General features: G+C 37.7%; 3 protein-coding genes across 6 annotated transcripts; 2 read left to right on the forward strand and 1 right to left on the reverse strand.

The window, feature by feature from the left end:
• Positions 1 to 7,744: 7,744 nt before the first annotated feature.
• Positions 7,745 to 22,347, reverse strand: slc25a47a (solute carrier family 25 member 47a). 3 transcript variants are annotated; one of them, XM_020933731.2, is made up of 7 exons: positions 22,233 to 22,344; positions 20,118 to 20,202; positions 19,983 to 20,026; positions 18,868 to 18,939; positions 16,718 to 16,891; positions 15,138 to 15,396; positions 7,745 to 12,484 (listed from the first exon to the last, which is right to left on the reverse strand). In XM_020933731.2, exons 3-7 carry the CDS (start codon positions 20,013 to 20,015, stop codon positions 12,171 to 12,173), a joined length of 852 nt encoding a protein of 283 aa, XP_020789390.1. In that variant the 5' UTR covers positions 20,016 to 20,026; positions 20,118 to 20,202; positions 22,233 to 22,344; the 3' UTR covers positions 7,745 to 12,170. The 3 variants fall into 3 exon arrangements, with proteins under 3 accessions (XP_020789390.1, XP_020789389.1, XP_055005210.1); XM_020933730.2 differs by lacking the exon at positions 20,118 to 20,202 and having other exon boundaries at positions 22,233 to 22,347; XM_055149235.1 differs by lacking the exon at positions 22,233 to 22,344 and having other exon boundaries at positions 20,118 to 22,226.
• Positions 22,348 to 25,252: 2,905 nt separating this feature from the next.
• LOC110168264 (mitochondrial basic amino acids transporter-like) lies at positions 25,253 to 38,540 on the forward strand. The gene is made up of 4 exons (XM_020933692.2): positions 25,253 to 25,663; positions 30,796 to 30,839; positions 32,543 to 32,626; positions 34,104 to 38,540. The coding sequence occupies exons 1-4, from the start codon at positions 25,636 to 25,638 to the stop codon at positions 34,884 to 34,886; spliced, it is 939 nt and encodes a 312-aa protein (XP_020789351.1). The 5' UTR covers positions 25,253 to 25,635; the 3' UTR covers positions 34,887 to 38,540.
• Positions 38,541 to 53,066: 14,526 nt separating this feature from the next.
• Positions 53,067 to 60,489, forward strand: vrtn (vertebrae development associated). Of its 2 annotated transcripts, none has more exons than XM_020933680.2 (3): positions 53,067 to 54,338; positions 55,951 to 56,280; positions 57,765 to 60,489. In XM_020933680.2, the coding sequence occupies exons 2-3, from the start codon at positions 55,969 to 55,971 to the stop codon at positions 59,523 to 59,525; spliced, it is 2,073 nt and encodes a 690-aa protein (XP_020789339.2). In that variant the 5' UTR covers positions 53,067 to 54,338; positions 55,951 to 55,968; the 3' UTR covers positions 59,526 to 60,489. The 2 variants fall into 2 exon arrangements, with proteins under 2 accessions (XP_020789339.2, XP_055005095.1); XM_055149120.1 differs by lacking the exon at positions 53,067 to 54,338 and adding an exon at positions 55,075 to 55,390.
• Positions 60,490 to 72,089: the final 11,600 nt, after the last annotated feature.

Here is a 72,089-nt window from a genome sequence, read left to right on the forward strand (position 1 = left end):
ACTCCTCTTATTCCTCTCCTCTCTTATTTACTTGAAACATCTGTCCTTTCCTCTCTCTCCTCTTCTCCTCTCCTTCTACTGTTCTTCTCCTCTCTCTTTCTGTTTCCTCCTCCCTAAAGACATTTGTCCTCTTCTTCCTCCTCCTCTTTCTCCTCTCCTCTCCTCCTCTCGTGTTTACTGGAAACATCTGTCCTTTCCTCTCCTCTCTCCTGTTTCCTCCTCCCTAAAGACATTTGTCCTCTTCTTCCTCCTCCTCTTTCTCCTCTCCTCTCCTCCTCTCGTGTTTACTGGAAACATCTGTCCTTTCCTTTCTCTCCTTTCCTCCTCTTCTCTTCTCCTCCTCACCTCTTTCTCCTCTCCTCCTGTCTCCTCCTGTCTTCTTCTTCTTCTCCTCCTGTGTGTGTTTGCTGGAGGCATGTGAGGTTGCGGGCCTGTGTGAGTTTCAGATTTACCCAGCAGCAGACGTCACAGACAGGGGAGCAACTGGAGCCCAAAATAGCCCCAACACCAACAGCCTCCGACGCACCACAAAACGACACTTTTCACAAACTCTCCCAGCACACGTCCAAACACAAGCTTTTCACCGCATATGCTCCCGTTCCCTCGTTCCACTGCTTCAGAACGACGGAAACTCTCCGCTCTGTTGCCATAGCGATTAACGACTTAAAAACTAAATATCGTCGCTTTTGAATGCTGAAAAGTCCTCGATCATGGGTTTTAGAGTTTTGTTTATGGGGAACATTTTGAGGACTTTTTCCCATTCACAAGATTTAGTTTTAAAATATGAAAAATTTGCTCTGTTGCCATAGTGATTAGCAATTTAAAAATGAAATATCACAGCTTTTAAATGCCAAAAAGTCCTCGATCATGGGCTTTAAAGTTGTGTTTATGAGCAGCAGTTTGAGCACTTTTTCCCATTCACAAGATTTTGTTTTAAAATGTGAAAAATTTGCTCTGTTGCCATAGTGATTAGCAATTTAAAAATGTAATATCACAGCTTTTAAAGGCTGAAAAGTCCTCGGTCATGGGTTTCAGAGTTTTGTTTATGGGGAACATTTTGAGGACTTTTTCCCATTCAAAAGTTTTTGTTTTAAAGTGTGAAGAATGAGCTCTGTTGTTATAGGGATTAACAACTTAAAAATGAAATATCACAACTTTTAAATGGTGAAAAGTCCTCGGTCATGGGCTTTAAAGTTTTGTTTATGAGGAGCAGTTTGAGGACTTTTTTCCATTGAAAAGATTTAGTTTTAAAATGTGAAATATTTGCTCTGTTGTCATAGTGATTAGCCACTTAAAAACTAAATATCATAGCTTTTAAATGGTGAAAAGTCCTTGGTCATGGGTTTCGCAGTTTTGTTTATGAGGAATATTTTGAGGACTTTTTCCCATTCAAAAGATTTTGTTTTAAAAGGTTGAAAATGAGTTCAGTTGCCATAGTGATTAAAAATTTTTATGGCTTTTGAATGTTGAAAAGTCCTCAAATTGTCGCCTAACCATGGGTCTCCACATCTTGTTTATATCCTATTCATAAGAGTTTGTTTTAAAATGTGAAAAAAAAAAAAAAAAAAAAAAAAAAAACAAGCTCAGTTGCTTAATAATGAAACCAGAATATGAATGGTGAGTTGATGAAAAGTCCTCACATGGTCGTCCAGGTCATGTCATGGGTCTCAGCTTCTTGTTTATGGGCGACATTTTGAGAACTTTTTTTTTTTGTTTGTGTGAAAACTTTGCTCCGTTGCCAGAGTGATTAACATATAAAAAACAAAAGATCATAGCTTTTGAAGGATGGAAATTTTGAGAACTTGTGAAAAATGAGCCCCGTTACCATTGCGATAAAAGTTTTGTTTGAAATCGTTCATTGCTTTGTTCTGAAATCTTATCAGACACAAACATGATGACTGTATGCATTTTAATGTCACTGAACTACTTTCATAACTCAGATTTGATTAGAAAAGTCATGTGACTTCGCTCAATCTGCTGTCGAGGCTTCTGATTGGTCGGCAGGGTCCAGAAAAGAGGACGCTGTGGTTTGTAGCGGAGGAGCAGTGTGCAGTCAGAGCTCATATCTGTTTTCTGTACAGATTAGATAAGAGGACCTATATTTGTCCCACAATGGGGAAATTCCAGTGTTTCAGCAAAAAAATACAAATATACACTCAAAAGTCAAGAACATTTTGAATATAAAATGTATTTTCACACAACAATGTTCAAGTGTAATTAAATCAAATAAAGGGCTACAGAGTTATTCTGTACCATGAGTGGCTCTGACTGTGGTTATGTTCGGTAGCACGTGACATTTCTTCTGTAAAATCACTTCTAGGGTCAGACACTGCAAATTAGCCTTGACTAGTGGCCACACCAGTCACACCTGGGCCTGGCTAGTACTTGGATGGGAGACCACTGGGAAAATCAAGTGCCACAGTGGGGTTGTTGTGTCCTTAGGCAAGACACTTCACCCACATTGCCTAGTGGGATGATGGTGGTCAGAGGGGCTGATAGCCCTGATTGGCAGCCTCGCTTCTGTCAATCTGCCCCAGGGCAGCTGTGGCTACAATAGTAGCTTACCACCACAGAGGGTGGAGTGAATGAATAATGCTCTGTAAAGCTTCTTTTAGTGTCCAAAAAAGCACTATATAAAACTGATGCATTATTATTATTATTATTATTATTATTATATTACTGTAAATGTTGCAGTATGTTACAGGTCTAATGTACATACTTGTCCCTGTCAAAAAAAAATAAAAATAAAATCAGGATAAAAAGAAGGTAAAGTGACTTGAGTGTATTAAACTAGACTAGATGACTCACATTCTGTTACAGTACTGAGTACTACAGGTACTACATGTACAGGGCAGTGTTTATTGTACAGTGTGACAGCAGCAGCAGGAAAGACCTGTGGAAGGAAAGACCTCACTGAAGCTGCTCCAGAGCACAGGGCGTCCTGCAGGAGGCAACACACATGCTGCAGCACAGATGTGAGTTTAACCAGGACCCTCCTGTCCCATGTGAACAGACAGGCAATCATATGCAGCCCTATTGTCTATTCATTTCACCTTGAATTAGAACAGCTCAGGCTCTTATTATGTTTGTTCTTTATTTTGCTTTTGCATAGGATACCTGCTGCTTATTGCTGTGTGCAGCTGTCCAAGATTATATATATATGATTTATCCCAAAATTTTCCATAGTTTTCCTTATAATTTGACAATTTAGGGTTACATATTTAGTTTATAATTGTACTTCCTGGTTGGACAAAAGCAGTAGATGAGACATACATAGAGACATGCGAGGGCCTCCATGTGTCTGAGGATGTTTACTGCAGAACTATTCCCCAAAATGGACTTTTCAGAGCTTTTAACCATGTAATATTTGTTTCTCTTCTTTCCCCAATTGTAGATTATAACTGTACAACAGACATAATCACAATATGTGTTCATTAAATTGTCAGAAAAAAAGCATCCCTTCATTTGAGACATAATTTTGTGTATTGATGACATAGGGATTCCATTTTAAAACTCAGAGCTCCTTCCAGCATTCCTTCACAAACTAACTATCACTTGACTGGAGTTTTTAACTATGACATTTTTCCCACCAAAGAATCTATAAATAAACATCACATGCACTTAAACCCAGCGAACAGAAACTCAGCAATTCTTAGAAACCATTGTCCCTTTTGGATTTTCTTGGTACAAATGTGTTATTTCAGCACTCCATCCTGGCACATTCCGACCCACTACCACGAAACCCCTGCTTCCAACTTCTCTGAACCGCACCGGGGAAACCATAACTGCCTTTAAATTATGTATGCACGCAGATCACTTTTACTCTGCATGACGGCACACAGTGATGCCAGCTATGCCTCTCATCCAGCCCGAACGTGCTTGCATAATTGTACGCCGTAGTTGCATAAGATGGAGATCAGGGATGGGGGTGGGGGAAGCAAGCAAGGACTTAATTAAAATCAACTAACAATAGGGGGTTTGTAACAGATTCCTAGAACTCATTGTAAAAGGTTATTAAGTACTAGAGGTACAGACAGATTCCCTGTAGATCAAAAGCTATTGTGTAGTAATTAACGATGTAATAGTATCAAAGCGTGAGTGCACTGACATTGTGGACTGAGTTAGCGGTGAAGCTGTAATGATTTTTATTTTTATTTTTTTTCTTTGTTTCTTTTCCGAGGGGGATGTTTGTTCTCTTTTTTATCATAAGACCAGAAACGTACCCGATGACCTCTCCTCCTTCTCCATAAAGTCTTGAGTTTAATGTTGTTTCTTCATCACAAACACACCTGGAGTTGTGTTGTGGTTGTTTTTTCAAACACATTTAACACACAAATCCAACAGATTTAGGCAACTCCAAAGCCCCCAAAATGACAAAGTGTTGTAAGTGTTTTGCCCAAGGACACAATGGCACAGTGTACCGGTCAGAACTGGGATTCAACCATCAATCACTGCCCCTGAATATTCTAACAGTAGAACAATGTTACTATTTCTACTGCTAAAACGACATTTCTACTACCACCACTACTACTACTATGATTGTTCCTGCTACTACTACTACTACTAATACTATCATCACTACTACTACTGTAATTGCTACTACTAATACTACTACTACTATTACTACTACTACTACTACTATGATGGTTACTGTTTCTACTACTACTACTGCTAACATCACTACTACTACTACAATTGTTATTGCTACTACTACTACTACTACTACTACTACTACTACTACATCACTACTACTACTGTAATTGCTACTACTGATACTACAACTACTATTACTACTACTACTACTATGATTGTTACTGTTTCTACTACTACTACTGCTACCATCACTACTACTACTATGATTGTTGCTACCATCACTACTACTACTATGATTGTTACTGCTACTACTACTACTACTACTACTATTACTACTATCATCACTACTACTACTGTAATTGCTACTACTAATACTACTACTATGATTGTTACTGTTTCTACTACTACTACTACTGCTAACATCACTACTACTACTATGATTGTTACTGCTACTACTACTACTACTACTACTACTACTACTACTACTATCATCACTACTACTACTGTAATTGCTACTACTAATACTACTATTACTACTACTACTACTACTATGATTGTTACTGTTTCTACTACTACTACTGCTAACATCACTACTACTACTACAGTTGTTATTGCTACTACTACTACTACTACTACTACTACTACTACTACTACTACTACTACTATTACTACTATCATCACTACTACTACTGTAATTGCTACTACTAATACTACAACTACTTATTACTACTACTACTACTACTACTACTATGATTGTTACTGTTTCTACTACTACTACTACTGCTACCATCACTACTACTACTATGATTGTTACTGCTACTACTACTACTACTACTACTACTACTACTACTACTATCTATCTCTATACTACTACTACTACTATGATTGTTACTGTTTCTACTACTGCTACTGCTACCATCACTACTACTACTACAATTGTTATTGCTACTACTACTACTACTACTACTACTACTACTACTACTACTACTACTACTACTACTACTACTACTACTATCATCACTACTACTACTGTAATTGTTACTGCTATTGCTACTACTACTACTACTACTACATCACTACTACTACTACTATGATTTTTACTGATACTACTACTACTACTGCTACCATCATTACTACTACTATGATTGTTACTGCTACTACTACTACTACTACTACTGCTACTACTACTACTACTACTACTACTACTACTGCTACCATCACGACTACTACTATGATTGTTACTGCTACTACTACTACTACTACTACTACTACTACTACTACTACTACTACTACTACTACTACTACTACTACTACTACTACTACTACTACTGCTACTCACTACTACTAGACTACTACTATGATTGTTACTGCTACTACTACTACTACTACTACTACTACTACTACTGCTACCATCACCACCATTACTACTACTACTACTACTACTACTACTACTTTGACTGTTACTAACTACTGCTGCTACTACTACAACTACTACAACAACTACTACTACTACTATTGCTGCTGCTACCACCAATAATACTACTACTACAACTTCCACTACTACTACTGCTGTATATAATCTGTATATCCCTGTGGGACCCGTGCTCCGTGGTCTGGGAAAGCCGTCATTCCAAAAGCATTTAAAGCTTTCCACTGGAACATTTGTACTGTTGTTTTTATGACTCTTGTGAATGTGGGAGAAGCATGAGTCAGTTCCACATTATACAGAGTGTAAATTGTCTTCACACGTTTTTAATGTGAAGGGAGTTTACCCTCACTTCAAAAACACGCTCACGGCCAGAGGGTTAACGGTTTGATTCCACCATGATCTGTGTTACACTGAGAAAAGACTAGGTTGTATTTCTTGGAACTCTTTTATAAAATTGTAGTTCTGAGTAGTTTTTAGACACCATATTTTTACTCATATACTTCAGTAATATATTGTACAGTGTGACGTGAGTAAAAGTTGTGGTCTACAGGCAACAAAGGCTTTATGTTGATAATATGAAATGATTTGAACATCTGAGTTTCTGGCTGTGATCATTGAGATGACTTGTGTCCTATCCTTTGATTTTGTACATTATTTTATGTTTAATCCTTCAAATTACCATCCATCCATTTTCTTCTGCTTATCTGGGGCCGGGTCATGGGGGCAGCAGTCTCAGCAGGGACTCCCAGACTTCCACACCCCAGACACTTCCTCCAGCTCCAGGGGGACCATTCCCAGGCAAGCCAAGAGACATAATCCCTCCAGCGCATCCTGGGTCTTCCCCGAGGCCTCCTCCAGGTGGGACACGCCCAGAACACCTCCCTAGGGAGGCGCCCAGGAGGCATCCAGATCAGATGCCCAAGCCACCTCAGCTGGCTCCTCTCAATGTGGAGGAGCAGCGGCTCTACTCCGAGCTCCTCCCATGTGACCAAGCTCACCACCTTCACATTATATTAACTTCAAATTATAAATCAAATGTTACGCCCTGACAGTTTTTAGTCTTACTTGATTTAGGGTGACCAGGCATCCTATTTACCTGGGACAGTCCCAGTTTTGAGCACTGTGTTCCAAGAGATTTTTCCAAAACCATTGATTTGTCCCAGTTTTATGCAAGAAATGTTTCAGGTGTCCCTATTTTTGACCAATTTGACACCTGCCAACAATAAAGGGAGGCATAAATTGTCATTTGTTTAGGTACACTACACACAAAATCATACTGATTCATGTTATTCATGAATAAGTCATGAATGGGCTGAGTGCAGAACAATTCTCCTTAATTACACACTTGTTTCACAATTTTATCATTACCTACCACCACAAACCAGGGGTGTCTCAGTTTTTCATTTAGCAAATCTGGTCACTCTAACTTGAGTATAATTTTTGTCAGCTCTATCCGCCTCAGCAGATATGTCCAGACAGTTACACCGATTTGACTAGTAGTAACCTCAAATCATTTTTACTCATACTCCAGTAAATTCTTGAACCACTACTTTGTACTTTGTATTATTATTTTGAAGTAACAGTGCTATTACTTTAGGTTACTCCACCACTATTTGTAAGCTATACTGTTATAACATAGAAAGTTCCAAAAAGTCAATTTTGCATAATACCCACTCTTAAATTGAAAGGCCAACAATGCAAGAACACAGTAAACAGAAACAATCAATATTAAAATATTTATTGCCTGTACATGTTATTCCACATCACTGTACAGATAATCAGATAAATAGATTAATAGATAATTTCCAAACATATACAGATATATTATTTTAACCAAACCAACTGTGGACTTAAAGAGTTTAAGGCAGGATTTCACATTAATAAGGTTAGTATGTGCAAGTAAACTGGACCGTTAGCCCAATGTGTCAGTGAACAGAGAGCATTGTGTGAATCTGTAAACACATGTGCGTAAGAGACACACAAAAAAAAAAAAAACACATAAAAATATATTAACTTCACAACAAAATGGAAGGAAGGCATGTTATTTCAGAGATTTGGACATTTGACCTTGACATGTAAAAGTCACCATGAAGACAGCAGATAACATTTCAAATAATAATTTATCATCAAAAAGATCAAATAAATACAATTACATGTAAAAAAACAAAACAAAAAACATGAAAAACTGAAAATTAATTTAAAACAGAAATTTTAAAAACTCAGAATAACTATAGAATTATGCATTGAAACTTGTATGAAAATATGTGAATTAAAGTAACCGTTTCAGTTTTGTTTGTTTACAGTGACAATAAAAAATTTAATAAAAAAAAAAAAGTTTTGTAATTTTTGTAATTTTTTATAATTTTTCCCCAGTGCAATAATTCTTATAATTTACCCAGTGACAAATTTAAGCTTACATTTTCAAAGCAACAGTTCTGCTGTCTAGAGGGCGTACTACACTTTACATACAGTATATCTGAGGAAAATACAGTGTTCAACAACCTTTTAAAGTGACCGTACAGACAAAATGATATATAATTTAACTCTAATAAACATGAATAAATCTGTTCAATCTACAAAATAAATAGATCTATGTTTATTACACTAAAATCCAGTACCAGCTCTTATTAGTTCAGATATAAATATACATATTTTATACGTCTTACCACAAATAACTGTACACGCAGCAGTAATCACAAGGCAAGAGTGTGCAGAGAAACCATAGTGATATTAAAGATGCACTGTGTAACTTTTCTATCTCCATGGATACAAACAAGTCACAGTTTGTCAAGAAACGGGTCAGATCTGTAGAGAGGCGAGCCTGCTTACAGTAAGAATTCATGATTTTGAAGTTGTTTTTGAGCTTGTACTGAAATAAATGCAAGTAAAATGCGTGTAATGCCATACTGTGGAACATTCCAGGGCAAAGTAATAATATCTTAATGGAGACAAGCAGAAAAGTTACGCAGTGCACTTTTAGGAAAGCAACGATACACTTTCAAACATATACATTTGGAGTAGTTTTGCGCATAAAGGCAAATATTATCTGACTTTACCAGTATATTTAAAAATTATGTGTAAAGCAATTCCATATTTATTAGGGTAAGAAAATTGCACTTTTAAATGTAAGTTTTTGAAATTAAATTTGCGAAACAAAAAGTCAAATCAGTTCAAACTATAATATTTTTCTGGAGTAATAGTCTGTTTTAGCACAGTACCATACAGTTTAATTATGTAAGAGGAAGGTTTTCTATTTAATATAAATAGTCCTGGTTATATTACTATGTGCCATTTTAGAACACAGAGTAACATTCATTTGCATCAACACAAGTTAATATGACTTGTACCTACCCAACCTCACAGTCTTTCTGTTAAACTGCCCCTCGAGAATAAAGGAACCGTGTAAGATTTAGATTTGAAATTTCATAAACATGACCTAACTGTGATACTGATAACGACTGTAATGCTGATTTATTCTTAATTATGGTACACAAATATTGGAAGGTCAATTTGTGTGATTGTAATACAGTTTTTAAAGTGTAAGAGCGAAGGCATATTGATTTCTTGGAACATTAGTATTCATCTGAGCAGTATAGACTTATTAAATTGCTGGACTTTTTCTCATAAATGTATCTGCCAGCGTAATAGAAAATGTATATGAAAGAACAGATATAATGCTTTTTCTGGTACACTATTTGGCAATAAACCATCACATACGGAGCTCATTATGCTACATTCTGTTAATTGAACTGCAATGTTGACCCTTAATGAAGTATAGGTAACAGAAACAGATTTGTTGAGTTCTTATTCAAAATTACAGAACTGAACCTGCCTTTTTAAAGTGGAATTTCACTGTAGCAACCAGCAGATTCTCAATGACATGTTTTAAATGTATTTTTTGTGTCACTGTTTTGGACATTTGTGTATGCATCTAGAATTGTGGGGATAGGGGGTAGGTGAAAACTGCAATTTTCTGAGTTCTTATGCCTCAAATGCAGGACAATACAGGATTACTCAAACATGCATGATATTAATTGAAATACAACTATGAGTCAAGTACTGATGAGCGAAATAGCTTTTGAAATAAACTTCTGTTGATATCTAAATTAGACCTATCCTAAATTATAAAGGTGCACTGTGTAACTTTTTGGTTGGGCGTCCATCAACAGTATAACGTTTAACAGCTCTGCCTCATGTTTATTTAACTACAGGTGGTTTTACTGCTCAAAAATACCTAGAAAAACAGATTCTGACTTTGAACAGTGCTGCCTGTCCATAGATCTGACCTGTAACTTGGTTTGGTTTGATCTCCATGAAGATTGAAAAGTTTAATGCCATACTGTCTCTCCATCTCCATGAAGAAAACACATCTGACGGACCCTCCACCAGAAAAGTTACACAATGCACCTTTAACTACACCTACCGGTATCTTTACAAAACTGTAACAGTCCTACAAAAATATGAATTCAAGTCATTTTTGCAGAGAATGATCTACAGCAGCACATTTGAACAGTTTTGGTGCATATTAATAAAGGCCTGTAGAAAATGTCAACACTATGAACAGTCCGCTGAGGCCCTCTTGTGGTAAAAGGAAGACATTGCGCTAACTGCAGGATTATTCTCGAATACAAACGAGAACAATATCTTTACTGTTCCATTTCAACCAGCACCTTTTAAACAATGTAACATGATATGGTAACTGAGATAGTTCAAGAAACCATTTCACTCTTTTTTCAGCAAAATGGTAGTTAATTAAAAGCATGTCTGGTCTATTAACAGTACTGATATGGAAAGCAAATTCATACAGCATTAAAATCAATATTTGGATGATAACATGAGAAGGCATTTTTTTCTAATAATTCCCAGCCATTATTTTATCAAAAGTACAGTTTGATATTTTAGTGAGATTATGAGTATTTTTGGTTTTAGGGTTATTTTTGAATTAATAAAAAAACTGACATTATTTTACTGAAATATTAATGACATTTTGTATTTTAACTAACATAAAAATGATATGTTGGTGATATGGTGATAGGCACCATTTTGAGTACTTTTCACCATTCATGAGGGAAGATCTCGTGTCACAAAATCTCGTGAGAATTTGCCCTCATGTATTTTAAATTTAAATTGAGTAAAAAGGAGCCACGCATCGGTGAATTACATCTTAGATTATAGTTCCAAACAGTAGTGCTATTATGGCAACAAAAATATTAAATTAAATGAATCCAAAATTGTAAGTTCAATTTGGAAACATTATTGCACACTTTATATATTAGGAATTATGTTCAAATCTCGTCTTGTTTCATCTTGTGGAAATTGTATCTCATCCCATCTCTACCATTCACTATAAAATATTTTTGTTTTGTTAATTGCCCTGTCAACAATGCTGAATTTGTATCACAACCACGGATAAATAATACAAACTTTAGCCCTATTTGCACGAGATACCTTGGGACATCTGGTAATTTGCAAATTACTGCCCCACCTCTGTGTTACTTGCAGAGAATTGGCACGGGATAAGCCAAGTCCATAAATTACTCTATTTTACTGACACTGATTGAGATTGAAAGAGAAAAGATCGCAGGAAGAAAAGAATGAGATAGAAAAGGCACGCAATTACAACAACAAACACTAAGATCCAGATTCTCACAGGACTAGTGTTATCACCGAATGTGTGCGCTTGGCGAAATATAGTAGGTAATTTGCGATGGAATTTTTACTTTAAAAATTACAAACATGGCTCATTTGCACGAGATTAAGATCTCAGGCATCCTCCACATTATTACAAATCACCAAAGGTCCACAGGTAATACTAATCCCGTGTGTATAGGGCTATAAATGTAAAGTTACAGTTTCAGTAGTTAGAGATGTGGCCATTGTTTCAACTTCTGAGTATTTTTCACCATTAATAAAACTGAATATTTTGTTTTGTTTTACTCTTGCAACTTTTCTTTTCACAGTTATGGATGAATAAATAAGAAAAAATTGATGTAAATATAATTAAGTTAGTGACCATTCAACTTCCTGTTTATAGCCGCTATTTTGAGTACTTATCACCAGTCCTAAGATAGAATATTTTGTTTCGTATTGTTCCTGCAACATTTCTTTTCACATGAATGAATAAGAAAAACTATATGTGCGTGTATTTTTAGTCCATTACCACGTAGGGCATGTCATCCGATTGCGTCCTCACTCGCAGGAAGTCGGTTAAGAGTTCATAGGTCATGAACACCACCATGTTGGAGGGGAAGGCGCGCAGGCAGTTGATCCATAGACTGCGATAGAAGACCCTGGCCCCCTCTGTGCGGACGGTCTCTCTGATGCAGTGGAGCAGACCCCGGTACTGTTTCACGTCTCGAGCTCCGTCCATCTGGATTCGAGCTTTGATCACGTCCATGGGGGTACCAACAGCCCAGGCGGAGGCACCGGCTACTCCCCCAGCGAGCATCACCACACCCCAGTCTGAAATAACAAAGAAATAAGGAGAAATATTAAATGTCCTACATTATGCAAAATTGACTCTTGTGAGCTTTAAGCCTTTTAGTCATGTTAGAATGTTTTACCTCATCAAAAACAAACCTGAAGTTGTGTTTCATTTACGCATGCTTTTCCTTTATTTTTATTGTTTTCCTTGATTTTCCTTTATTTCCATGCTAATCCTTTATTATTCATCCGTCTACATCTCCAAAGCTCAAAATGCTCTGTTCCACCTTGTGATGTCATGAAGCAGTAATTTTTATGTAAGCAGCTACCTTTAAATTTACATTCAGTAGAGGCTGAAATTCCTTAAATAATTCCAATGAAGGTGTGTTTAGCACTTCTAGTTTTACCATATGACATTTGTGAGAAGAACTCAGCCTAAATATTCAGAGTTTGTGTGTTAACCATGTGTGAATGAAACAAAGCATACATTTTGGATGAGGAAACAACATTATAACATAGATCAGAAAATAGAGTAATATGAGTGCTTTAAAGCATTGTTTCCCTCAAGTGGGTCGCAAGAGATTTTTTTGGGGGTTGCCTTGTCACGATCTGCATGTAAGTCTGCAATATACACTTCTGACACGAGACTTTCTGTGCTTACTGATATGGGACGCTGCGCTCCTGCACCCTGGACTGGAACGTGCTACAAAAAAACGCATTAGAAATGTTGAAATGTTATGTACATGTTTTGTATAATTTCTAATCTTGCTGTAATTATTTTATTGACTATTTTGTTCCAGTATTGCTGGTTCAACTGAATTCTGAAAGAAAAAAGAAATGGGCTACATTTAATGTCCAAAATAGGTGACCTACGGATCATTTTATTACTGGTATTACTGTTTTTCATTGTTTAAAGCTTAAAGAATAATACTAATTGTTCAGAGAGACACGATCACTCAGTCAACAATGTTCAATAATGGTCAAATCCACCTTTATTTTGTGATTTACAAATAATTATTGACTTGGGTCGCAAAGGTTTGTGACTTTTAAAATATGGGTTCCCAGAAAAAAGTTTGGGAAACACTGCTTTAATGAACACATCCACTTTACAAATATCGACTAAATGCAATATTCATATAAAACAACTTATTAAAAAAACAAATCCACTGACTTCCACGTTAGAAAACTGCGGTGTCCACTGGGAGCTAACGTGGTTTCAGTGCATGGTAATACATTTGTGAGTGTGACAGTGGGAATGCCAGAGGACCACATACTTAAACATGTGGTGAAGTTCAAGCTGCTCTGAAAACATTCTTTAGTCAGAGAGCAGTAGTATAAGTACACTGCCCCAGGCCCTGGTCAAGTAACAGCCAATACTTCAAGTCTCCACAGGTTAAAAAAATCACTAGCTCACTATGAACAGGAACATTGCAGTGACATCACGCAGGGGGTGCACTGCATGCATGTTCAGCAGTTGCCATGGTGAAATAATGCACACATTAGCAAACACTGCCAACAAGATTTTCTGATTGTTTAAAAACTCAAGAAAAAAAACAAAATGGATTTAAACAAAACATTTGTGCTTGATTTTCAACAAAAATGTGAAAGACTGACTGAAAAAGTGTTGGCTAAATCTAGGTAACTTGTGAGTGTAATGTTATTTGAGAGGGGCTTGTTTAACAGCACTCCAGAAATCCTCACTATGTAAATTGAGATATCTATATAAGAGAAAATGATTTAAATTGACAATGTAAATTATAATTAGGCTAGTTTTGTTTGGCTTCTTCATTTTACTAGCTTCATTTACAACCTTTTTTCAAGGTTGATTTATCTCCCTACTTCACAGGAAGATAATATTACCTTAGAGGTAAGAGCTGTGATGAGTGAATCTGGCATTAAATCAAAACTACCTGGATGCCATTAGCTGTCATATGAGGATACATCATGTCCTAGAGCTATTTTGGGTTCATTCCAATCTGGCAACCCAAAGTGAATTGCTCATACTGCTTTCACAATGAATAACTGTCATAAAAACTAAAGCACAAAATGCATATGTAAACTACTTTTACATATGTAATAAATTACGCTGTGCTCTTTTTCTTTTAATTACAAAAACACTGGACACAATGACCAAGCTGTTTACATTATAATTTAGTGTTTTGATCAAATTAGAAAAGAGAATGAGCCCCTCTTTTTTTTGTGTTGTCAGTTCCAAGGCTGAAATCCAGTTGATTAAACCTAAAATGCCTCTGTGTGATCTGAATGGTCACTACCTAAATCCCAGCATTAATCAGTGATTAATCAGATTAATCATCCATCTCTGTGGAAACAAGTGGGTGGTGCTACTAGGCCATGTTACTGTCAGATCTGTGGAGACGCGATCCCACTCACAGCAACAATACATAATTTTTAATGTATTATTGAGTACTAAAACCTAAATATATCAGTTTAATCCTTTACTGAGGAACATCCCAGGCAAGGAAATAGCATCTCTATGGATACAAGCAGATGGCGTACCCTTCATCAAAAAAGTAACTTAGTGCACCTTTGAGAACAAATGTTGATGAGATATTTAGGAACAATTTCAACATCTGTAGTACCCAATTGAAGGATTACCACAGAGGGAACACCAACGTGACCGCACATGCCTGAAACAAGTTTACAGAACATACCAGAGGAGTTTCAGTCATACCTGGTCTGGCCTTGTCTTTGTCGGCGAGCGCGTCACAGATGGAGGCGTACACAGTGAAGTACGTGGCATAAGAGGGTCCGTCCCGTAGCATTAAGGGCAGTGCTCCTCTGTACAGGCCCCTGACCCCCTCCTCCTTCATGATGCTGAGGAGACAGTGGATGGGACCCCTGTATTTGGGTTTAACCGGACCCCCGCGTTTGCACTCTGTTTGACACTGGAGACGGACCTTCACCAAATCACCCGGAGACATAACTGAAGTCTGTGGGAAAGAAAGAGCTGTTAGTCATTACTGTCACTTAGCACTGTTAACAGTTAATCCCAAAAAAAATAAAAAATTAAAGTAATAATTGACTAATTTTTAAAATGTTAATGGTCATCTGGGCTATAAAAATTCTAAACACATGCCAATAAATGATACAAAATGCCAACAAAACCATTTGCTTGTTGTTTATTTGTATTTTTATTAAACCAACCATTTGTTTTAACATTATACAAACAGGAACATAAAATAAATGCAAAGTGCTACTTGGTAATACTAATAAGTAAAACAAATATATACTCAAATAAGCAACAAATGTATGAAATACTATAAAAAATAAATTTATTTTAAACAGTAAACAAACTTTTCAAAAAGTAAAGCACAGCACTAACAGTTCCAGGATGAACTTTTACTCAATCTTCATATTTTTGGCCCGAAAAAACAACTTGCCCACACTGTCTGCAGTAAGAGCAGATCTGCTGGCAGGGGAGGGGGTGGGGGTGGAGATTCCTTGCTGGCAAAAGGAGAAAGTGAGTGAGGACCGTGGCGGGATGACAGCAGTTTTTCAAGGATTCATGTGATTCGGATGTAGTCAAAGCGAGGGGGCAATTGTTGTCATGGTGGCCACCCTAACTATAAAGCACTGTGGAAAACACTGCCACCCTAATCACGGACGAGTTCTCTTGTGAATATTAAAGGGCCGAGTCATCCGTGTAGCCGCACATGTAGTGGCAGAATGTAAACACCCACAAATTGCGCAAATTCACTTGTGCACAGCCCTGCACCAAACGGAACATCCTGTACTGAAACGGTTTGGCACAAATACATGTACCATTACACCTCTAGTAGCCGGAGATATAAAGCTGCACTGTGGAACTTTGCAAAACTCTGCAAAGGTCTCTGAGAGCTATGAAAAGCACTTATAAATTCATCACAGTTAATAATTATGATAATCTGAATTTATAAAGATAAATGAGGAAAAACTTTGAACCACTACAAACTGTTTAAAATCAACTTGTTCTGTTTTTCATGTTTTTAAGTCAGCAAAAATCAGATAAAGCATCTTTACAGGTATTTTATGTAATTCCAAATACATGACATGTTCAAATCAAATATAGGTTTTAACAATATTAGTTTGCCCTCATCAGTATTAAATGTTATTAGCCTATAGAATGTTGTGATGTCAGCTAAAACCAAACAATATCAAAGATTCTTTCAAAATGTAAAAAGAAAAAAAACATATAACAGCTACGCCTATCATGATACCATAACACAAATGTTCCTATTTCCTTCAGCACTGCACCAGTTTGAGTTTGGTTACCTGGGCGATGCCTCCAGCCATGCCAGCCAGTGCCACGTCCAGTCTGGTGTTAGCTCCTCCCCCTCTCAGTTGGCTCAGGCAGTGGAGGAAGTTCCTGTACACCCCAAATGTTACGGAGGAGGTCATAGCAATGGTGGTCACAGGCAGAGCCATGCCTTTAAAGAACCCGGACACCTGCAACAAGGAACACAAATGAGCACATCTGATTTGTATGCATGGGTTTCAAAGTGATGATAAATTAGGATCATTTTCACTGCAATAAATAAATAAAAATATTGTATCTTTTGAACAGTCAGTAAGAAAATATTACTCAAGGTGCATTCACAATGGCACATTCACCACATCAACACTGGGAGTAAACTTGGAATAAACCAGGACAAAACCAGAACTGGAATGGAACCAAACCAAATCTACACATGGACTCAAACTGGGCCAAACCCAGGACACATTTATTTATCTATTAGAACAGACATGTCAAACTCAGGCCCGGGGGCCAAATTTGACCTGCAGTATAATTATATTTGGCCCGAGATCATATCAAATATGGATTAGAGCTGCCCGCCAGCTACAGATAGACTATAGAGACATTATTAATTTAAAATGTTATTATTTTATATTATGCATGTTCTGGATTCAGTGTTTAAGCAAAACTATTACTAAACATTTCTTTTAATAAGAAAAGGTTTAATATTACATATCTTGAAAAAAGAGAAAACATGCAGATGTTGTTGAAATTTTTCAGTAAATATTTAGTTAGGCCCACAACTTAGTCCCAGTTTTTAATTTTGGCCTCTGTGAATGTGAGATTGACACCCCTGTATTAGAAGATGTATTATGTAACTTTCCGGTGGAGGGTCTGCCTGACAACTGCTTGGAAATGTTACTGACTTACCATGGATGGCCCACAATGAGATATTATGTTATCTTATCTAATATCTCTATAGTGACACTGCTGTCATGCCACCAGAGCAGATCTGTGGAGTGGCGACCTGTTGACAGTATAATGCTCTAAGGTTTTTTTAAGATTGCCATAGTGATAACATCTCCATAGTGATAAGATGGTGATGAATACCCTACAAACAATATAGCAGCAGTAGTACAGTGCTTCATGTAATCATGTGCCGAAACAGGACTAGGTAATGTAACAGAAAGGTACACTATGTTAGCAGCTTTACCCATTGCAAAGAATGCTTGTGAAAGTCTTCAGGTGTGTGTACACTGTTGACATCCAGCACTTATATATACTAACAGACAGAATTCAAGATTTAATTATCATTGTCATAGAAAAACAATTAAATTATGTTTAGAGCATCAAACACATCTTTGCTTTGATTTACTTAAAGAGAGGATATTTGACTTCTGTAGGCTATTAACTGCCAACACATAACATATTTATACACCATGTTTCCTTTTATTGTTTTGAAAATACTATAGTCAGAGAAAATAATATATTAACAAAGTTTTGGTTTTGACGGTCCCTTTGCTCTCCACATTAAGCCACTCCCCCTTCAGAGCACTATCACAACACAACCAGCATGTATCGCACTAATGAAACTACTACACATCAGACTTACTTTGTGAGGTGATGTATTGTATCATGTTTTTGTATATTTATGGAGACTTGTCGTGTGAGAGCCTGGGTGACGTAGGCTTGTGGAAGGAGCATTGTACAGAATCTTACTGCTAACTGTAAGGAGGTTCGGGTAAAGCCTGGGAGAAAATGCTAAAATACTGGAACATGCATCGATGATATCTAAAACCTCTTCAGGCAGGTTTTTGATTACGACATGGTTGAAAGCTAAAAATCGATTTTGCATAATAGCCTCTCTTTAAATGTTTCATTGTGCTATTTTGTGATTGCAACTTATGATTTGTTTACAATGTTTCTAATTGAAAAAAAAAAGGTTTAATGGAACTACTCTGCTTTAAAGTTATTGTGTCAGGGGCATAAAGTAGTATAATTTGTTGTCATATTTTCATATGTATATCATTAATTACACATCAATATTTGTTAGAATGACAGGCCTTAAAACCATAATTTTGGATCTTTCTTTTTCATAATGGGACTAGTGTTGTCTGGTGTATTCTCACCACCAAGACTGTTAACAGGTCTGACAAGTCGAACCACTTTGACCCCTCCTCTGACTCACCCCTTCCTTTGAAAATGTGGTAGTAGCACATTGCCATATCCCGGTGAACTGTTTCTGAGTTTGAAGACGCACCTATGAAATATGAACAAATATTATAACAAGAAAAAGCTTAAAAATAAGATGAAAAATATACTATGTAACTTTTCAGTTGGAGGCCTGTCACCTGCTTGCTTCTATGGAGATGTCATTGCTCTGCATGGAATGTTCCACAGTATGACATTAAACGGCTCTACTTTACATTTATTAAATTACAGCTGGTTTTATAGCTCAAAAATGCCAAGAAAAACAGGCATTCTGACTGTGAGCAGGGTCGCCTCTCCACGGATCTGACCTGTAACTTGGTCTGGTTTGATCTCCATGAAAATAGAAAGGTTCAATGCCATAATGAGAAACATTCCAGACAAAGCAATGAAATCTCCATGGAGAAAAGCATTTGACGGACCCCACACTAGAAAAGTTACACAATGCTCCGTAAAGAGCAAAGTTTAGTGGCCAGTTTCAATCTGGGCTGGTAATACATTCACTTAATTGCCAACTTGGATTTGTACATTCTGTGACTTAAACATTCCTCCATAGACATAGACGCAGTATCCACCCAGCATGATGTCACTGTAAAGTATCAACAAGCCTAAACACCCCGACTTAATTCTCAATGTTTCTTTTTAACAATGAGATTAGTATTGTCCATCATGTAGACAGCAGTTTACTTGACTACTTTCCTTTGTCAATATATTATAAATTGAACAATAGACAATAAAGGCAGTTACAGTGTTGCAATACAAAGTTCAAGAGGAGAATAAGAACATGAAATCTATGGTTTCAAAATCAGGTGTCATAGCTTTAACACCTATATGTTATTATTTTATTTTAGTTTTAACTTTATAAAGATAAGTGTTTGTTTTTCTGGCTGGCACTACATATCTCTAACAAAAATAAGTTCCCCTTGGGGTAAAAAAAAACCAAAAAAACAATGCTCAACAATTTTGGAAAAACATTGCGATAGCGATTTTGCGATTATTGTCATTTTTTTCCTGTATGTGTAGAAAATTGAGCAGCTCTAAAATGCAAAATAGCTGATTTGTTTGTTAACAATTGTTTGCCATTCAAATAGATACCTTAACCGTGTCAAGAGGATATCCAACTGCCATTCCACAAGCTCCTGAGAAGAGAAAAACAGGATGTCAACTCACGCAAGGACCATTTCTGTGTTTTGGTTACATGTTCAGCTATAAAACTATACACCCACTTACCACTTTGTTAAGCGCGGAGAGTGGACAAATTTAGGGTAACCTTTTTTGTCCACCTCCATGCAGCTTGGCATGGATTCTGGGAACTCTGGGGATAAATCACCATTATTCCAGAATATATTGCCTCATTCCCACTAAAACTGCCTGCAACTCCTCCCACTAGGGCTGTACAATACAGAACATGCATGCACTGGTTTGATTTGATGAATGTACAGTGAAGAATATGTCTGCAATATGTGATGTTTCAAATATAATGTAATAAGAAGCAGTGTTGTCATAATGTCAAAAAAAAAAAAGATTTAATAGAAAAGGACTCTGATTATTATTTTCACCATTAAATCGTGTACTTTCTTTTATATTACTATTTGACCTTATATCTGTGTTGTCCAGGTAGGTTCCATCATTTGTGGGAGATTCCTATAGATGTGCTCTTATACTTCTGATACAGCTCCAGATCATTCTAAAGTATTCACTAAAGGCTAACTTCTGTCCTGTGAATGGGACTTTTTTATTTGATCATGTGATCTTGAGTATGTAGTTTCAATACTGGTTTTACTATCAACTAGTATCTGATTTTTGATACTTTTGACAACTTTAGAGCAAATTAGAAATGTATTTGGCATGAAACAGTGTTGTTATGATATATAAAAATTAAATTGTCCAAAATTTGTATTTTCAAACCAAAACTATTTAAGCGTAGTTCAATTTTGCCCTAAGTATACATATATATTTTCAGTTTTGTTACCTCAGATTATGATAGCAGGCTAACTAGTTTCAATAGTTTTAGTATTAGTGTCTCAGTATAAATTATTGACACAAATACAAAACCTGCTAACCCTGCAATTTAACACGCTCATATGACACTATTTTCTGATCTATGTTCTAATGTTGTTTCCGCATCACAAACAGACCTGGAGTTGTGTGTTGTTTCATTCACACGTTAAACACTAAAACACTGCATATTTAAAATCAATTCTTCTGTCAAGCAGAAAACACTTAGGTTCACCTTGCGATGTCATGTAGTAACACAGGAAGTGCTCCACTGTGTTTTTAAACTCCATACACCGTCACTCGAGGCATTTGGATAATTTCAGACTTGGAATTGCCAATCTCTACTGAACGAAAGATAACAAGTAGCTGTTAACTTGAAAACCACCTTTTCATGACATTACAAGGTGGAACAGAGCATACTGAGCTCTGGAGCTGTAAACATGCTAATATTAAATGGTTATTCAAACATTAATGAATGAAACAAAACATAACTCCAGGTATGTTTCTGAGGAGTAACAGTATTCTAACATAGATCAAGAGTCATTTATTGCGTAATATGGACATTTTAATCATGTGATGAACAAAAACATAGGGAAATGCATGTGACTTTTGTAGTTTTAGTTTCAAATTGAATATTTCAGTCAGAATTTGCCCATCTGACTTTCTTAATAGTTTTCAACTACATTACAGTGGCTCACACCCCTTAATTTACAAGTTAAATAGTGCCTTTTTTAACGATTTCAAATCACAATTTCATGATATTCTGTATAAGAAATTTCTGTAACATCAGTTATTATAAGGTTATTATAAGGTTATCATATATTTAGCGTTTATATGTGATTTTTTAATTAATTTATTTTTTATTTTTTTATTGTGCAGCCCTGGTCTACCTCCCATCAAACTATCTTACTGTCGTTTACTACACACGGGGTCATAGTCTTTGCCCTTTCAGGCAGCTACAAAACTGTCACCTCCACTGACTAAAATATATTTTCCAGCTGTTTTGTTTAGCTCAGTTCTTTGCTAATCTTATTCAAGGACGTGTCTTTACAGTACAGTACAATACACACACTCTGCTCGTTTATGTGTCTCCATTGACAATCACGAAAGCGAAACAGAACCAAACACAATACGATGTTTGTTAATGTTAAAACAGTAAATGTAAGCGTTATTAAGATGGTGTTAGTGCTAAAATGCATCTATGCGCTATTATTGCACAACCTCCCGCTTCTGTGCCATTGTAACTGGAGTGTTACAGCGAGCTAGTGTACGCATGGTTCGCGCTCAACCTGACTCTAAACGCTGCTATTACGAGAAAACACGGTTCATTATGAGATATACAATTACCTGCGAAAGAGCCGGACACAAAGTCGACCAGATGCATGTTGTTTTAAGCAGGTCTGTCAGCCTGGACGGTCGGAAAGGGAGTGATCAGTCCATCCTCCCGCAGAGAGGAGCTGAGCCTGCAGGCGTGCGTAAAGGAGGAGGAGGAGGAGGGCGTGTGCGTAACCGGAGACGGTGACGTGCGCCTGTGCCATGTGATCTCTAAGCTTTGAATAAAAATAAAAATAAAAATAAAAATAAAAATAAAAATAAAAATAAAAATAAAATAAAAAATAAAAAAAATAAATAAAAATAAATAAATTTAAATATGTTATTGTTGTTTTAGAAATATGTTCACACGTAAAACATGAGAAATTTAAGATCCATATTGATAATACTTTAATTTACATGCGTCTTTTGTCAAACAGACATATTCCTAGTATAGCCATTTTGTAATAACAAGAGAGAAAATAACAAAGAAGTTCCCTTGTGGATCAATAAAGTTTGTATAAGTCAAAATCTAATATAATAGGCCTTCTGCTTAGTGTTTGGACATAACATATGGCTTATTTTTATTTATGTATTTATTTATTTATTTTTCCATCCTGTTAACCTGGTGATTTTTTATATGTAGGCATATTCATAATTTTGTAGCCTATACTTTTACCCTTAATTTAAATTTTTAACACTTAATACTGTATTATCCCTGTCTTGATTTCAATTGCATGCACACATTTTCTCCCTACCTGCATTTGTATATAGTCTAAATGCATAAGATCCATATAAACATTCCACAGTTTCGCAATCAGCTTATCGACTTTACATTAATTTAACTGCAACAGTGTTTTTATTGCTCTAAAATACTTGGTTGCCTCAGTTTCCACCCATCTGGCCTGTAACTGGGCCTGGTAGTGTCATCTGCCTTTCTTTGTGGAAATGCCCATACAGTGGAACATTCTAGGTAAAGTAATAACCTCTTTGTGGTGACAAATAGGTGGCAAACCACATCCACTCCACAGCAAAGTTATAGTAGCACCATGATGTTACAGCTACTTTTGGTACCATAAAGGTTCTATTCAAGGTCCCGTAGTTTTCATGTTACAGCTTTTACCTTTAGTTCAGTATAGGTCAGTTTAGTTATTATACATTCCAGGTCTGAATTATGCAAATGATTCTTGTGAAGGTATATGGAGTTTAAAAATACAGTGGAGCACTTCCTGTATTACCTCATGTTTTCTGTTTGAGAGAAGAACTCAGCCTAAATATACAGGGTCTGTGTCTTAAATATGTGTGAATGAAACAAAACACAACTTTGGGTAATTTTTGATGAAGAAACATAGATAGAACATAATACAGACCTTTTAACATTCAGTTTATTCAGTAGTAGTCTGGTCTATATACTACAACTCTCGGCATTTACCCATTGAGTGTGACTGATATTTGATCTGTATTATTTAACCTCAGTGACAGGAGCACAAAGCAAAACATCACGAGGCCGGGTGACGCACTGTGCCGTGGGGAGCCCGTTCTTCTGCAGCCAATCACGGGCAGCGCTGGGGTGCGTGCGGGGTGTCGGCGTGGATCCTGGGTGCGGATTGGTCTAGAAATCCTCCCTCTACGCCGGTAAGTCCTGGGACCGGGTCGTTAACACACTAGAGGGCACATGTCCCAGGGCCATATTTTGACTGTACGGTCTGTTCATATTAATGTAGACTGTAAAATGTTTCTTTTTTTAGTTGTTTTTGTTTTTTTTAGGTTGAGTTTTTGTATTGTTTAATTGATGATTATAAACAGAACTGAGATATCAGCATTTTATTTTTTCACCATATTCAGAAGTTGAATAATGAAAAACAGTGGATGGTAGAACCATGTGCGCCATCACTAAGAGATACTGCAGGTCTGTTGAAGATGGGGGAAACCTCAAAGAATTCTCTTCAGGCATGGAGAGAATATGCAAGACACCACAAAGACTTCATCTGATCAAGTAATCAAACCCAGAACCTCCTCTCTGAGAGTTAAGAGTACTAACCAGTGTCCTGAACACCAAGTGAAGTGGATGTCAAAGTACAGCAAGGGGGCGTGGGGAACTAGTGTTTGTTGTGAAAGAAGGGACTTATGTCGACCTATGAACTGGGCCTCTTCAGTGTCACGCTTTGGTTAAGTCTTGCATCAATGCAGATAAACTGTTATGATTGGTCAAAACAAAACAACTGAACAAGAAACCACTGTATTTGCTGTGCCTTCTCAGATCAGATCATAAAAATACTGTAAGCTAAACATGAGTTTGTCCAACAATGGGGAAATTACAGTGTACAATGTATGCAAACCATATGTGGCAGCAAATGTGGCAGAAGATCTTCCAGAGGAAACACGTTGAGGGAATAAACCATTTCGTCATCAACTGAAACACCAGAGTGGAGTAAGACTGAGGCCTTTGTGTTGTGTTCACCTGGTTCACCCTGGAGGCTGCTGCGATGCTGCAGGACACAGAGGAGGGACACTTTTCCTCTTCCACTTCTGACCCTAACTGACCTGTCCAATTAAACTGCACTGAGACCATTGACTTAGACATAAAGGCCACTGACATGTGCAGCAAAACCTAAATTTCCCTTGGCATCAATCAAGTATCTCTCTTTAAAGTTCAAGGACAGCAGAAGAGTAGGAACCTGCAATCAAGATAAATAATAACACATTTAACAACAGACAAAATGTATCACAACACTGTGCCTGCAGAGTAAAGCTATGAGGCTGCAAAATTAGCACTAAGCCTCTGTGACTTATAAATAATATGAAATGAATGAAAATTATAAAACTGAGATCACTGCAGCATTATGGTATTGTCAATTGGTACATTTGAGCATACAATTTTCGCATTTCAAAACAAAACTTTCACTATATTACAATTTCTATCTTAATTTCTGCCAATCCTTTGACGAAAATATAAGAAAGAGTCGTTTTTAACAGTCACAAGATGGCGACCGCTGTCCCCTCGTCGGTGTGTCAGGTGCCCCTCTAGAGTCATATGTGTGTGTCCTGCGCGCACGCTAGCTTGTCTGCTACAGAAATAAACCTCCTTGGCACAGACAGAGGGAAGGGGATCGACAATCACCAGACAGCGGGCTTCTCCAGGCGTGTGGACCTTCTATCATATTTGATCATTTTAACTTTTGCAGCACAACATTAAAAAACAACGAGAGGACAGTTTTGATTGAGTTTTTACGCGTTTCTCTCATAGCTTTTAGCAGGTGCTAGCGCAGTAGTGTAATAGTCGCTAGGTTACAGTGTCATTAAGTTCACGAGATTATTAAACAGACAGCTTTCGAGACGTGTCCGCTTTTTCTCGGCTCTTATCAATCATTTTATAAGGTTTATAGCGACAGTGTACCTTTTAGTTATCTATTGAAACAGCGCTGCCGAGAAGAGGAGGATGGATTTTCTGGCTGGTTGCATTGGAGGTGAGTTTGATGAATTAAATAAGCCAAATTGAAATGACATAAAGTGAAATAAGCATGCTACATATTTGTTATATTTATTGTGTCATAGAGATGTGTACTGATTCGAGTGATTTGACGTATTTGATCGCGTAAATCTGAAACCTAAACACTCCAGAATTGCTCATTAAAAAGTGATGCAATTCTAGCACATGATTACTGCGTCCCTGCTTTGTTTAATTCCCCACCACGCGGCACAGCCAAACCAAATAAGTAAACATAAGAAACCAATTTACTGTAGGGTGACCAGATTTTCAACATTCTAAACTGGGACACACCTGGGTTGGTATAGTTGATATAGATAAAATGATGAAAAGACCGTTTAACATTGTTCGTCATGATCTGAGGGACTTCTGTTTGCTTCATGGTCATTTGCAAACACGAATTTCTGTATTTTGACAAAACAAATGACAATTTATGCTCGTTTTTACTGTTGGCAGGGATCAGATTAGTCAAAAATTGTGATAGTCCTGTTTTAGAGTTGATGTAGTCCTGGTTTAATCTTACTTTAGTCCTGGTTTAGATCAACTTGATCAAAAATAGGGACACTTGGGACTTTTCTTGTATAAAACTGGGACAAATCACTGGTTTTGGATAAATCTGCTGGGACAGAGGATACAAGGCTCAAAACTGGGACTGTCCCGGTTAAATAGGGACATCTGGTCACCCTGATTTATTGACTATTATGCAAAAAGATGGAATTATTCTATTTTTGTATTATTATTTATGGATTATTCAGTCATTGGGATGAGGTGCATTTTCTGGGTGGCTGCTTTGGGGTGATTTTGACAATGTAATAAAACAGCATTAGTAGTTTTATAGTAAACATTTTGATCAGCCCAGGACCGGGATTAAAGCGTATTGTTTTTGAGTTGTAAACCAGTCATGGATCCATAATATAAACATATTAATTTAAGATTTTATTATAGTTCTATGAAACCAGGACCAAGCCATGACCTGAAAAATGCATTGCAAACAAGTGTCAAGAAAAGTGGACTCAACTTGGACTGACCCATTAATTAAATTGAATGAATTTCTGATGTAATGGGGATAAACAATAGCTTACAGTTTTCCAGCTTGTTAGTTTGTCTGTGGCAAAATCAAAACACCCAGGATTGCCAAATCAAAGTGATGCAATCGTTTCTGGTATGAGATGAACAAATCACTGTCCTTGTCATGTCCTTATTCCGTCATAGAGTCACACAGTCACACAGTCACTCACTCTAAATGAGTGTTGCCATGATGCTAAAATTTCAATACTAAGAAACAGACTTGATACTCCTTACAGATTCTGATACCACGATGAAAAAAACAAAACAGAAAACACTCCATTTAGAACTGACAACACAACTGAATGTGATTTTCAACATTAAATGGTAGTACTTCCATGTGGTCTTATATCTGTGTAGTCCCTCAGTTCAATAATGGTCCATGGGTTGTATATACTAATCTATGTGTTCTTATATTTGTTCTGAGCTCAAGATCATTCTAAAGCTTTTCAGGAAAGGTTCATTTCTGTCCTGTGAGTGTGACTTTTTTTAGTTCTGATATCTTCTAAAATGAGTCTCGAGTTTCGATACTAGTTTTAGTGTTATATCCGTTGTAAATACCAAAAAACAAAATTGAGGTTAAAGGTGCGCAATGTAACTTTTTCTGGTAGAGGGGCCCCTGCCTGCTTGTCTCCAATGTTTTACTGTACGGCATTAAACATCTCTGTCTCCGTGACGACAACCAGGTGACGAAATCAGAAAATGCTACAAGTCAGAGATGAGACAAGTAAGGCTCTGCAGAGTTTTTCCAATGTATATTTGAGCAATAAAAACACCAAAAATGTAATAAATGTAACACCACAGTGCAGTATTTCAGGCAAAGCAATAACATCGCCATGGAGAAAAGCAGATAGCAAAACCTCCTCCAGAAAAGTTACATAGTAGTCCTTCACGTTATTGTCTACACACACAAGAAAAAAAAGTGATACAGTTTTTTGAAATATCCTTCAGCCATAGTATTTTTCAACGATTAAAAACACAATTAATAGCATCATTAAAGGTGCATTATGTAAATTTTCTGGTGCTGTTCTCCGTGGAGATGTTATTGCTTTGTGTGAAATGTTTCACACTATGGCATTAAACCTTTCTATCTTCATGGAGACCAAACCAGACTAATTTACAGGTCAGATCTATGGAGAGGCAGCCCCGCTCTCAGTCAAAATATCTGTTTTTCTAGGTATTTTTGAGCTACAAAACTACCTGTAATTGAATAAATGTAAAGTAGAGCTGTTTAATGCCATACTGTGGAACATTCCAGGCAGAGCAATATACTCCATATCCATAGAAACAAGCAGGTGATGGACCCCCCACCAGAAAAGTGACTCAGTGCACGTGTAATACTTATATAAACAGTGCTGCTAATGAGTGTGCCCGACCTTTATAAACACGGTGAAACCAGAGATGTGATGTTTCCATTCTGGACATGTTGTGTAGCTTTAGCATTAGCGCATGATTCGTACACACCCCTCGCTCCACCAATCCCAGGCCTCCCGCAGTCTTGACAGCAGAGATGAGCCTTCAAATTTATGAGCCGAGAAAGGACATACGCAAAAACACTAACAAGAGAACAGTAAGAACAGTGACAGAAAACTGAAATGAACTGTCAAAACCAACCAGGAAGACACTGTCAAAACTAAACTAAGATGAGTTTATTTTAAAAAAATGTGTCTGTGATGTTGCTGTGTAGTTTAAAGGTGCATTATGCAACTTTTCTGTCACCTGTTTCTCTTCATGGGGATGTTATTGCTTTGACTGGAATGTTCCACTCTATGGCATGCAGGAAATCTACCAGTATGTCTTCATGGTGACGAGCAGGTTATGCCACACAGAAACCGGAAGATGATTTGTCTGGGTTTATAATGGAAATCTGAGTGTGATTTTGTGGCTTGTTTTAAATCTTTATGTAAGTTTATGTAATTTTTTTGGTGGAGGCGCTGTCACCTGCTCGTCTATGTTGTTGCTTTACCTAGAATGTTCATTGTATGGCATTAAACATGTCTATGTCTATATACGAGCAGCTATAGCGAGGTAAACCTACACCTACTCATAGTAAGAATGCATGTTTTTCAAGGTATTTTATTATGGTCTGTATTTTGTAGAGATGGAGAATCGTGCTTTACTTTTTCTGCGCTGTTTTTTTTTTTACCTTGTTAGTGACTAGCCAGGCTGGCGCCACCTAGTGCCTTCGCTCAATTTCATTTCTCTCCAGTGACTAGGTCAGAAATCAAAATTCAATAAACGGTTTGCAAAAATCCTGGAAGTGCAAGTCCGGGCACCAGCCAATCAGTGAAGAGCCATATATTCAGTGTTGGCAACGATTCCCGAGATCGAAGAATTAAAACCAGAACAAAGAGAATGTTGGGTGAATTTCATCAAGGGGAAAGACGTTATTGCCCTTCTTCCTACGGGATTTGGGAATATCTTAATATACTAGTTAGTCCTGTTAGCGGCGCATTACATACATCATGACCAAATAGCAGCAATTGGTTAAGTAAAAAAAGTACCCGCCTACCGTCTAATGAACGAAATCTAAGGCTGCGAGGTCAGACAGTTTGTACGAAGTGAAATGAAGTAAAACCGGCTGATGAATCAGTCTAGTTATTGATGGGAGTTTTAAAACTTTCTTACTTTTACAGATAACCATGTAAAAGTAAAATAAACTGCATTTTCATTTAAAATGTTTGTATTTGTTAGGGGGGGATATCATCACGGTATGAACCTCACAGATGATATTTATTGTGATATCGTGGGAAAGCTCAGGACATGGTGGAGAGGCTCACAATTAGGGATGTAACAATATTCAAATCTCTCGCTTTTCACAATATACATCTCACGGTACGATAGTTATTGCGATATCTGGTGGAGCCTAACAAAACTGTTAATATGCTACTTTTTTCTTTTAAAATGCCTTGATAAGACTTAATCTTGAAAAAGAACTAAGACTTAAAAGTGCTTAGAACTGTTATTTCTTCTTGTAGTCTGCACTGAAATGGAGCAAAGGATCATGGTCTATGTAGTTCCCTCTGTCTTTTTTGAGGTATTGCTGCACCATAGCTCTTAATTTAAGCAAAGAGACTTGTAATTCGATATATTATGATGGTCCACAATATTATTGGGAGAACTTTGATGATATGATATCACAATATTTTGGTTAATTGTTACCCCTAGTATTTATTGTAGGGCTGTGATTTCATTTTTACTGTGTTCAATTCCAGTTTTTCTAATCTGCACTGGGTTAAAAACAGGTAGTGTCTCAAAACATTTATGATAAAATATACTGATACTTTTTCTCCACAGGTTAATGTCCACATCATATAGAAGCCAAATATGATTCTTATTTTTACATATTGAGCAGCCGTTATTTTTTTTGTACATAAACCTCTTATTTACAATTTTACACAGTATGGTTTAACTAAACATTGATTGTATTAAACAGATGTCCAGACTGTTACTATGTACTTTATCTAGGGTAGTATTTATTACATCATGCATTTCTCACTTTAGTTCATTATTTAAATACACATTTGACTTCTACATTTAGGTCACAGTTTCTTTACTTTAGTCTCATTTTTGGCTCTGTCCATTGCTCTTAGGTAATGTGAGTTCAGTGAGGTCAGTGAACACTTGTGTCCGTTCGCTTCCTAGTTTACAGCCCGAGCCATGTCCTGATTGGATCGTCTCTTACAAACTGGTCATGTGACAGATTGTAGAGGGATTAGCGGCTTGTTTACCCTCCCCCCACCCCTCAGCGGTTTTAATATCTTATAAAAATGTGTTATCTAAGCACATTTTTGAATGCGTTTGCTGTTTATGTTTATTGTATCTGCACGTTCTTTCATAATTAAGGATGAGGCGAGATAAGAGAATATAAGATAAGATAAGCTTTATTTGAACCACAATGGGGAAATACAAACATCCTGATTACAAAATGTTTGATTGGTTATGAATTGTATTGTTTTGTTGTGTTACATAAAATAACAAATAACTTTGGACTGAATATTATTTATTTCTAAATATTATTTCTAAAAGCACATTTTCTCTTTTCAGGCGCTGCTGGAGTCCTGGTTGGGCATCCTTTCGACACAGTGAAGGTAAAAACTTTTTAAAATCATGTAATTATAAATAAGATAAATTATAAATTATAAATCAAGTTTATAATGTTCAATTTAGGAGCTAATAATAATTATTAATAATATTATTAATTATAATAATTATTATTATATTAGTTAGTATGATTATAAATGAAAAACAAAAAATCCTTACATTCTTCCATTTTCACTGTGGTTTATTTTGCACGATCATAAACGATACATTTTTGTGCCTTTGTTAACATTATTAGTTTGTATGACCATGAACGAAAACATTTTTTTTTAAATGAAGATACTAGGAAGGAACTAGGAAGAAAGTGCTTGTGTTCCTGGTAGAGGGGTTAGTTTGTGGAACAAACGGAGTTATGACTTTAAACAGTCCAACACTATAGAAGCCTTTTAAAAATAGTATAAAGTGTTAGGTTTTGAAAGATATCCAGCTCTGGCGTTAATGAAGTAAGCATTGAATTTAGTTTGTTTTAATTTATATTTTGTCTCTTATATGTACAGTGAGTGAAGCTGTAAATGCAAACTTGTTGTTCATGCGTCGGTACCTTTGCTTCGGCTTGAACCCTTCCTGTCATGTTGTGGTTTTGTTTTGTAATGCTGCAAAGAATCCAAAATAAAAAAATAAAAAAATTAAATGTATAGGAGCATTGCAGTTAACACAACACTGGACAATGAGCTATTAAACTAAAAGAGCATCATCCCGTCCATTTCAGAACATGCTGGATGTTAGATGTGTGAAAGCTTCATTGATACTTTGCAATGACATCATGCTGGGTGTGTTCTACATGTAGGTGTATGGTGGAATGTTTAGGAGTTACCATGGTGACATACTTAAAAACATTAGCTGACATTGCCTAAAAAGTTTTAAGATAATCTGAAAATTTAAGATGTGTAAAATGGATTTAAATAACACATTTTCTGTTGGCCTATGCAAGCTGGCGTGTGGCTGTAATGTTAATTTAGAGTGACTTGGAGAGTGACAGCACAAATGAGCTCACCTCTTGTCATTACAGCTAAATCAGTTCTTCATAGTCAGATTGGGTCAAATTAAAGATCAGATTAAAGTAAAAATTTTGAGTAACAGAGCTTCAGACAAAGCAGTGCCTTCAGTTAGCATCACAAGGTTGACTGTTAGGGATGTAACAATAACCGAATATCGTGATTTGTATCGTCAGAAGTCTCACAATAATATCGTGGGCTGTCACAATGTATCGAATCACAAGTTCCTTTGCTTAAATGCATTATTTTATAGACAACATCTTATAAACATAGGGAACTACATATCCCATGATTCATTTCAGTGCAGAAAACATGAAGAAATATGTTATTTACTTGAATTTTTGGGATTATGACGGAAATAATTCTCACCAAAATCTTGTCAAGGTATTTTAAAAGTGTCCTATCTACAATTATATAAGCCTCTTCAAAATATCGCAATAAATATCGTACCGTGAGATGCATATCTTTACATCTCTATTGACTGTTGCTGACATGAACAATAAAGTTGTTAATTGATGAAGTCCTACTTTACAGAAACTTTATAGCTGTTGAAAATTTCAGGCAAATTCATAACATTGTCATAGAGAGAAGCATGTGGCAGATTGACTTCTTTGAAAAAGTTCCACAGTGCTTCTTTAATGCCAGAACCTTTTGTGTTTGTGTCGTTTCAATAACCTAATGCCCATTCCATGTTCCAGGTGCGTCTGCAGGTGCAGAGTGTGGACAGACCTCTGTATCGAGGGACCTTCCACTGCTTCCAGTCCATCATCCACCAGGAGTCAGTACGTACACATTTACACAGCTTCAAGAACATGGGTTATGACTCAACATCTGATGCCCCAAAAGACTTAAATACTTAAAGACTTTATTACTTCGCAGGAAAAATGTATACAAATATTTTGCAAGACACAGTATTTTCTAAATGTTGTTTAACTGTATCAATCGCCAAATATCTCACACAAGGTAAGTGTAGTGGAAAAAAGAACGAACCTCTTTACCATAGACTGTAGAAAGAAGTGGACTAAGGAGTGTGACATCACCCATAGTGTTCGGCTCCAGTCAAATGAAGCCAATGAAGGCAAGCAGTTATAGCAGCAATTTTGGAGCCAAGATCCATATTTGGAAATCCGAGAGTGTGTGTGTATCATAGCAACTAAAGAGCCAATCGGGACCAAGGCTGTTGAAGGTACATGCTCTTTCCCTTAGCTGTCAGTAAAGCCTGTTTCTAACAGTAACTGCACCTCAGTAAAAGAAAGCATCTGGTTGGTCTGTTGTTAATGTCCATCAATCTTGATTCATGCAAAATGAAAACACCAGGATCATGTAGAGTGGGTGAAACATTTTGAGACCAAAATGACGAACCTGACAGCAGCTGTTACAGAGAGAGGGGGGATGGTTTTTGAACAAATCAGAGTTGATGGAGCCAAATCTCACCCATGCTCACTTCCTATTTGGGAGGCTAGTGAGCTAGCTATGTCCATTTATACAGTCCATGGTCTGAACGAGCCATGTCCAGGATTTGTCCACCTTGGCTAATGCAGTACAGTTGTATCCTCTCTGTGTGAGACTCTGTGGTCTCCTGTGGCTACTGTAAAAATACCTGAGGATTAAGGTCAGAGCTTTGTCGTGACCACTTCACTGTGTTTACATTCAGCTGTTTCCTAATGGGGAAACTACACGAGGCCAGGGATTCACTGATCCAGGGAAATGACTCTGACACAGTGACTCCATATTACAATACAAAACAGGATTAAGAAAACTAAAATACATAATATGTCAGTTCTTGTTTTTGTGCATTTTTTTAAAAATATTGTCAATCATAACAGTTTTGTAATTTTATTGTAATAATCTAAACAGTTAATACAACTATCAGCAAAAAAAAAAAGTCTGTCACCAAATACGCCATAAAATGAAGGTGCTGCCAAAATTTAGCCTTGTAAAATACTAGCCAAATAATTTACTTTCACTTGCTTCTCTCCCTCTCTCTCACCCTTACACCTCACCTTTCTTTCACTTACTGACCCCTACCTGTCTCCCTTCTCCCTCTCTCCGGTGTCAGTGAGTTCAGGAGTAGAGTTACTGTTGTGACTGAGGTCAGAGGTCACTAGGCTCCAGCAATAAAACTAAACGCTCTACAAACATTTTTTAAGGTGTCAGACTGGACGTTTAAGTGAGACAATACTGAATCTATGAGCTGACTCTAAATCTGACTTAACAGACAGATATATGTCTAATACACCTGTCTGCACCTGTCTGCAGGTCTTTGGCCTGTACAAAGGCATTGGATCTCCCATGATGGGCCTCACGTTCATCAACGCCATTGTGTTTGGCGTCCAGGGCAACGCCATGCGGCTGCTGGGGCAGGACACGCCCACTAACCAGTTCTTGGCTGGAGCTGCTGCGGGTGCCATACAGTGCGTGATCTGCTGCCCCATGGAGCTGGCCAAGACGCGCATGCAGATGCAGGGCACTGGGATGAAGAAGTCCTCCACAAAGAAGCTGTACAAGAACTCCCTGGACTGTCTGACCAGGATCTACCAGCGCGAGGGCCTGAGAGGTGTGAACCGTGGCATGGTGACCACTATGCTCCGTGAGACGCCCGGGTTTGGTGTGTACTTCTGGGCCTACGACGTGCTGACGCGGGGGTTAGGCTGTGAGCCCGAGGACCCCTACATGATCCCAAAGCTGCTGTTCGCAGGAGGCATGGCGGGCATCGCCTCCTGGCTCTCCACTTACCCGGTGGACGTGATCAAGTCGCGGCTGCAGGCAGACGGCGTTGGCGGGGTGAACCGCTACAGCAGCATCGCAGACTGTGTGCGTCAGAGCGTGCAGAGGGAGGGCTACATGGTGTTCACACGAGGACTCACCTCCACGCTGCTCAGAGCATTCCCTGTCAACGCCGCCACCTTCGCCACGGTAACGCTGGTGCTGATGTACGCGCGCGGAGGGGACGAGTGTCCCAAAGACTGTGAGACTGGTCCCCTCACACAGGCCCCTCCTGTGCAAGCTCCTTCCACTCAGATCCAGCCCAGCAGCCTGTGATGGACACGCCCCCTTCCACTCTGCACTTTACTGAGGACCTGAGGCATTCCCACTCCAGTGTTTATACTATGAATACAAAACTATTTATTCAACATCATGTTTTTATGTCTCTGCAGTACCTCATTATGATCAACAGGGGGCAGGCACTTCTGGGGGAGTTTAAAGTTTGAGGCTAAACGGCTATGTAACTCCATACTATAAAACATACTGTTATTTTTTATACTCATCTGAAACTTATATTTTAATAACTGTGCAATGGTCATTGGCCCACAGCTGCTCAGCCTCTGTGGTTTAAGAGAATGGGATTTTTACTTCCAGAAGCACAGGCCCTGTCCACTGTTGACCTCCAACTGATATAGTTTTAACCTCAGATTTTGTTACATTCTTTTCAAACACACCTGAACACGGTGGGAATGCACTGTATGTACTGTAAAAGTGTTTTGAATGCAGTTTTTGACTGCGTGTGTAAATATGACAGTTCTTTTACCATGTACAGCTGTGGAGACGTTTTCTGCCTTATAAGATAAAAGACTTTGACATAAAGACGCTGAGCTATGAGCCAGGAGAGTGGAATGTAGCACGTCAAACCTCCCCAAAGTAAAACTGGGTTGTTTCGGCACCATTTTGTTAAATACAAGAGCTTACAGAGGCAGCCAATAGCAAGTACTGTATCAACAACAGAGAAGCCCGAGTAAAATATTAAGTAAAATTTATTTTAGCTGCAATTTTTATAGTACCAGAAATTTTATATCTTTCCCAAATCTTTCAGCGCTAGTTAGTGGTAGCATTTGCAATCCCATGTATAAATTTAATTATAGCAATACATAAAATTGTGTGGCATCTTTTCAAATCCCAAAAAGTGTTGGTGTCAGAACAGCCCAAGTTTAACCCAAAGCACAGTTTCTGATGGTGTGATCGAGCCCCACATTACAGAACATATGTGATCATTTAACCCTATTTATATGTATATTGTGTAACTTTTCTGGTGGAGGGATAAGTTATTGCTTTGTCTGGAATGTTTCACAGTATGGCATTAAATCTTTCTATCTTCATTGAGACCAAACCAGAAAAAGTTACAGGTCAACTCTGTGGAGACGCAAGAGTCAGAATGCCTTTTTTTTGTTTTTCTAGATAGTTTTGAGCTATAAAACCACCTGAAATTTTATACATGTTAGGTAGAGCTGTTTAATGCCATACTGTGGAACATTCCAGACAGAGCAATGACATCCATAAACAATCAAAAAGTTGCATAGTGCACCTTTAAGACTGTGCAATCATTAGACGTGTCCTGTTTTATCTGTTTTTATTTAAATATCAGGCTTTGAATGTTGTGGTCCTTCAATATAGCCCCCAATCTGTATTTATTTTGGAATACGTTTGCTTATTTAACTCTGATTTTAAGTGTAAGTTTGTTTTGGGGTCCGGTTCTTAATATTATGCCCGTTACTCTAAAAAAAACATCAGAACATGGCGACCTAACTCTTAAAATACACTATACCCTGTTTCATTCTGACCCACATTGTTCAGCCCTGGTTTCTCACATCATTTCATTGGATCTTTGCTTGATTTTAAATTATTTTCATGCTGTTTTGTCATTGCAGCAAAGATCGTGTGCTCCTGCATGTGAGTGGTCCATATATTATTTAACAAACACAAGAATCCTCTACCTGTTTTTCCTGTTGTGTGTAAAGATGTCTGTAGGCCCTGTCCTGGAGCTGAGTTTGAGGATGTCGTGGCTGAAAAGGAGGAGGCACTGAAAAGTTGAATGTACGGAACGTTGCCCAAAGACAGGAACAGAGGACCTGAAGAACTGAATGAAAACGGTTAAACTTGAACTTCAGGCTGCACTACAAAAATACACGTCTACATGAGGTAAAATTAGTTGAATTCAGAGTGTTAAATCGGGCCTGGGTATTTTAAAGGCGCTGTACCTGATTTTTACTGTTTTAATAATGTGAAAAACAGAACTAGTTCATTTTAAACGGTTGCAGTGGTCCAAAGTTATTCTGAGTATCCTAATTATCCACTCTAATGAGTTTATAAGCACTTTTCACAACTCACAACTCGGTAATGTGGTAACAACAACTAGCATGCTAACAGCACACTCCCCTTTTTCTAGCCAAAAAATGCTTATTATTATTATTTTCGGACTATAAGTCTGGAGTATAAGTCTCACCAGCCAAAAATGCACAATGAAGAAGAAAACATATATAAGTCGCACCGGACAATAAGTCGCACTTTTTGGGAGAAATTTATTTTATAAAATCAGAGACCAGAAACGGACATCTCATCTTGAAAGACAAATTATAGTAATAACAATAGAAGAGAGAACAACAGACTGTTAACGTCACATATGAACAGTTCTTCAGATAAATATAACATAAACAACAGAACAAGTTTACCAAACTCTCCATCTCACTCCAAATCACTAAATCCATTGAATTCTTCATCGTTGGTGTCACTTCTAAGCAACTCGGTGACCTCCGGAGGTAAATCGAGCTCCTCTTCCTCTTCTGTGTAGCTGTTATCAGACTCTGCATCAGTTCCAGTTAGAATTATTCCGGCCTTTCTGAAGCCCGACAGGATGGTTTCGGTTGTCATTGAAGTCCATACTTTGTCGATCCATCCAATGACTTCCAGGAAAGTTGCATGGTGCACCCTCCCTGTTACCGTGAAGCTGTGTTCTCCATCCTCACTTTCTGCCAGTCCCTCACAAGTTTCTCGCTCACTCCAAACTTTCTTTCTGCTGTGCGATTACTGTTTTCAGCTGCATATTTCACTACTTGCTGCGGGACAGCGGCTCTTTCTGCAGGAGACATGCGTAGTAGAGCGAAGTGACAGTGGTACATTATCCAAACCATGGAAAAAAGTGCGACTTATAGTCTGAAAAATACGGTACGTGCAGACCGTACACAGCGGACTTATTTTGACCTCAAGAGCTGCTGAAACAATTTTAATACTTTCCATCATACTGTGGGTGTTCTACATGTATTTCTATGGTAGAATGTTCAAACCTTGGAGACACAATGCATAGATTAGCAAAGATTTCAAATAAGTTAGACCTGAAAACTTAAGAAAAAATACCTCTTCTAGTTCCAACTAAGTCAGTTGTTTCTGGTCATTACATTCAAATAAAGCTCAGATTAAACAGAGCTTCAAACAGAGCAGAGCCTCTAGTTAGCATCACACCCTCAGGTAACATCGATGACATCAACTACAAGTCCTAATATCTGTACTGGGGTATTTTGCTGAAATACATTGGGGTAAAAATTGGGTACAGGGCTTTTAAACTCAAATTTAAAGCTCAATCCTATTTTTTTCTAACATGAATTCAAGTTATTTTACCTCATTTTGTTTTTGCAGTGCATTGTATGAGATAGTTGAATGCATTTCTGTTAATAATGAAACCAGCTGAGGTTATGGTGCAATAATGGCCCATGGAGAATGTGAACTGTTTCTAATGTAAATACATACAAACATATAGCCTCTATTTTGAAGTCTGTGCTAGCTGCTGTCTGCTGCTGTCTGCGTTACTATGGACTCATTTAAACTGTGAAACGAGATATTTTTGTAACATAGATCTGGATTTAAAATAACGCCTGTCTGTTTAGTTTTCTAGAATTCTGAGTCAAAAATAAAACATTGTAACTTTAATTTATCTCTTTATTTCTTTTTGTGACTTCTTACTAGTGATTATAAAGTACAAGTCCAAACTTGCAACAGTTCTTCATGTTTCTCTGGGAAGTAACAGAGGTCAAAAGTATCGAATCAGATACTAATTGGTACTAAAGCTAGAACTGAAACTAGAAACTTATTTGAGCAAGTTACACAATACACTTTTAATGTAGAAAATCACATTCTACTGTCTAGTGAATGAGTGTTTGTTATTATTATTGTGGTATAGGAATCAGAATCTTTTAATATACTAGATGATGGAAGTTTAGTTTTTTTGTCAAATGCCTATATGTTCCTGATGGGATTTCACAATTTATTTTAAAGCTAAATAATTTGATGGAGAAAATTGCTCTTGAACTAATAGATAAAACTGTATTTCATTGAAAGTACATAAGATCTCATACGTAAACATAAATACTAAATAATGTAAAGGTGTACCAGATATTTTTAGTTGTGACTATTTTTACAGTGGAATTTTCCAGTTCAAAGCGTGACAATGCTTTAAATGAATCATTGTCACATGATATGGACCCTTCACCTGACTATTCTTTTTGAGTAATGGACTGAGAGGCTGACGTTAAGTGTAACAATGGCGCCATCTGCTGCTGTACAGTCGTAATGGCAGGTTTCAGAGGGATTGAAAGGGAAACTCTGGGCTGTCAATAACAGTACACTAGAAATCAGTGGTGGAAGAAGTACTTGATATTGTTAAGTAAAAGTCTGAAAAAAAAGAAAAAAAATCTACTTAAGTCAAAGTATGAAAGTACCTGTTTAATTATTTTTTTATGTACTTAAAGAGTAAAAGGTAAAAGTATGTTGAGTTTGTTGATCAAATTTATTGATATTTAATTTTGTTCAGTAGAAACAACTGATTTTTTTCTAGTTGTTTTCTTTGTATATTGAACATGTTAAAAATAACACCTCAGCTTTTTAGCAGGTAATAAAAAAATACTTTTACTTTTCAGTCCCGTTCAAAAATGTAATGGTGTAGAAAGTACAGATGCCTGCTCTCAAATGTAATGAAGTAAAAGAACAAAGTATCCACTTTAAAATCTACTCAAGTAAAGCACAGACACCTAAAATGTATACTTATGTACAATATTTTAGTACTTTACATTCCACCACTGCAGTAAATATGCACATGAATTTCTGTTAGTATGTTTTTGAAGTGGTTAGTTCCAGTTTAATCCAGTTTCTTCCAAACTATTGCTATTAAGTTATTCAAATATATTATTTGCTTGTCCACGCCCAGAAATAGGGTCAGTTTCCATAGCGATTAACAACAGGCAGAAAACATGTGAATGAAATTCATAAATATGATCAAAAACACGGATAAAGGCAAACCCTAGTTATGTTCTCCGGTCCAGACCAAGATCCTAGGACTGCAAGGAATTGAAACTACCAATTTTTTTTTGCAGTTTTTTAAGTCCCATAATTTCCTCCACAAACACTGCAATGCACATTTACAGTAAAGGTACATTGTGTAACTTGGACCAGGTTACAGGTCAGACGTGTGGAGTCAGAATGTCTGTATTTCTAGGTATTTTTGAGCTATAAAAACACCTGTAATTGAGTAAATGTAAAGTGGAGCTGTTTAATGTCATATTGTGGAACATTCCAGACAGAGTCATAGCAACAAGAAGGTGAGGGACCCTCAACCAAAAAGTTACACAGTGTACTTTGTTCATGACGAAACAAATTCTTCTGTTTTTTTACGCACAAACACACATATGAAGGGGATGTTACAGACGCAGGAAGTTGACCAAGAAAGTTTGACGAGAATCTCAAGAGTGAATCATTTCATCTCATTTCTAAATATGATGGCTCCACTGATCCTCCACCTGTTGCTATTGTGCATTCTAAACTGTAAGTAACATTTTAATCTTTTATACTTTCATTGCATTATAGAGCTCCACAGTGACTGCCCTCTCTGGTTCAGGAAGTACAATTTCCATTCATTTGTCCCATAGACAAATGGATCATGGAGACTAACCAGGCATGTGCTAACTAATATCAATAACACGGCTGTTTTAAAGGTGAACTATAGCTTTTTTGGTTGGGGTCTGTCACCTGCTTGTTTCTATGGATACGTCATTGCTCTGCCAGGAATGTTCCACAGTATGACATTAAACAGCTCTACCTTACATTTATTTAACTACATGTAGTTTCAAAAAATACCTAGAAAAACAGACATTCTGACTGTGAGCGGTGTCGCCTCTCCACAGCCCTGACCTGTAACTTGGTCTAGTTAGGTCACAATGAAAATAGAAAAGTTTAATTCCATACTGTCAAACGTTCCAGATGAAGTAATAACATCTCCAAGGTGAAAAGCATTTGACGACCCTCCACCAGAAAAGTTACACAATGCACCTTTAATTCCAAAAAAGCACATTTAAAAACAATGCAAAATGCTTTATAACTTAGCGCTCCCTAAAGTTTCAGAAACAGGTGTTCAATCAAATTCTAGGTCCTGATTTCTGATCTACTGTTTTGTTTCATTCACACATGTTTAACTCACAAGCCTTGCATTTTTAAGTAGAGTCCTTCTCAGAAAACACCCCTCTCCACCTTGTGATGTCATGTGGTAATACAGGAAGTGCTCCACTGTGTTTTTAAACTCCATACATCTTCACTGGAATCATTTGGATAATTTCAGACCTGGAATTGCCAACGTCTACTAAACAAACTGTAACTGTTAACTTGAAAACTACCACTTCATGACATCACAAGGTGGAGTAGAGCATTTTGAGCTTTGAAGATGTAGAAAGTCTCGAACATGTGTGAATGAAACAAAACAGAACTCCGGGTATGTTTTGATGAGGTAACATTATAAAATGTCTTAAAGCTCACAAGAGTCAATTTGGCATAACAAAAGACCTTTAATATTATTTTTCTTAAAGGCTATGGGAAAATAAATGAGAAATGTAAGTGGGTGGTCCCTGTAGAGCTCCTTAGGGAATGAATATTATGGAATGGCTGATTTGAGCAGTCGACCTTTTTTGGGAGAGATTCCATGACTTGTTTCATGCCTTGCAGGGTTTAAAACATTTTGTTTTTGTGGTTTGTCAGTTTAAAGATACAGTATGTAACTTCCTGGATGTGGAAAATCAAATGCGTGATTACATGCTTGAAAGTTAAAACCACACTTTGGAACATTCTCCATAGAGCTAGACATATGCCATATTGTGGAAGATTACAGGAACATTTCAAGTACAACCAAAATGGAAACAATGTACCTTTTATTCATAATTTTTTGTCTTAAAAGTTACATACTGTGGCTTTAATGAAACTCATCAATATCTGTAATTGAATAAATGAAAAGAAATGAAAGAAATGTAATTAAAGTAGATTAGTAAAATAATAGTCAAAAATCTAGTGAGAACTTCCCAAATAATTGTATTTATGTATCTATTTTTACTGTGTGTGTGTAATATTTTATAATACACTGTCAAAAGTTTGGACTCGACTCACCAATTTTTTTTTTTATGTTTTGCTACTTTCTACATTTTATTTACAATACATACAGGATACATGAAATATATGAAGCCAGATATACTGAATTCTGTATCCAAAAAAAAAAAAAAAACCTGAATAGTATAAACATAATATTGCTCAAAGAAAGTTGCTGCAAACCCTTGGCCTCTTGAAATGTTTTGCACTCATCAGGGTCAAAAAATGCCAAAAGTACAAACCAGGGCTCAAAGCAAAGATTTTATTTTTGTATTTATGTATAGTTTACTATGATTCTTATGTGTCCATTCATATTTTTGATGACGTCACCTTCAGTGAAAATCTACACTGTAAATAATCATGAAAATAAAGAAGACAAATACAGATAAAAGTGTGTCCAAACTTTTGACTGGGCATGTCCATTTATTCTTCCATAGGTGCTGCTGATTCTTTTGGATACCGCATTAAATACACGTGCAAGAACACCGTCTGCTTTCAGAGATGGAGAGCTGGAAGTGCCAACATTGCTATTATCAGTAATGGACAAATAGAAGTGAATTCTGCTGAGGTGGACAACTCAAACTGCTATCTGCCACTCCAATCTTTCAACCAACAGCTAACTAATGTTTGTTGGAAAAACCAGTCCAATTTGGGAGCTAACTGTTCAACTTTTACCCCAAACAGAATCATTAACACAAAACCAGGCCAAAACATCACTTTACAATGTGTTAAGATAAGTTCTTTAACGAGATTCAGTTGCTCTACACAGTCCCGCCAGCTTGTTTCAGTGAAGTGGGTGGATGACAATGAGAATTCAATAGAAGACGGATCTGAGTATCGAATAATGAAAAACTCTCTGTGTGATGTTAGCTTGACTGTGACGCTCCAAAGCTCCAAAAATGCAACTTTTAAGTGTTTAGCAAAGTCAGTGATCAAACTTGGACATCAGAGAAGATCATCGTGAAATTGCAAAGTGAGTAAAAATAATACTGCAAAAAATGAAATCTTTATCTGCTCAGCTTTTCTGGTGGAGGAACCGTTAATGCTTTTCTCCACGGAGACGTCATTTCTTTGTCTGAAAGTTTCCACAGTATGACATTAAAAAGCTCTATCTTGCATTATTAAACTACAGGTGGTTTTACAGCTCAAAAATACCTAGAAAAACAAAAAAAGACATTTTGACTGTGAACGAGGTTGCTTCTCCACAGATTTGACTTGCAACTTGGTGTGTTTTGGTTTCCATGATGATAAACAGGTTTAATGCCATACTGTGAAACATTCCAGTCAAAGCAGTAACATCTCCATGGACACAAGCAGGTGAAGGACCACCCACCAGAAAAGTTGCGCTATAAAATATGAAAATACATCTCGCTACACTTAAGACAAGAAAAACGACGACTCTTTGCAAGAAACAAGAAACAAAATACAATGTTGCTTGAATTAATAAAATCACACTTAATCCATTGGTCAATCTACTCAAATAAAGTAAATGTTCTTAATTTAAGTCATTTTAACTTACCTACATATTGCTTTTTGTGTGGTGTTGTTTCATGTGCATGAATCTACAGAAGGCAAAATTACATGAACTCAGAAAGTAAATGCACTCAAAAAAAATATGTGTTGACCCAATTTGAAGACCTTATATTACACAAAACTCTTGACTCTTGATTTTAGTCATGTTAAAATGTTTGTACATCCTCAAAAGCATATATTGTGTTTTGTTTCATTCACACAACATTTTATTATTAGTCTGTCTACATCTCCAAAGCTCAAAATGCTCTGTTCCACCTTGTGATGTCATGTAGTGGTAGTTTTCAAGTTAACAGCTACATTTTACTTTTAGCTCATTAGAGATTGGCAGTTCCAGGGATGAAATTGCTAAAATGATACAAGTGAAGGTGTAAGGAGTTTAAAAACGCAATGGAGTACTTTCTGTATCATGACATGACATCACAAGGTGGAACAGAGTGTTTTCCATTTGAGAGAAGAACTGTACTGTACAAGCTTACTTTTGCCAAAACCTCTCAATTCAAGAATCATGAATTCAAGTGATTTCAACATTCATTTCAAGTGATCTTGTTTTATGAATATCTTAACATTTTGGTTTTGTTTTGTGCAGCTCTTACAGGGATGGGAAGAGGACTCGTACCACGGCCACAACCAGGAGGTAAGAACATAGAACACCAGTGAAAGCAATCACTTTACTCACCCACAGGGGGCAGTATTCTCACATGCAATTTCACAGGCCAAAATATGGCTCCCTGCTCCTGCCTGACCTGCACAGATACAAAGTGTGTTTTCTGAAGAGCATATATCGAATACAATATTTTAAGTTAAGTCTTATCTAGTGTTTTGCTCCCCGTGTCTAGTGCAAATTCACCTCTCATTAAATAACGTAAGAGTCAGACTGGACTACATTTATACTCACAAAAATGAACTGAATGTCAAGTTAGTTATGTCAGTTTTATTTTTAGAGCACCTTTCTTCTAGCCTGATTCATCAGCTGGTTTCACTTCATAGAAACTGTCTGACCTCGCAGTATTAGTATTCGTTCCCTCGATGGTAGGTGGGTACTTTACTTTATTTAACCAATCGCTGCTATTTGTTCGTGACATATGTAATGCGCTACTAACAGGGCTAACTGGTGTATTAAGATTGTCCCAAATCCCATAGGAAGAAGGGCAATAATGTCTTTACCCTTGATGAAATTCACCAAACATTCTCTTTGTTCCGGCTTTAAATCCTCGATCTTGGGAATCGTTGACAACACAGAATTTCTGTCTCTTCTCTGATTGGCTGGTGCCTGAACTCGCACTTCTGGGGTTTTTGCGAACCATATAACGTGATCTGATTCCTGACCTAGCCACTGGAGAGAAATGAAATTGAGGCATTAGATGGCGCCAGCCTGGTTAGGAGGTAAGATCCATAGAACATCAAAGAAAGTAATCACTTTACTCACCCATAGGGAGCAGTGTTCTCACATGCAATTTCACAGGCCTAACTATGGCTCCCTGCCCCTGACCTGCACACATACAAATCATGTGTTTTATGAACAGCACATATCACATACAATATTTTCCAAGTCAAGTCATATTCAGGTCCTGTGTTATTATCTACTGTTTTCATTTTGGTCTCCTCTTTTGCTCCCTGTGTCTAGTGCAAATTCACCTACCACTAAATAACATAAGAGTCAGTTTAGACTAAAGTTATACTGATAAAAATGGACTAAATATCAAGTTAGTCAAGTCAGTTTTATTTTTAGAGCACTTTTCATGCACACAGACAACTCAAAGTGCTTTACTGTACACAGAATCACAGTAAGTAACGACATAGAACAGTTCACATGTGGTTGGAGGTTTAAATCCTGCTCTTGACATCGGATCAGATCCATTGACCTACAGGTTTGCGGTGCGATTCAGCTGAAAGAATACTGTTGTTGTGTCCTTTGCCCCCCGCCCCCAGTGTCTGCATAAACTGGTGTATGAATGTGTGTGTGAAGAGGTGAATGGTTCTTTGATGTAAAGAGCTTCAAGTGCCTTGACGGTGGAAAAGCGCTGTATAAAAATGTGACCATGACCATTTACAATAGTTTGCAAAATATATGAGCAGTTAGTACATCTGAGGTTGGGCTGTGCATTGTGTATCGTATAATAAAGAGATACTTCCCTTCTTTTCTACTCTACTGTATAACTCTAAATAAAGATCAATGATACTTGTGTTGTAGATGGTGAAGGTGAAGATGCGTGATACTTGTGTTGTAGGTGATGGTGGTGATGGTGGAGCCCAGTCTGGCCGTGTCTCCGTGGTGGGTCCAGCAGTGGGGGCGCTCTGTGCTGTGGTGCTCGTGGCAGCTGCAGCGTTTATCCTGAACAGGAGAAGAGCGAGACGTGAGTTTAGCTTCATTACGCTTTTAAGGTTTAGGTTATCCATGGGTTTCTGAATGATAGAAAGTCTGGACTGTCGCCATGGCAAGTAACAAAACAAAATGACATATATGAATGGTCAATCATTCTCAAAGTGGCACTATAGAAGAGGAAGGTGAAACTCATGAATAGCCTTTCCTGCAATGTATTAAATGATTGATGGTTTTACTGTGGAGAGAGATCAGATTAATGCCACACTCTGCGTCTCCATGGAGACAAGCCGACAACCATACAGTAAGTGCCACCTTGATGGCTGAACAAATTATATAAGGCTAATATATTCAATTTGTGAATGGGACCCAGGTGAAAAAAAAAAAAAAAAGTTTAGGTTTCAGAATGATAAAAAAAAACAGAACACTTTAGACCAGTTGCCATAAAAATAAAATAAAATAAAATAGGACAGTTGCCATAACAATTAACAATTTAAAACTAAATATCCCATCATTTGAAAGGAAATAGTCCTCAAAATGTCACCTATTGATACTTCGCAGTGACATCACGCTGGGGAGTTCTACATGTAGTTATTGGTGGGATGTTCATCAGTTACCATGGAGACTCAATGCACACATAAGGAAACGCTGACTAAAAGTTGTAATTTAAACAATACATTTTTGGGAGTCTGTGATCGACCTGTTCAGGTGTTTGATTTTCAACAAAAAAGGTGAAAAACCAAGTGAAAAATTGTTGACTAATGCTGGCGAACTTGTGACTAATTTTATGTGTGAGAGACTTGTTTAAACGCACAAATGATCGTTGTTGTAATTCCAACCAAATCAGTACTTTCTGTTTCTGGTCAGATTGTTTTAAAATAAAGATCAGATGAAGTCGAATTTGAGTAACAGAGCTTCAGACAGAGCAGTGCCAACAGTTAGCACCACAGCCCTAGGAAACTGATGACATCAGCTACAAAGTATCATCAGATATAAACCCACGTATATATATGTACGTCTATAGGCACAGTGTGATTGCGTACATGAACTTGTGCCAGAGCTTTGTACATACATTGAGCATACGTTTGACTTTTGTAACTCTGTGTTGAAAGGGCTGCTTCTGTGTTTTTAACCCGACCACAACATGACAAAACATGATCTATTTAATGTAAGAGATGTAAGAGTTATGTAAAAGATGGTATAGCTGCATGAAAATGGTTGGTTCAATACCCGCTGTTGTTGTGGCTTTGAGCAAGACACTTCACTAGGGCTTTGGCAAAAACTTCTATCTTTTGTTTTGATCACGTTTTTTTTCTTATTAAAACAAAGAAAATGCCTTTTAATATGAATTTATTGAACATAAAGATATAAAATTTTACTTTAACCCTTCTAGACCGATGGTATTGTCCACAATATTTGGGAATATATTTTTTATAACTGTGCATAAAAGATAGAAAAGATAGAAAAAGAGTGTAGTGAGACAAAATGGTCGACTGCTCTGAGAGTTTGTGTTTGTAACAATTGAAAAAGCTGCTACGCAGTTATTTCTCAAATAAATGGCAAATTACACGTCTTTGTCTGCATAATTGTGTATCCCTTTCTATTTTTATATGAAAGGTTTATTTCACTCAAAATGTACAAATCCAAATGTAATAAACCCCATGGAAATACAAGAAGTGATGTGGTTCTGTGTCCTGGACCTGACACCAGCTGTTTCCATGACACCAGTAAAGTCATGGGGCCATTGCACTTTTTTATTTTTTTTATTTATTTAATTTTATTTATTTATTTTTTTGAGGCAATAAAGATATTTTTAGTTTACTTACAGACTTGATATTATGCATTTTGTAGCTAAGGCCCTAAATTAACATTATACATGTTTGCTGTGTGTTTTCTATGAAAGAGGGTCAATTTTATTTGCCATATGGCAGAACTACAGCAGCAGATTGTGAAAAAAACAGGCTATAATGAAAGCAAGGATGTTTAACACTTCATTAGGGGTTAAAAGGGGGAGTTTTGATAGCAAAAAAATCCAGGCAAGTACAAATGTACTAAAAATGCCCTTAGGTCTGGAAGAGTTAAAAATTAAAATCCCAAAGACCATTTTAGATTATTGAATCTCAGTTTAAAAAAATAAAACATAACAATTGAATTGTACTGCCTTTTTACAGACACCTTAAAAGGGCTTATAATGTGCAACTTTCTGATCTATGTTATAATGTTGTTTCCTCATCTGAAACATACCTGGAGTTTAACACACAAACACTGCATATTTAGCCTGAGTTCTTCTTTCAGACAGAAAACACTCACTTGTGATCAGTTTACCAACAGGAAGTACTCAACTGTGCTTTTAAACTCCATACACCTTCATTAGAATCATTTGGATGATCTCAGCCCTGAAATTTCCCATTATTGCACAACTAGAGGCCACTGATGACTTGAAAACTACCACTACATGACATCACAAGGTAGAACAGCATTTTGAGTTTTGGAGATGCAGACAGTCTAATAATAAATAATTACTCAAATACGTGTAACTGTAACAAAACACAACACCAGGTATATTTTTGAACAGATAACAACATTATAACATGATTTAAAGCTGAAAGTCCATTTTGCAACAATACGCAACATTTAATGATCTAACAAAGCTGTATTATAATGTATTATATTGTTTCTGTGCAGATACGCGGACATCCATTGAGTCTCCCACAACAACACCAATCTATGTAAGTACAAGTATTTTACTACACAAAGTACTACTCTAAAAAAGCACACTTGAAATGTCACACAAAATAACATAAAACTGAGTAATCATCATACAGATTATACTGAATCAAGTATTTTTGGCAATAAATGCGAAAAAGGTGAGTGTAAAACCATAGACTACAGACTCTCCATCAGAAAATGTACACAGTCCTTCTTCTTTCTTTATTAATCTAAACCTTATAAACTTAACCTAAAATATATGTTAACCTGTTGTTGATGTTATATTGAAGGATTTACCTCAAGGGGACCTGATATTTTTGGTCACCATAAAACATAAGGTCCCCATAATGTGACTGAGTATAAAAGGGCTATTTTCTGATCTGTTAAAATGTTGTTTCCTCATCACAAACAGACCTGGAGTTGTGTTTTGTTTCATTCACACAAGTTTAATACACTAACTCTGCAGATTTAAATAGTATTTATATAACGCTTTTCCACTGTCAAGGCACTCAAAGCGCTTTACAACAAAGAACCACTTACCCATTCACCAGTATACACAGACACTAGGGCGAGGTGGGTTAAGTGTCTTGCCCAAGGACACAACGGCAGCCTTCATCAGTGGAAGCTGGAATCACACCACCAACCTGTGGGTTAGGGGATCTGACCGCTCAACCTGTGATGTTTTTTTTATGTGGAGAGGATCAGTGGAAAAACGCTCTTACCAGTTAAGATAGACATATTGTTCTGCCAAACAGAAAACACTTTGTTCCACCTTGTGATGTCATGTGTTAGGAAGTGTTCCACTGTGCTTTTAAACTCTATATACCTTCATAAGAACCATCTGGATAATTTCAGCCCTGGAATTACCTTTCTGTATGGAGCAAAAGTTAGAAAGCAGCTGCTAACTACTGCTTCATGACATCACAAGGTGGAACAGAGCATCTTGATCTTTGGAGATGTAACTAGACTAATAATAAAGGGTGACTCAAACATGTATGAATGAAACATAACATAACAACAACATTATAACATGGCTTAAAGCTCAATTCTGTGTAATAAAGGGCCTTTAAAATATAACTGAGAATTATTTTCCAGTCAAATAATCTAGGCCTAATATGTCAAAACCTCACCAAGTATTGATCCTTTTAAGTGCTAATGTAGATATGTATGTGAGTGAATGCAGTGTTACTGTATGTATTGTGATGTTTTCAGGTGTTGGATTCAGAGGAGGTGGTCTATGCCGATGTGATACTCCCCAACTCTTCAGACAGAGCTCCTGTGTCTGACTATGAGCCCACGATCTACGCCAGTGTACGATACTATTAGCTACTCCCAAAACCAAGATCCAGGCTCAAGATCATCCAACTCAAACAGAAGGCCTCCATCTTGGGCCCTACCCACGTTATTATGGAAGTTGCCATGGACATCGCCATCATCAGTGGGGTTGAATTATTTTACTTTACAGTAAATAAATTCTATTTGGACTACATGAACTTTGAAGTTTGTGAAATCCCTGAGTCATCTAGGTAGGTTCCACAGCAAAGGAAAGAAATTCAATTCTGTCAACTGGACTGGACTATGGACATTGAACATTTTGCACAAATCAACCTACTTTACATCAGATTTTAGCTGTAAAACTTTTCTAAAAATTTTCCATTGAAACTAATTAATCAGAAGTGACACCACAAAGACTGTGAAACTGCAGTTCATCAGGATTAAGAGTTAAAAGTGGGTGGGGACGAATAAGTCAATAAGTGGACTAAGTAGCTGTTAAGGGCTTTTAGAGCCAGCGGACGGCCCCCAGAAGATTTTAAAATGTATTGCAAATAATGAAAAATTTTGGGACACTCAAACCAGTTAAACAAGTTTCGATTTAATCAGAAACAGGAAAAAACTGGGGGAGGACTTCCACACACCCCTGTCCAATGCTGGTATAGTGTTCTTGTGGTTACTCCTGTTCTTCGCTCCTACAGTGTTCATTATCATTTAGAGTCAAAGGTGGACTAAGTGGCTGTTTAGGGCTTCGAGGGCCACCAGAGGGCCCCCAAGAGCCCCTCAAAATATATTGCAAATAATGAAAAAGGTTGCAATATTTTTCAGTTCTGCGGGAGGACTTACACAATGTTTTGTTTTTGTTTGTTTTTTTCACCTTTAGTGTTTCTAACTATTTGATATTGTTAATAAAAGTGATTGGTGACTAGCTGATTGCTATGTTGTTAAAATGGAAATAATTTGTAGTTTAGTGGTGAGAAACTCCAAGGTGAATTTTGCTTAGGGCCCTCTGAATCCTGCGTCGATACTGCCTACATCTAAGTATTCTTGACAAAAACATCCACTTGCATCCTAGCACAAATTATTAATGTGTAAAATAATAAAAAATGCAACAGGACATCACTATACAGATGTGTAAATTAACTATAATAACTGCAGTACATGTGACACTTCTAGTATTTTGCTTAATTTACAGACAAATCTTTAAATGTATTATGATGATGATCTCATTTTGACTTAATTTCATGAGATAATCTATGTTGTAAATATAAATTATAGTTTTCCACCAACCAAGAAGCACTTTGTGAAGAAAAATATGATTAAGAAAAACACAGGAAATACAGAGAAGTAGAGTTCAATTTCAGTTTAAAAGTCCAAAATCCATACATGGGTATAATAAACACAATATATGCTGAATACGTAACAATTATTTGAACAAAATTCTGGTGTTTTATTCTATTTTTATTTCTCAAATAATACATTTTTGTGTGTATGGCTAGGTAACGGTTATGGAATTTCCTATTTCTTAAATTTTAAACCAAAAAAATGCCTTGTTTTTAGGTTTAAAAGTGATTAGTAAAATCTTAAAGGTGATCAGTGGAGAGGTGAACTCTCGGTAGGAACACATGTATTTTTGAGCAATAAAACATTTGTGATTGAATAAACAACATTGATGAGTTTAATGCCATATCGTGAAACCTTTTATGCAAAGCAATGATATCTCCACGGAAACAATTTCGTGGCATATAATAATGAACCTGCTTGTTTCTGTGGATATGTCACTGCGCTGCCTGAAATGTTCCACAGTATGACATTTAACAGCTCTTAAGTGCGTAGTATCAGTGTAAACAGAGTACACATCCCAAACACACCACACCCACTTTGAAAACACGTCCGTATGCGATAGACCGCCGTCTCTGGGCCTGGAGTACCACATTAGCATCTTAAATAGAGCCAGTGCAGCGCAGCTAAACTCATCTGCACACCTAAAGCTAGTGTGATGGTCGAGGAGAGGGGGAAGAGGAGGAGTGACTGGAAGAAAGACTCCTTGTATAGATCTGAGGACGGGGCATTCACAATCAAAGACAAAAGCAGTGGGAGTGCCATCTCTATCTCTTCTAACTGCTTGGAGAAGTCTGAAGTGTAAACAAACAGTGGAATTGTATTTAAAATGCAGTACAAAATAAAGGGATGTTTATGCTACTTAAAGATGTGACAAAGCATTCATTTACAACCAGCAGTGATTAAAGTTTAAAGATTTGAAAAGAAACAAAACCAAGAAAGAGCAAAAATGTAAAATTCTTCAACTTTATATTTTGTTCTGTGGAATCCTGCAGGTGCAAAAATGTTATCCACCTATTAAACATTTTATATATTATTATATCGACTCCTGTGAGCTTTACACTAAGTTATAATATTATTACTTCATCAAAAACAGACCTGGAGTTGGGTTTGTTTCATTTACACATGTTTGAATAACTCTTTATTATTACTCCACCTTTGATGTCTACTTTTACCTTTTGTTCAGCAGGAGTTATAAATTCTAAATTATCCTAATGAATCTAGTGAAGGTGTATGAACCTTAAGAACACAGTGGAGCACTTCCTGTATCACCACATGACATCACCAGGTGGAACAGGTGGAATATATTTCCTCAGAAAAACTGCAATTTTGTTTCATTCACAAATGTTTAACACAAAACCCGGCATACCCTGATGAATTCTTCTCTCATATAAAAATATAAAAAACACTCCGCCTTGTGATATTTTGTGTTAATACAGGAAACGCTCCACTGTGTTTTCAAAGTTCATACACCTTCATTAGAATCATATTATCATGGATAATTTCAGCCCTGGAATTGCTCATTTCTACTGAACTAAAGTATAAATGTAGCTGTTAACTTGAAAACTAGCACTTCATCATCACAAGTTGGAACAGATCACTTTGAGCTTTAGAGATGTAAACAGACTAATAATAATAATAAAGGATTACTCAAAACATGTGAATGAAACAAAACACAACTCCAAGTATGATTTTGATGATTATATTGATTAAGCTTGGCTTAAAGCTCACAAGAGTCCATTTTGTGTAATATAGGACCTTTAAGATGTCATTAAATACCTCATAGTGGCTTTGTATTTAGTTTGTTGACATTGACGATGGGGAAGTATCTGATTGACTGACTCGAGGCACCATTGCGTCTGGTTGGAGGAGCGGGGGGCCAAATGCCGAGGGCCCCTGGTGAGTGGTGAGTGTAAGGATGTGTGAGCATAGACCCGGTACAGTAGAAGACAATGGGGGCTGGGGCCATGATCAACAAAAGGCCTTGATCACCCAAATCCTGCAAAAGGAACGCAAGTACCAGAGGTGTAAAAAGTGATACAGCAAAGAGAGGAGAGAGAGAAGGGGACAGAATGAGGAAGAGAAGGAGGGAGGAAGGGAGAGAGAAGGGAGGAGAGCCACTCTATCTCTGTCTGCCTCAGCAATCCACAAATTCAAGTGGGAACAGTAACCAAAACTTATACTAAAGATAAGTATTGTTACACTGTCAAGTATATTACATAAATGTGCACTATGTAACTTTTTCCTTTGCTGGAATGTTCCACAGTATGACACCAAACAGCTCTACCTTGCATTTATTAAATTGCAGATGGTTTTATAGCTCAAAAGCATTTAAAAGAACAGGCCTCTCCACTGTAACTTGGTCTGATTTGGTCTCCATGAAGATAGAAAGGTTTAATTAATACTATGCTGGGAAACTTTCAACACAAAGCAATAACATTTCCACTAGACCCTCCAACAGAAAAGTTACACAATGCACCTCAAAGTAGGAGTAAAAGTATGGACTCTTCTCCCACCTCGCAGTCATAATCTAACGCGTCATTATCAAAATAGAGACGCAAACTTGTTTTAATAGTGGCCAGTTTGCGCATCTCTCCAGGCCCTTGACAGTAACCTTGAATTTAAATCGTGGAAGTGGAGCTTTCATTGACAAACACAAACATAAAGTTGTTACTAACACCACATTGAGCGGTACCTGCAGAGCTACACGGTCGTTCTTTTATCCCGTACGTGTCAGAACCAGTGGCTTTTGTTCCCACTTGATTTCACATTGAAATTGACCCTGGCCAGAGCGACCCGAGGTGGAGGAGGGGGGATGAGGGAGCAGATAGAGATAGAAAAAGAGGGGGGCAGGGATGGTGTTTCGATGCGTAAAACAAAAAACAGAATAGCGAATAGCAGATCGATGATTTCCTGAAGGAGGCGCGGCTTATTACCGGAGCACCGAGCGACCTGGCGCAGCGCGTCGCGGTAGAAAGCACTTGTGGAGCGACGAACACCATGGACTAAACTCCTCTTTGGACTTAAACAAAAAAACAACCTAAATAATAATAATAATAATAACGTGTGATTTGTTTTAAGCTCTGTCCTTTTTGGGGAATATAAAGTTGTTTTTTTTTCGCGGACGCACGCTGCTGTTTTTGGAGAATCCGGTGAGTAGCGTTAAAGTTAATGGACTGGAGTCATTTAAACACCTGGTTCATTGTTACGTTAGGTCCTCGCACTGTAAAAGCTAAAATGACTTAAATTAAGAACACGTCACTTTATTTGAGTAGATTCAACTAAAGCAACATCAGACCTAGTTTCTTTTTATTATTTTTTTAAGTGTAAATAGTCCTTTTTAGCTACGTTTTTTTCCATGTTTTAAATAGCCTACAAAAAGTTAGATTAGATTGGAAGCTAATTTTACTAAAATCATGATAAAACTTAAACTTAACTTAGCTAGGTTGTAGTTTTGGCAGTGCTGCTATTCCAATCTGTGCAAGCTAAATTCGTTTGCGTAATTTCCAAGGATCCTGCAGGAATTACATTGTAGGCTAAGTGTTTTTAACTTACCCAAACATGTCACGAAGTCCTTTTTAATATAACTTTGTCATGTTGTCTAATTTATAATTAACTGCATTAGATCATAATCATATATTTGCACCCACTAGCTTTAATTCTCTCCAAAGCTGTTTACATTTGTACATACGGGTACTTGCACACTGTTAAACTCCTGATATTTGACTCATTTTAAGTAGGTCAGTGATATAACTTTGACAAACCTTTTGCAAAGTGTATGAATTAGTTGATATGGTCTAATATAATTGCCTAATATCTAGTGAACTAAACTTAGGCCTGATTAAACTTAATGTGCTTTTTTTTTTAAAGTAAGCACAACCAGGTTTTCTGAGTTACTACGATTCATTGTTAAAGTGAATGTACATATGCATCCAAAATACCTAATATTATTATATTTAATTAAATACACTAAAGCGAACTCACTCTATATAATAAAATTCAATGCTGTGCTGCTATTTGTAAACTTACAGCCGTCCATAGTCCTTTCCACTGGAGGACTCGTAGTTAAAGTGAATACATGAAAACCCCGAATGAAAGTTACTGTCTATTATTCACTTTAGTCTGTCCTGGTTTGGCCTTGGCCCCTGGTTAGTCCTGATCTAGTCAATGTGGAGTTTCCAGTTTAAGTCCCAGTTCGAGTTTGGTGAGTACAAAAGTGAATATAGCCTTCCATTCCATTCCATTACTAGCCTAAATCTAGTTGAAAGTGCTCTTTAACAGCTTTTCTTCATTGCTTGTTCTTGTTTATCTTGTCTAGGCCCTGTATTACGCAAAATTGACTCTTTTGAGATTTTAAGTCATGTTCGAATGCTGTTACCTCCTTTAAAATGATACCTGGAATTGAGTTTTGTTTCATTCACACGTTTGAGTAATCCTTTATTATTTGTCTGACCAAATATGAAAATGCTCTGTTCCACCCTGTGATGTCATGAAGCAGTAGTTTTAAAGATAACAGCTTCCTTTTGTTTCTACGTTTCTGTTTAAGGGAAGAACTAAATATGCAGGATTTCTATTTTAAACGTGTGAATGAAACAAAACACAACTCCATGTCTGTTTGTGATGAGGAAACAACATTTTAACATAGATCAGAAAATAGCATAATATAGTCCCTTTTAAATTTTATGAAAAATGTAGCAGAATACATAAAAACTATGTAAACCGCCTTGTGTGATTATAAACTCCATACACCTCTATCTGTTCCAGTCTCATCTCATTGCCAGCATGCTTGAGCGGAGTGAGGTGGTTGTGTCTGTGCTGGGGGAGCTCCAGGAGGCCACGGAGCTCACGGGCCTGGCCGCTCTCACCAAAGTAGCCCAGAATGTGTCTCCGGTGCTGGGTTCATTCCCCCTGCCGCCCTCCCCCTGTCTGGATGTACCTGAGTGGGCCGGGGTAGATTCTCTGGCCCACAGGCTGTACCCGTCTGATGCGCCCAGAGGTCTGCTGCCCTTGAGCTGCAGAGGAGAGGGCAACATGCTGTTTGATGCAGTCAGTATGCTGCTAGTGGGGAGCACAGGACTTAGCCTGGAGCTACAGGTAAGGAGCTGGTGGTTATTTTCTCTTTTATTTTGCTTTATATTCAGTAATTTTAGTCTATAATAAAAATAATTGAACTTCGAAATTGTTAATTAGGTTATGGAAGGTCCTATATTACACACTATTGATTCTTAAGAGCTTTAAGCCATATCAGAATGTTGTGACCTCATCAAAAACTTACCTGGTTTTGTTTCATTTGCACATGTATGAGTAATCCTGCATTAGAAGGTTGTCTACAACTCCAGAGCTCCAAATGCTCTGTTCCACCTTGTGATATCATGTAGTGTTAACAGCTACCTTTTTTACATTTTGTTAAGTAAAGTTGTAATTATCCAAATAATTCAAGTGAAGGTGCATGGAATTTGAAAACACTGTGGAGCACTCCTTGTGAAGTGCTCCACATGACATTACAACGTGGAACCAGGTGTTTTCACGTTTTACAGAAGAATTAATGACTGAAGCATGCAATCACAGTCACAGCTTTTTTACATTGTAATTTACTGTTTAAAGGTGCACTACATAACATTTATGGTGGAGGGTCTGCCACAGTCTTATCTCCAAGGAGACGCCTAGAATGTTTGACAGTATGGCATTAAATGTGTCCAGCTTGCATGTATACAGTAACAGGTGTTACTTTGAAAACCACTGAGCTGGATCAGTTTAATGCCATACTGCTGAATATTCTAGGCAAAGCAGTGAGCTCTCCATGGAGACAAGCAGGTGGCTCATCCCCCACCTAAACAGTTACATAATGCACCTTTACACTGTAATGCAAATGTGCTGTGACTGCAATGTGGTCACATGTTTTCAGTGATCAACTGAGAACAGCCATTGGCAGTTTTGATGTTTACACATCAGAGAAAATGTAAATTCAGGCTACAGCTCATACAAACACTTATTCAGTGCTCATTTCAGAAGTGTAAAATCTTGAGACTACTTTAACTTCTGATTCATTCCAACATATGTTTTTAGAAACATACCTGTAGTTGTGTTTACGGTTGTTTTCACACATGTTTAACACACACACCCTGCATATTTATGCTGAGTTCTCTCAAACAGAAAACACTCTGTTCCACCTTGTGTTGTCATGTGGTAAGACAGGAAGTGCTACACCATTTTTAAACTCCATTAATCTTCACTGGAATCATAGCAATAATTTCAGCCCTAGAATTGCCAATCTCTATTGAACTAACGGTATAAGGAGCTGTTCACTTGAAAACTGCCATATCATGACATCACAAAGTGGAACATAACATTTTGAGCTTTGGAGATTAGACAGACTAATAATAAATCTTTACTCATATATGTGTGAATGAAACTAAACAGAACTCCAGGTATGTTTTTGATGATGTAACAACACTTTAACATGGCTAAAATCTGCCATAATGTAGGACTTAGGATTTAACAGTGTATTTTTTTTATAATTACACTAATTCACCTAACCTTACACACATAATCTTATATTCCTTGCTGTTGCTGTCCAGGTTCGCACGGTTGTGGAGATGGCCATGTGGAAGCGGTACTACCTCTGTGGGATGATCGACTCCAAAATGATGCTCCAGGCGGTGCGCTTCAGTCTGTGTGTAGAGGAGTCGGAGGACATGATAAACCTGCCCGCTAATGTCCTGGAGGCTATTTTTGATGCTGACGTGAAAGCTTCCTGTTTTCCCGGTTCCTACGCTAACATGTGGCACGTGTACGCGTTAGCTTCCGTGCTACAATATAACATCTTCTCCATCTACCCCATGTTCAACCTCAAAATCAGGCCTTACTTCCACCGCATGATCCGACCCAGAACATGGCCACAGGATTCGGAGATACAAACGTTGCATGTGATGTGGTCTGGCGAGCTGCAATCAGAGTCCATTTTTAGACCGGATCATTTTGTAGCGTTGGTGCAAACTAGCAGCATGGCGTGCGGAAGTCCCATCAGCGATCCTAGTGCATCTCCGGCCAAAAGTGACGAGCTACTCAACGAACCGCGAATGACCTACCCGAATATGAAAGATAAGTATAACATCACGAAAAGAACCTTCTACAGATGGAAGAGACAAACCCAGGAGCATTGCAAGAAGTCCACAGCTCGATATGAGGCGAAATATTTCCTCCAAGCATGTTACAACGAAGGCAAGCTCATCCCACTGCACCAATTCAAGCTGTTTTTTCCAGAGATTTCACGTTCTTCTTACTACAACTGGAAGCAAGAGCTGCTCAAATCCGGCGGCCATTTTTCCGTGTCTTCCTCCTCCGGTGAGATAAGTCCAGGAGAAAGCACGGAGCAAGAAGCGTGGTCCTCTCCTGATCCGAAAGATGATGATATTGAGCATCACGACAGCGTAGCGAGCATGTTCGGGCTCAGCATGGGCAAACCGGACACGGAAAGGGCGCAGAATGTGGCGAACATGCAAGAAGCTAAGCGCTGCCTGCAAAACTGCATCGCGATGAATGCGTCGTTCCCCTTTCGCATTTTCAAGAGGAACTTTCCAGGAATCTCAAGATCGACCTACTACAACTGGAGAAGAGAGGCCATGATGTGTAGCCGTGGTTACAAAGGCAGCGCTGGAAGCAGTGATGATGGTTCGGATGGCGATAAGAGCCAAAGCCCGAAACGCTTTTCCCCCATGATCTCAGTCTTCAACTCCAATCCCATCCGGCCTAGACGAAGAGTTTGCAGGAGGAAGAACAAGAGTTTACGAATGGCGTACATCGGCAAGAAGCAAATCCGGAACGCTGCCAAATGCTACATCCTGAAATCCAAGTGTTCCCCTGCGAAATTCAAACTGAAATTTCCCAACATGTCTCTTTGCTTCTACTGGCTCTGGAAAAATGCTGGCAAAGCTAGTAAGCTGCCAGCCGATATGCCCGTCCCAAGCACGGAAGAAATTGTGAATGTTGCTCCAAGCCTGGTTACAGCACCATCGGAGATGGTCCCAATCAACCAAAACATGGCACCATATTTCGAAAGCCCTCCTTACATCCAGAAGGCACCCATGGCTTCTTCCATGGCACTTCCAAAGCCCGCGATTCTCTCCCAGATGCCCGCCGAAGAGCAGACGTACGGCCTGGATGTGGTCGCTATGGCCAACTTCAAGGCCAAAGCGAAATTGTTTCTGCAGCAACGTTTTGAGGAGAAGTCTTTCCCATCTTTCAAGGAGTTTCGTTCATACTTCCCTTACACCCCGCGATCTACTTACTACATGTGGAAGAGAGCTTTGTACCATGGTGTTTCACTGATCCATGGATGAGAAAACGTGATTCACTCCATACTGATCAAAAGACTGTGTACATACATGCCCAGAGAACTATGAACTACCTACCTCAACCCAAGGAGAATTTTAATTACTGGATTTTAAAAAGTTAGAAATTTGGAAAAACTACATCTTGATCGCCAGTGTAGCCCGGCAGGTAACTGGCAGCTCAAAATAATTGCTTTTTAATTCCAAGCTCCTTCTTTGGTACACTGCAAAAAATATCAAAATTGGTTGAGATGACTTGAATGCTGAACTTCATTGGCGTTGATGTGCTATTTGTGGTGTTTTAAGGATTTTTTTTTTTTTTTAGTTGGCAATTCTTCCCAATGGTTGAATAATTAATAGAAATATAATTGGAAAAAAGTTAAGTTAAATTAAGTAAATACATTTAAACTGGTCAAAAGTACAGCAACAAATTTAAATTTTGTACTGAAGTCATTTTAATTTCATGTTTTTTTTAGTGTACACTTAAGTCAATGCTAAGTAATACTTGGTTTTCATTGTGCTATGATTGTAATTGCTGTTATGTATTTTGTTAATGGTTTTCCTAATCAAAATATGAGTTCACTGTTCACAATGGTGTTTTTGAATGTACACATTATTTTCCAGTTTCACGAAATGCACCGAAACAAGTTGCTTTTAATTAACTTCTTTACCTTCACATCACTTGCACTGATCATTTGTCACACTACAAATGTTCCATGGGTTTGCACTCTTCAGTTTAGTTCTTTTTACATGAATTTGTTACTTGAAACCTGTGTTAAACAAGAGCTTTATTTTTTGTATACACCTTTCTGAACTACCTGGCTGTCTATTTTGCGCAGATGTACCAAACGCTGTGGGGTTTAGCTGGGCGGACTGTAGTTTGGTATTTATTTTTTGTATTCTTTAACAGTATGTGGTCAGTAGTGATGTTTACTGAGGGCTTGATGTCAATAAACTATTGGCCGACATACAAATGAGTTTGTTTTGTCTTGCTTAAGGTGTGTACGTTGCATTATCTACTTGGTACTCTTTTAAAAACAAAATTCCCCTTAAAGGACTAGCATGGTAAGGTACTCCAACTGTAAATCTTTTATTCTATCTCTATAGGTTAAGAAGTTATTACTTCAATTCTTGATTAAATGGCCCATATTCCTTAATTTTCTTATCTATGTTATAATGTTTCTTCACTAAAAACAGACCTGGAGTTGTGTTTTGTTTCATTCACACATGTTTGACACACAAATCCTGCATATTTAGGCTGATTTCTTCTCTCAAATAGAAAACACTATTCCACCTTGTGATGTCATGTGACGTCGAGTGCTCCACTTGGTTTTTAAACCCCATACACATCACTAGAATCATCTGGATAATAATTTAAAAAGTGGAGATTAGAAAAGCTCTACCAAATCTACTGAAAAGGTAGAAGGTTGCTCTTTGCTTGAAAACTACCACTTCATGACATCACTAGGTGGAACAAAGCATTTATATGTAGACAGACTAATAAAGGATTACTCAAATGTGTGAATGAAACAAAACACAAGTTCAAGTATATTTTGAGCAGATACTAACATAACATGGTTTAAAGCTCCCAAGAGACAGTTTTGTGTAGCACAACTTTAAACAAAATTCATTTTAGTTTTTATCTATTTAATATTGTGGTGTCATGTGAAACACTGCTATAGCTCATACCAATGTACTTAACCTAGACCTAGAAAGTAAACCCAAACCAGTTCTTCAAAACTACTTCAACTGAGATATGTTGTATTTATTTCAAAAGTAAGTGTAACTTTTAGGGACAGCCTGGTAGTTTTCCTCAGTATTGGTCATTGTGCTTATGTTAATGTATTTAAGTGGTCAGAGGTGTGGAGACAGAGCAGGGGGGTCCTCTGTATGCATGAGGCTACGTGTTGGAGATAAGCTAAACTTGAATGGGTCTCAGGGGGCAGGGCAGCTCTGACCAGACAAAACTGGAAGGAGCAAGCCCCCGAAACTCTGCCTTTTGTCTTCACATACAGTAGAGGCTCTGTTACCCCCAAACTACTATGGAAGTTACAATCAGTCATTTTCATTCACTAAACTGCTTCAAAGGACAGTAGTTCATCTGAATGCATGATTGTTTTAGCTTGAAATGTACTAGATATCAGATAATGAAGCAGCATGTGTAGGGTGACTACATTTTCAAAATCAAAAATTGGGACAACCCTGGTCTTTGGTGGTTGGTAATAATAAAATTGTGAAACAAGTAATAAAGGGAAATAGTTATGCACTCAGCCCATTTATGAGTAACGTGAGTCAGTATAGTCACATTTTCTTTATGTTTTGGTAATTTTAAAGAAGGTTTTCATTATTTTACTAAAGAAATGAAAATGTATGCCTCTCTATACTGTTGTCAGGGATCAAACTGGTCAAAAATAGGGACACCTGGGACATTTCTTATGGGACAGGGGACACAGGGCTAAAAACTGGGACTGTCCCAGGTCAATAAAACCTAAAACCCTCAGCATGTCATTTATGTTTGATTGAAATGGAGAAGGCTGTTGATTTTTTGAGTTGTGGTTGGGTAGAAAGATCATATCTCTACAGTTTGCTATGGCAAAACTGGATACATACTGACTGACTAATACCCAATATGAGAAGGACATGAACAATCTGAAAACAACAACCAAAACTTGATCTCTAGACAAAAAAATAAAAAAAAAAGAACCACAGTTTGCACTATCTTAACTTTTAAATGAATTTGCATATTAGCCTTACAAGTCAGAATAAAGTAAAAATGGACTTGAAGATAATACAAATAGAAACAACAACTCCCAAAATGTTTTTTTTTTTTTGTATTTTTATTTGTATTGCAAGATTATGTTTGGATTTGGAAGCCACATGGAGAACCAGTAGTTTTAGGCTGCCTTCACCTCGTTTTGGTTTTGCCTGGATGTAGACTGGGTTTAGTCCTGTTCTTTATCACGGTCTAGTCCTGTTCCAAGTTCTAATTTTAAGGTACGGGTTTAGTCTTCATGTAGACTTGACTTAGTCATGGTTTAGTCCTATTGCAGACCGTTTTTAGTCCTGTTCTTAGTCATGGTCATTTTGAGGTGGTGGTTTAGTCCTGATGTAGACTTGGTTTAGTCTCTGTTCTGGTTTAGTCCTGATTTAGGCTGGTTTTCATCCTGTTCTTAGACAAGGTCTGGTCCAGTTCCAAGTTTAGTTCTAGTCCACTAAATTTAAGGTGCTGGTTTAGTTCTGATGTAGATTTGGTTTGATTCTGGTTTGGTCCTGTTTAGTCCTGATGTAAATTTGGTTTTGGTCCTCTTCTTCATCATGGTCTAGTCCATTTCTGTTCCAAGTTTAGTCCTAATTTTGAGGTAGTGGTTTAGTCCTGATGTAGATTTGGTCTGACTCTGTTTTAGTCCTCATTTAGTCATGATCTAGTCCCGGTTTAGTTCTAAGTTTAGTCCCAGTCTCGTTTCATTTTGAAGTAGCATGTTTACTGTGTGACTAGGCTTTTGTTTCAATCGTTTTGGGGGTTGGTAGTTCAATTCCCAGAGCTGTCCTTGGACAAGACAGTGACCCCCGTGCCCCCTGTGGCCCCTGTGTGTTTAGCACCACCGTGTGAATGTGGGAATGAGGCTCCACTGTTAAGACCGCTGCTGTTTCACTGCACTTTACAGCTCACCATGCTTCAGCTTCCATTTGTCTTAAGGCTTATCACTCTGTGTCAGATGCCCTCCCTTTCTCATGTATACCTGTGTTATCTCTTCCCATTTTGCTGTTCTAAATCTGTGTCAGATGCCCTTCCATCTTACTGTGTACCCTTATGTCAGATGCCTTCCCACTCTCCTATACAACTGTAGTGATAAACTTAGAAGGGGGCAGGAATGGTTAAATTTTTGGACATTTCTTATCCCTATTTCTTCGTAATTTTCACTGGCTTTTGTGAGCCAGAACTTTCTATTTTGTGGTAATTCTTTTCTGTAAACACATAAGCTGTGTTACAATCTTCTAGTTAATTCATTTCTTTACTATCAGAAATGTTACAGCAGGGGTGGGCAATTATTTTTTCCATGGGGCCATGTGAGGAACAGAAAATATAGTGGAGAGCCGATCCAAAATAACTCAATTCTGCGTATTATTAATAGTTTTCTTTATAAAAAGCAGTAAATATCATTGTTTTGAAAAGCTGGTAAGACATGTATGAATTTATGTTATGACTAAGCAATGAAAAAGTACGGTTGCCTTACAAAAAAAATGTTTAAAAACACCTTTTAAATAAAAGCAATGCAGCTTTAGTCCATGCATGAGGTAAAATTACGAAACAAGTTCATTTTGTGATTCCAAAAAAGCTTAAAGGGACTGGTCAGAGTCAACCAAAGGGCCAAAGGGAGCTGGAAAACGCCCATGTCTGTGACACATGCTTGCGCTTCCATTATTTGCACATACATGTTATCTCCACTAGATGGCAGTAGCGTAGTGACAAATGACATCACTTTTTTCCCTTTGCCAATATTGACATATGGGATTCTGAAAATGTATTCCAGTTCTTATGAGGCTCATTATGCACAACTTTAAAGACTCACATAATGAAACATGTGTTCTCTAGATATTATGTTTCATTTGATATGTAAATTCATATTGAAAATGACCAAATTATACCTGAATTTAATATATACAGTAGTCCCACAGCAATTCATGTTTTTATATTACAAATTAGTCAAACGCAGACTTTGAACACCTTATCCTTTGTATTCCCAGTCATTTTAAGGAACAATGAATTGATCCATAGTGAAATTCATCCTCTGTATTTGACTCATTCTTCTTTGTCTCTGAGCAGGGGACCCATCTCCAGATCTTAAACTGGTCTTGGTCAGGGTTACTTTCGCCGTTGTGCATGTTTTGGGTTGATAAGAGATTGGAGAAACTGAAGGACACACGGAGAACATGCAAACAGCAACAAACACAGTAAGCCCCACACTGCACAGAGGTCAAACCTGGCTAAAATTAGTGCATGTAAAACACCAGCAGGGGGCGCTAGAACTGCATCTACTACTGCTACTACATATACCAGTAAGAGTAAATGCTTTGAGTTCAGGAGAATGAGACAGACTTATAGATGTGTTTTATTTAAGCAATATTAAAACATGGTATAGTATATGGCGGTATTTTCCTGTTTTCACATTTTGGGCTATATACTTTTTTTTTTTTTACATTTTATTTTGATAATTCCACTCATTGCCAGAAAAATAAGAGCTGTGTAAACATCTTGTTAACATTGGTGGTGTCATTCACATAATGGATGAGGTCGAGGAGCCAGTAGAACAGAGTCAACAGTGCAGGGACAAAAACACATTTGTGTCTTGGAAATTCAGACATCACTTTGTATTTAAAGAAAAGAGGGACGAGCATCTGGTGGGCGTGGTACGCGGGGGTATGTCATCCACCCACTTCTTCAAATGATGTAAAAAAAAAAAAGCAAATATAAAATTGCCTACAAGTTAAATGTCAACCCGGAGCTATTGGCAACGGTGAAAACAACCTGCATAGGCTCATGATATCTGCAGTAGGCCTACTTTGGATTGCTTGATATTGTCATGCTTTTTAAAACTACATGAATGTAACAACCACATCCTGCAAATTCATGTTTGTTCTCTTCAAATTAACTGTTGAGCCCAAGTCTCCATGAACAGGCAGTCGTTTGCTGTAGAGTAGCAAAGACTAGGATATCTTAACATAAGATATGTTTAGATGTTTTGTCTGCTGAAAGATACGGAAGCCGGGAGGGCTCACAACGAACGCAAACGGTGAAACAAATACAAACGCCACAACATAACAAAAAGCCACAACACACCAAAAAAAGTCACAACGGAAGTGAACTCTGTTTTAATGTAATCACAGCAACAAATACAACTGCCACAACGAAACAAAAAGCCACAACAGACCAAAAACCCACAACGAAAGTGACCACGAGGCTCTATTTTAATAGTCTGAGTCCAACAGTTCTTTGGGGATGCATGCTCTGTGAACCTCATTTTCTTGTAATAGTTTGGTAGTTTTCTTAAAGCGTGTGTCATTACAGGTTTTTACTCTGCAGGACAGGACTTTGAACCAATCAGACGTGAGGACCATTCTGCTCTTCCTCCTCCAGAAGATGACAGATGCATCAGACTGAGTGGTTCAAGTACAGTGGGTCATGTCTCCACCGTCCATGTCCAGACTCACGTTTGTTTTGTTTCTTTTCATCTTAGTTGAGGAGCACAGAGGAAGTGTCCCATGATAAATGTGGCCTTATGTGGCCTTATATGATCTGAACAAGTATGTGAGACAAAACTGAAAACATATCATTTGCTCAGAAGATTATCTGAAAGTTTTTCTTTCTGTACTGACATTTGATTCATGGTGAAATGTGCCGTTTATTTGGTGTCTGTTTTAGTAACTAATTACATGTACTAGAAGAATGTACTATAGTACTGCAGTTAAGCAGTGGTATGTGCTTGTCCCCTCATGTCTTGAGTCACTATAGGACAGTTCAGATTATGTTACTCATTTTAAGTAAATTAAGAGATTCTGTTACAAATTACATTTTGGCGTATGTAATCTGTAATCTGTAGGGGAATACACTTTAAAAGAAAGCTTCCCAACACTGATGTCAAATGACCAAATGAATTCACAGAGCTCGACTGAGGCCAGGACCAGACCAGGACTGAGACTGGGACTAGGCCGGTTTAGTACTGGTTTATTCCTGGTTTAGACCTGGTTTAGTCCTGGTTCAATCCTGGTTTAGACCTGGTTTAGTCCTGTTTTAGTCCTGGTTCTGTCCTGGTTTAGTCGGGTTTTTGTCCTAGTTTAGCCCTGGTTCAGTCCGTATGCGGCAAAAAAGTCTGGCATCGCAGACCAGGACTGAGACCGGGACCAGAATAAAGGAGAGGGGGACAGAGTCTGGTGTAGGTCCTGATCTGTGGATCTTATTCCAGTCTCTGTAATGCATAATATTAGCTCGTTTCCCAATGATAACTTTGGGTGGAAGAAAAGGAAAAGCAATGTAACAGAACCTGCAACTTACACCCAACCTGCAGCTCCAGTAGGTCCTGTTCAGCCTTCAGTCTACCACCCTGCTATGATGGTACCACCGTGCTATCATCTATCAGTCCCACAAATACTGTTTCAGATTGTTTACTACAACCCAGAAATGGTGAGACAGATCGACCAGCCAACAAATATTCACCACTCTGCCAGCTTTGTCCGACCAGCAGCCTATAATCCAGTAATGATGGATCCATCGGCCAATCAGCTACAACCGGCCCCGTGGCACCCACAACACCTGGCCCAGCGGCGCCCACAACAGCCATCCCTCCAGCACCCACAATAAGAGACCCACTGGCACCTACAACAACCATCCCAGTGCTTTGTGTTGTGTTTTCATGATTTTTGAGAAAGTGTGTTATCCCCTGTCCCAAGACAAATTTCTCCCATGGGAGACAAAGGATTACCTTATCCTATCATCCCAGCAGCACCCACAACAACCGACCCACTGGCACCCACAACAACTGACTCACTGGCAACCACAATAACCAACCCAGCAGCACACACTGACGATATCCTGAGAAGCCAGTATTTCGCAGGCAATAGTTAGAAAAAAAGCTACAAAAAGAAGTTTACAAAAACAAACAATTCATTGGTGGCCAAAAATGCAGGCGTTCAGAACCCAAACACAGGCCGGGCCACTTAACTAGAACTTCTGGGAGTCATTAAGTCATTTGATGTGCTGCGTGTGTGAACCAAGAATAATCATATAATGGGAATTGCAGAAATCAAAAAAAAAAAAACTATAGGGGTATATACATTTCTGTTTCAAAATATTAGACAATTGTTTGGCAGAAATATCAAGAATTGGCAAACTCATGGACAAATTCTCTCTACAAACTGTTAGTGGCCTGGAGTGTGAAACAGAAAAATGACTTCAAAGTTTCTGTTTTGTCCAGACAAAAGTACAAAAGGTATGGCTCCCAAAATTTGACAACTAGTTGCTATAATGAAGTAATACTTATATGTGAAAAATATTGAGCTCAAAATTGACCTTTGACCTTTGCCCCTTATTTGTCAGTTCCTGGACTCTGCCTTTGTATCATGTGTCAAAAATAAGGAGTCGTGTAAAGGCAAATGGTAGCGACTGACATGATCATTATTTGCTCGATTTTCCCCAAACATTTTTGATTTTTGACCAAACATGATGTTACGGCATTCTGTCTTTGTAGGGCAGTATTGTGGAATGACAAAATGCACACATATAACTCATAGATTATATTGCTGTAATTCAAATTATATTCTTGGCTCAATTTCATGTAACACTTGAACAGAAAATATTTGATTTAATTATATTCAAATGAGTGTTGGCGTACAGTCTGAGGGTGTTGGATTTGGGATGGATGCCTCCATGTGTGGTCAGGAGCTTTTGCGTGTCAACTACTGTGGTCGGTATCTCCTCTTGTGGCCAGCTTATGTTGCGAGGGGTTCTGCCTTCTCAGGCAGAGGCACCTAACATCACTCCCAGCCACAGCTCATCTGGGCCTGACCTGAACTGGAGCTGCTCCTGCTGGGTCAGGACTGTGGGTTTGAAGTGGTGTTCCCCAGTTTATATGGGTGTATCCCCATGAGTAACGACAAACTGAGATGACAAAAAAAGCCGGTAGCAGCTGCAGCGTATGTTTTTTTCCGGTCGACATAAATATGTTTGTGTCCCTGTCAGATCAGAAACCTTCCCCATCCCCAGAATTAAATAAAAGTGATTTAACATGTTTTCCATGTAAACCTTAATTCGGAATTATTACTTTCTTGTAAACGCGAAGGAGAATAATTTATTTATTTTCTAGAGCAACTAGAACTAGAGCAATGCAATTTCATCTAGTCACTAGCACTCTTCCTCCTGTATAAATCAGCTGACCTGACACGTTACAGCAACATCACGTGACCAGTCTGAGGAAGAGCACAGAGAGCAGTCGAAACTGTCAGGGACGAAAACAAACTCTTGGCCTGAAAAAAGAACCTAATAACATGATGATCCACCTCCAACATCAAATCTGTGGAGTGACAACTTTGCTGCCAGCATCTAATTTCAGGCATAGAAACAAACTTAAAATATTTACAAGTATAATGCCTTACTGTGGAACAATGCAGTGCAAGGCAATAACGTCTCCATGGAGACAAGCAGGTGATGTGACCAAGACTAGTAACGGGTTAGATCTGTGTACTAATTTAGCTCTGTATGAGAATGCATCTATTTCTCAGGCATAAACACATCTGTAATTGAATACATAAAGGTAGATAAGTTCGCCACATTGTGAAACATATCAAAGCAAAAACATCTCCATGGAGACAAGCAGGTCTATAAAAGTTACATAGTGCACCTTATCTCATATTTGATTACACCCTGCGCTCCTGTTTTTGTTGCATAGGCATATTTTGAGAGTTCATTCCAGGCGACATATTTGAAACCTCTTTTCTTTCCTCTTTCTCCTCCTCTTCTCCTCTACCCCCTCCTCTCTTTCTCCTCCCCTTCTCTCCTCTACTTCCTCCTCGTTCTTCTCTTCTCCTCCTCCTCTTTATGATCCTCCCTTGCTCCTGAATTCTTAATGTGTCCTGTACATTTTGAGCAGCTCGTTGCATTTATGGTGTAAATAATTCATCGAGTTGCACCATTGGAAGACCTTGAAGCTGTGATTATTACAGACTTCTGCGTCTGTCTCTATTCAAACCCATTATCCATTATAATGATCCACTATACTGTACTCATGTCAAGGGTTTAGAATATTGGTTTAATCCTGCTACAGTGTAAAAACAGAGATTACATAAGGGAAAATACTTGAATTCAGAGTGTCAGTCTTCATCTGATCATTTGAGTAGAATTGACAAGTTTAAAGAGGAACTTTGTAACTCTTTTGGTGGACAGTGTGCCAACTTCTTTAATTCATGGAGCTATATAATTGGTTGAAGCATCACAACAGCACAAGGACGCTAAAATTCTAACTTTTGTCACATCCAGTGTGGCCATGTTTGTTTTGTTCGTTTGGGTACTTCCATACAAACCTCAATGCTGCTCTGCGATTGGACCCAATTATCTTTACAGCGGGCACATGCCAAGATGGAATCTCGTGAGTTTGAGAACTCACAAATATCTCTAGAGTCCATCTTGCTGTGCGGCGTTAACCCAACCTCGCTCACAGTAACAAGACATGTTTTTCCAAGATATTCTGTGGCAAAGGAGAAATTCAGTTCTGTCAACTGGACAAAAGTTTTTTGATCAAATATGTTTTGCAACTTGTCCAAACAGTTTCTTCAGAAACGTCTTCCATCAAAAATCCTATTTCCAGTTGACAGAATTGAATTTCTCCTTTGCTATGGATCCTACCTGGACGACTGAGGGATTTCACAGTCATATTCTGTGATAAAAACCCTTGCAACTGAATAAATGTAAGATAAGTTTAATGCCATACCATGGAACATTGTAGGCTATGTGATAACATCTCCATGGGAATAAGGAAGAAAATAATTATTAATCTTATTTCAGGAGACAAGAAACAAAATTGGACCTAAAGGAGCAATATGTAACTTTTTTGGATGGTCCGACACCTGCCTGCTTTATGGATGTGCCATTGCTCTGCCTGAAATGTCCCACAATGTGACATTAAACAGCTCTTCCTTCCTTTTATGCAATTACAGGTGGTTTGGCATTTTGACATTTAGACAGATCTGACCTGTAACTTGGTCTGGTTTGGTCTCCATGAAGATAGAAAGGTTATTGTGAAATATTCCAGACAAAGCAATAAAATCACCATGGAGAAAAGCATTAACTGGAAAAGATACACAATTCACCTTTGAATATGGTAGATGTTAGAGTAAAAAATATCTTCCATTAACATTTTTTTTTTAATGGACGAAAATGTTAAAACCAGTCACACACATCAGTGCAACTCAGACTATTGAATGAACATAAAGTGTATTTATAGGAAACCACAACTCCTCATAAAATCATCGACTGAGACAGGTTTCACACTGTAGAGTATCCTCCTCTCTTTTCTTTAATCCCTTTTGAACACAAGTGTCTTCATATTCTCTGACACCAAATCAATGGTTGACGATCCATGGCCTGTTTCAGAGCACTAGATCGTCTGCGTTCTCCAGGAGTCGATAAGTCTGCCATGTTTCTCAGCTTTTCTTTCATATAATTGTATTTTGGGAATTGTAAAAAACAGGTGTGGACATGAACACTGTATCACGGCTGACAGCAACAAAACTGACCTGGAATCGTTTTGTTACAAGAGATTTAAAGGTGCATTGTGTAACTTTTAGGGTGGAAAGTCTGTCACTTGCCTGGAGATGTTATTGCTCTGCCTGGAATGTTCCACAGTATGACATTAAACAGCTCTACCTTACATGTATTTAAGTACAGTGGTTTTATAGCTTAAAAATACCTAGAAAAAAAGGCATTCTGACTGTGAGCGGGGTCGCCTCTCCACAGATCTGACCTGTAACTTTGTCTGGTTTGGTCTCCTTGGAGATAGAAAGGTTTAATACCATACTGTGAAACATTCCAAACAAAGGAATAACATCTCTGTGACAAAGTGGGCCTTTGTCTAATCTTAAACTCACATGAATTTGTTTCATTTCACACATTTTGTCAATATGCTACAATCATTTTTAGTTTTGGTTAACTATCACATAACACATTTTAAATATACTTTATTTGTTGATTTATTTCAGTTACATCATTCACCATACTTACCTGCAGCTCCACATGGTCCAGACAAAAGAGAGGGCGTGCCTCATGTCGGCCATTTTAAAAACCTTGGGAGGAGGTCGTGGGCTGGACTGTGTGGAGGGGGAGAACTGGTTTAAGTTCTGTTTCATGTTTTTATGGTTGAGTTTATGTTAAACATTTTGATTTTAAAGGGGACTTAAGCCCAAATGAAATCCTAGCTTTGGACTTTGGAAATTTACCTGTAAAGGAAGGATACTCACCTGGGGGAGGGACTTCCTGCTGGGGGGGTATAAAAGCAAGCATGTGTTGTCGACCAGGGGAGAGTCTTCAGTGCATATATGTGTACGGTGTTGGTGCGTTTGATTTAAGTGACTTATTTTCTGTTTATTTGCACTTTATTTTACACTATGAAGCCTGTTTAAAATACATTTTTGTCTGGTTAAAGACACTTTTTTGTTGAAGTCTGCCTCCTACTTCGACCACGTTGGACCAGCTTCCCCACAATCTCCATGGAGAAAAGTGTTTGACACGTCTACCAGAAAAGTTACACAATGCACCTTTAATACATTAAAACTGTTTAACTTTTCTGCTGGACTTTTCTCCAGAGAAATGACATTACTTTGATTAAAATGTTTCACAATATTTCTTTAAACATATCTCCATCTATCTCCATCTGGACAAACAGGTGACACTACAAGACCAAGGTATAACTCAGATCTGTGGAGAGGCGAGCCCACTTACAGTAAGAATGCATGCTTTTTAAGATAATTTTTTTGGTAAGGTCATCACAAAATGAAACAGAGTGTTTTCAGTTTGGGAGAAGAATTTGG

This window comes from Boleophthalmus pectinirostris, unplaced genomic scaffold, assembly GCF_026225935.1.
Source record: "Boleophthalmus pectinirostris isolate CB_2022bp ecotype Guang Dong unplaced genomic scaffold, ASM2622593v1 HiC_scaffold_13, whole genome shotgun sequence".
Taxonomy (NCBI): Eukaryota; Metazoa; Chordata; class Actinopteri; order Gobiiformes; family Gobiidae; genus Boleophthalmus; species Boleophthalmus pectinirostris.

What these genes read in the sequence shown, in the direction of transcription:
- slc25a47a (XM_020933730.2), bottom strand. Translation starts at nt 22,269, where the DNA reads ATGCATCTGGTCGACTTTGTGTCCGGCTCTTTCGCAG. An exon ending in TGTGTCCGGCTCTTTCGCAG is followed by an intron (nt 20,027 to 22,232) that starts GTAATTGTATAT and finishes TTCTCTTCTCAG; the next exon opens with GAGCTTGTGGAATGGCAGTT. An exon ending in CAAAGACAAGGCCAGACCAG is followed by an intron (nt 12,485 to 15,137) that starts GTATGACTGAAA and finishes TTGTTATTTCAG; the next exon opens with ACTGGGGTGTGGTGATGCTC.
- vrtn (XM_020933680.2), top strand. Translation starts at nt 55,969, where the DNA reads ATGCTTGAGCGGAGTGAGGTGGTTGTGTCTGTGCTGGGGGAGCTCCAG. An exon ending in GACTTAGCCTGGAGCTACAG is followed by an intron (nt 56,281 to 57,764) that starts GTAAGGAGCTGG and finishes GTTGCTGTCCAG; the next exon opens with GTTCGCACGGTTGTGGAGAT.
- LOC110168264 (XM_020933692.2), top strand. Translation starts at nt 25,636, where the DNA reads ATGGATTTTCTGGCTGGTTGCATTGGAG. An exon ending in TCTGGCTGGTTGCATTGGAG is followed by an intron (nt 25,664 to 30,795) that starts GTGAGTTTGATG and finishes TTCTCTTTTCAG; the next exon opens with GCGCTGCTGGAGTCCTGGTT. An exon ending in CCATCATCCACCAGGAGTCA is followed by an intron (nt 32,627 to 34,103) that starts GTACGTACACAT and finishes ACCTGTCTGCAG; the next exon opens with GTCTTTGGCCTGTACAAAGG.